Here is a 72,089-nt window from a genome sequence, read left to right as displayed (position 1 = left end):
TTAGCTTTCCATGTATAAATTCTGAGCCAATGCTTCCAGAGTCATAGAAACATACTGCAAATGTGTTTGCCTTGGATTACACAGGTGTCCAGGAAATCACAGTCTGCAGTTACAATATCAAAGACCTATCTATACCAGCTGTAAATGTTATCAATGATGAAACATCCACAACTTGCTGGGATAAAGAATTCCTTTGGGTTGTGATGATCGTGGTCCATACTGTCAAATTTATCTTACAGATAGGCTAGGGATCAATAAGTTTGATTTTTAAGTAGACAAAGGAGATTGCTAAGAGAATGAAGCTGCAAGTTTCCAAAGTTTTGCTTGAATAATAAACAAATGTTACAATACAATATTACAACAATAACACTATCTGAAATACATGTTCATCTTATCTCTAACATCAATTAATTAACATGATAAATATGGGTAATAGCCTGCAATCATAAACCCCATGCATGCATCTAAGATTAAATATGATAAAACTGATCTTACAGATTTCTCAGCAATTCATCCCAGATGTTAATCATATAGTGGGTCATTAAACCTAAATAAATTTTACAAGTGATTTTAATTCACTTCTGCTGATCTGGCCTTGAAACATCCTTTCACAAGCCCTCCATCATGAATTGTCTTAGTGACATTCTGGGCATAGAAACATAGAAACCTGGAGCTGCTACATCAATGACCTCCCGTTCATTATAAGGTCAGAAGTGGGGAGGTTCACAGATGATTGCACAATGTTCAGCACCATTTTAAACTAGTACTCAGATACTGAAGCAGTCCATGTTCAAATGCAACGAGATCTGTATAATATCCAGGCTTGGGCTGACAGTTAACAGCACATTAACAGCATAGAGGTGGAACAAGTGGAGAGGATCATCCAAGATTGGAGCTGGTTACAGAGAGTAGTGAACTCAGCCCGGACAATCACAAAGGTCAACCTCCCATCTATAGAATCCATCTACCAGGCCTGCTGTCAAGGAAAGGCTGCCAGCATTCACAAAATCCCATCCCACCCTGGCAATGTTTTTCTACATCCTCAGCATCGTGGCTCAGTGGTTAGCACTGCTGCCTCACAGCACCAGGGTCCCAGGTTAGATTCCAGCCTCGGGCGACTGTCTGTGTAGAGTTTGCACATTCTCCCCGTATCTGCGTGAGTTTCCTCCAGGTGCTCTGGTTTCCTCCCACAGTCCAAAGATGTGCAGGTCAGGTGAATTTGCCGTGCTAAATTACCCATAGTGTTAGGTACATTAGTCAGAGGGAAATGGGTCTGGGTGGGTTAGTCTTCGGAGGGTCCAAATGGACTTGTTGAGCCGAAGGGCCTGTTTCCACACTGTAGGGAATCTAATCTCTACCATCGGGGAAAAGGTACAGAAGCCTGAACACATGCTCCAACCGGTTTCGTAACAGTTTCTACCTGACTGTTGTTAGAATACTGAATGGACTCACAAAATCTTAACATTCACCTGTACCTGTGTTTTTGTTTTTGCCACTGTTTACCTGTTATTTATTTATCAATTCTGCTTAACTATGTGATCTGCCTGTATTGCTCACAAGACAAAGCTTTTCACTGTGCCTCGGTACATGTGACAATAAATAAATTCAATTCAATTCAGTTGGCAAGTAACAATCATGCCACACAAATGCTAGGCTATGACCATCACCAATAAGAGACAATCAAACAACCAACCCTTGACATTCAATGCTGTTACCATTATTGAATTCCCCCACTATCAACATCCTGGGGGTTAGACAATAGACAATAGATGCAGGAGCAGGCCATTCTGCCCTTAGAGCCAGCACCACCATTCATTATGATCATGGCTGATCATCCACAATCAGTATCCTGTTCCTGCCTTATCCCCATAAATCTTGATTCTTTAAGAGCTCTATCTATCTCTTTCTTGAAAGTATCCAGAGACTTGGCCTCCACTGCCTTCTGGGACAGAGCATTCCATACACACAGCACTCTCTGGATGAAGAAGTATCTCCTCAACTCTGTTCTAAATGGCCTACGCCTTATTTTTAAACGGTGTCCTCTGGTTCTGGACTCACCCATCAGTGGAAACATGCTTCCTGCCTCCAAAGTGTCCAATCCTTTAATAATTCTATACGTCTCAATCAGATCCCCTCATGTCCTTCTAAACTCAAGTGTATTCAAGCCCAGTCCCTCCAATCTTCCAACATATGATAGTCCTGTCATTTCAGGAATTGACCTCGTGAGCCTACGCAGCACTCCCTCAATAGCCCCTAGGCATCATGGTAGCCCACAAACCTACCGCCACATTGAAACAGCTTTGGATGAAATGTTTTGCAGCAGAGAGTGGCAGGAGCTGAGCGGAAGTGAGGTCGGAGCACAGAGGTTGTTGGGAAGGTTAGTGAGTGCTATTTAAGTAGGTGTGTTATAGGCGCCAAGTCCTACACAGGACCTATTTCCCTAGTTATGTGCCTTGCTACACACTAGGCCCAGCATAGTTCATTGTAGACTGTCCCAATTGTGCAAACCCCACTTTACACAATACTGGTGCTGGTGCCCTACAAACGAGAACCCAGGGAGAAGGTATTCTGGATGTGGTGTTGTGCAACGAATCGGATTTGTTCAGGGGCCTCGAAGTAAAGCAGCCATTAGGAGGTAGTGACCATAATAAGATAAGTTTTTATCTGCAATTTGAGAGGGAGAAGGGAGAATCGGAAGTGTCAGCATTGCAATTGAACAAAGGGAACTATGGAACTATGAGGAAGGAGCTGGCCAAAGTTCAATGGTTCAACACCCTAGCAGGGATGGGAGTGGAACAAAAATGGCAGGTATTTCTGGGTATAATGCAGAAAGTGCAGGATCAGTTCATTCCAAAGAGGAAGAAAGATCCTAAGGGGAGGCAGGGGCGGCTGTGGCTGACAAGGAAAGTTAAGGACTGTATAAAGATAAAAAAGAAGTATAACATAGCAAAGATGAGCGGGAAGCTGGAGGACTGGGAAATATTTAAAGAGCAGTAGAGGATAATCAAAAAGGCAATACATGGAGAAAAAATGAGGTCTGAAGGAAAACTGGCCAAAAATATAAAGGAGGATAGTAAAAGCTTTTATAGGTATGTGAAAAGAAAAAATGGCTAAGACTAAAATTGGACCCTTGAAGACAGAAATGGGTGAATTTATTATGGGGAACAAGGAAATGGCAGAAGAGTTGAATCGGTACTTTGGATTTGTCTTCACTGGGGAACACACAAGCCATCTACCAGATGTAATAGTGGTTGAAGGACCTAGGGTAATGGATGAACTGAAGGGAATTTATATTAGGCAGGAAATGGTGTTGGAGATACTGTTAGGTCTGAAGGCTGATCAGTCCCTGGGACCTGATGGTCTGCATCCCAGGGTACTGAAGGAGGTGGCTCTAGAAATTGTGGACACATTGGTGATCATTTTCCAATGTTCTATAGATTCAGGTTCAGTTCCTGTGGATTGGAGGGTGGCTAATGTTTCTCCCTTTAAAGAAAGGAGGGAGAGAGAAAACGGAATTATAGACCGGTTAGCTTGACGTCAGTGGTGGGAAAGATGCTGGAATCAATTATAAAAGATGAAATTACAAATCATTTGGATAGCAGTAACAGGATAGGTCAGAGTCAGCATGGAGTTATGAAGGGGAAATCATGCTTGACTAATCTGGAATTTTTTGATGATGTAACTCTGAAGATGGACAAGAGAGACCCAATGGATGCAGTGTACCTGGACTTTCAGAAAGACTTTGATAAAGTCCCACATAGGAGGTTAGTGAGCGAAATTAGGGAGCATGGTGCTGGGGACAAAATACTGACGGATTGAAAATTGGCCAGCTGACAGGAAGCAAAAGGTAGTGATAAACAGGTCCCTTTCGGAATGACAGGCGGTGACCAGTGGGGTACCACAAGGTTCGGTGCTGGGACTCCAGCTGTTTACAATATACATTAATGATATAGATGAAGGCATTAAAAATAATATTAGCAAATTTGCTGATGACACTAAACTGGGTGGCAGAGTGAAATGTGAGGAGGATGTTATGAGAATACAGGGTGACCTGGACAGGCTAGGTGAGTGGACGGATGCATAGCAGATACAATTTAATGTGGATAAATGTGTGGTGGCAAGAACAGGAAGGCAGATTACTACCTAAATGGAGTCAAGTTAGGTAAAGGGGAAGAACAACGAGATCTAGGTGTTCTTGTACATCAGTCAATGAAAGCAAGCATGCAGGTACAGTAGGCAGTGAAGAAAGCTAATGGCATGCTGGCCTTCATAACAAGAGGAATTGAGTATAGGAGCAAAGAGATCCTTCTGCAGCTGTACAAGGCCCTGCTGAGCTGGACCTGGAGTATTTTGTGCAGTTTTGGTCTCCAAATTTGAGGAAGGACATTCTGGCTATTGAGGGAGTGCAGCGTAGGTTCACGAGGTCAATTCCCGGAATGGCCGAACTATCATATGTTGAAAGGTTGGAGGGACTGGGTTTGTATACATTTGAGTTTAGAAGGAGGAGAGGGGATCTGATTGAGACGTATAAGATTATTAAAGGATTGGGCATTCTGGAGGCAGGAAGCATGTTTACACTGATGGGTGAGTCCAGAACCTGAGGACACAGTTTAAAAATGAGGGGTAGGCTATTTAGAACAGAGTTGAGGAGATACTTCTTCACCCAGAGAACATAGAACATAGAACATTACAGCGCAGTACAGGCCCTTCGGCCCTCGATGTTGCGCCGCCCTGTCATACTAGTCTGAAGCCCATCCCACCTACACTATTTCATGTATGTCCATATGCCTGTCCAATGATGACTTAAATGTACTTAAACTTGGCGAATCTACTACTGTTGCAGGCAAAATATTCCATACCCTTACTACTCTCTGAATAAAGAAACTACCTCTGACATCTATCTTATACCTACCTCCCCTCACTTTAAAGTTGTGTCCCCTCGTGTTTGCCGTCCCCATACTTGGATAAAGGCTCCCCCATCCACTCTATCTAACCCTCTGATTATCTTGTATGTCTCTATTACCCTCTGATTATCTTGTGTGTCTCTATTAAGTCACCTCTCAACCTTCTTCTCTCCAGAGTGGTGGATATATATAATGCTCTGCCCCAGAAGGTAGTGGAGGCCAAGTCTCCGGATACCTTCAAGAAAGAGATGGATAGAGCTCTTAAAGATAGTGGAATCAAGGTTTATGGGAATAAGGCAGGAACAGGATAGTGATTGTGGATGATCAGCCATGAATATAATGAATGGTGGTGCTGGCTCAAAGGGCCGAATGGCCTACTCCTGCACCTATTGTATATTTTCTATTGTCTATTTCTCCAATGTCAGTCTTTGAGCTGCATAATTATTTCTTTAATCATATAACCCTATATCTATTTACATGTATGTTAATTTGCACTTAGCTCCTCATACTAACTGTAGAATCTCTTCTCTAATCCTGCTTAGATCATTGGTCATACATGGGCCACAACAACCAAATTCTTCCCTCCCACTATAATTTCCTCACCAGCCCCAAGCAGCTGTCCTGAACTGTGGCACTGACAAGAAACATAGCCTTCTTGAATTTACTCTTTCATGCAAAGACCAGTGTCCATGTCCCTCACTATTCGGCCCCGACTACCACAACATTCCTTTTTGCTTCCAGTTTCTGAATCTTTTGAATGGCTTCCTGCAGCCCTCAATCTTATCCAAGCAACTGAAAGACCCTCAGTAGAAACAGGCCTGACCACTTTGTTCAAAGTCCTACTTGTTAACTGGATTCCATCAGAGGTGATAGTTGTCTGATACTGATCATCCTGACTAACTATGTCGGTTTAGGCTGTACACAAAGGTCGTCTGTCAAAGTGGTTGAAACTAATGATTAATATTCTCTTTGCTCAAAAGAACAAATGGCATCATTGTGACAACATCAAACAGTTATAATAAAATTGCTGTGACCCTGGAAGAATACAGAAGGGAAGAGAACCTTGATTGACAATTTCATCCTTCCATTGAAAGAAAATGTCCTGGGTTTGGCTTAAAACAGTTTTCTCCTATGGAAAAGAATGCAGTTCAGGTTCCAAACTAGAAATAAAGGTATCAAAGTGAAATTCACATTTGAATTTACAACAGGGAAAAGTCGATATACTTGGAATTACAATAGTTTATTAATCAACTTCTGTACGGTTTCGTAGAAAAATTAGCAACAAACCTGGTCTTGGTAAATTCTGTGGTGTGTTTTTTTTGTGATATGTCAGCTTTGTAATATACTGAGAAAATAGCTTATCGGACCTGCTCTTCAATGGGAAGCTCTCCAACCAGCATTCCTGAAAGTTCATGTCTCAGGTCTCCTGCCAGCTATGAGAATAGAAGAAAACTTCTTGACAGAATAGATATCAGATATCAAAGCCAGTAGCAGCAGAGACAGTGCTAGCTTTATGAAGAGAGGCATAGTTTTTAAACGAGGCTAAACTTGCATGTCACATTGTGAGATTACCATAAGTTCTGCTGACCTACAAAAGGCCTGACAAATGTTCACCGCCGCTCCCTCACCACCAGACGCCTGGAGGAAGAACGCCTCATCTTTTGCCTCGGAACACTTCAATCCCATGGTATTAATGTGGATTTCAACAGTTTCCTCATTTCCTCTTCCCCCACCTCACCCCAGCTCCAAACTTCCAGCTCAGCACTGTCCCCATGACTTGTCCTACCTGCATGCTGCCTGAACTGCTGTGCTCTTCCAGCACCACTAATCCAGAGAATAATTACCAAAGCAAAACGAAATGAGAAAAGACAACTTATATACATCACAGACCAAATGAAAGAAAGGAGGCATTGAAGACAGTTGCAATCTTGTTTGAAAAGAGAATTTGAAGTGCAGCATGTTCTTGACATGCAAATTTTATAACAGGTAGATTTAAAGACTTTTGTGGGCCATAATAAGGTCAGAAGGCAACTATAGGGAAACAAGAATATATATTTGCAGAAGCTGAATTAAAGCCTGAAGCTTAAATTTACTAATATGATTGTACTGGGACAAATTCATTGCAGCAGTATGTTTATACAAAATCAATCAGTTGAGTGACAAATGATTCACAAATCTGAAACAACCAGTGGAATTCTATTCATCAACAGAATAGTGAAAAGTCATCAGCAGAATATCCAAAAAATGTACTGCTTTGAATGGATCTATTGTTTAATTAATTGTGTAATTAAATAAAGTTCTCCCTTATTAATAAGGACAATCACATGTATTTCTTTACATGAGACAAAATGCTCAATATGGAGGACAATGTATTGCATCAACTATTTCTGTTACACACTGGCAGTAAGCTCACAAATTAAGATGCCGTGTATTTGAACGTACAGTTGCTAACTGGGCTGTAGCAAAGGCACTCACCAATATCTAACTGCCTGAAGTTCACGAATATAGAGTCATAGAGTCATAGAGAAATACAACATGGAAACAAACCCTTTGTTCCAACTCTTCCATGCCAACTGGATATCCTAAATAAACCTAGTCCCATTTGTCAGCATTTGGCCCACTTCCCTCAAAACCTTTCCTATTCATATAACCATTCAAATGTCGCAAGTATGCCAACCTCCACCACTTCCTCTGGCAGCTCTTTCCATACATGCATCACCCTTTGTGTGAAAAAGTTGCCCCTTTGGTCCTTTTTAAATCTTTCCCCTCTCACCTAAACCTATGCCCTCTCATTCTGGGTTCCCCCAACTCAGGGAAAACAATCATTTCAGTTGCAGGACATCTCTGCAGGAGTTCCTCAGGGTGATGTCCTAGTGAACCATCCACAACTGCTTCATCAATTACCTACTCTACACCATAATATTAAGAGTGGGGATGTTTGCCAGGAATATTTCAATAACTCCCCTCCTAACTCTCCAAACCTCTGTCCACTATCAGTAAGTAACAAGTCAGGAGTGTGATGGAATATCATTGCTTGGATGAGGGCAGGTCCAACATATCTCAAGAAGCTTGACACCATCTAAGACAAAACAATCCTTGATTGACCACCACATCCACAAATATTCATTCCATCTACCAGTCAAGCTTAGTAGCAGCAGTGTATTACCATCTCCAAGGTGCACTTCTTTCATATGTAAACTGTTAGAGTTAACCTGAGAATGTAACTTTTAGAAGAAGTTTTGTGATTTACATATGAAAGAAGTGAAACTAACATGGTCATTCTAACAGATGAGCGTCTTAACAAATAATCAAGGTATTTTTCAGTGTATAATTTCAGTTACATCACACTGTAAACTTTTGCAATAAATTCTGCGTCTTTCAATTGTGTACTCCACAACCACCCGATGAAGGAGCAGCGCTCCGAAAGCTAGTGCTTAAAATTAAACCTGTTGGACTATAACCTGGTGTTGTGTGATTTTTAACAAAGTTAACTGGCTTCTTCTTTAAATGGACAACACATCTAAAGAAGTGACAGGGTCCTGATGGCAATTGTAACTCCAGCCTGAGCAGAGAAATGACTGTGGGTTTCCCTGCAGGTGAAGGCCTGTCAAAACTGGATCGGACACAGAAGAAGCCATTCAGAGTAATTCTCTTTGTACTTATTGTCATGGTGCCGAAGGCAGCAGGAGTCCTGGAACCCCTGCCTCCACACCTGCCAGGGTGTTGGTGGGTGGTCAAAAGCCATGCAAACTCCTGCAGGCCAGCACATCAATTTTCATTCTGGCTGCCGGCTGGTTCCTGAGGTCTGCTGGTTAAAATTGGTGATTCTTTCTTCTATGACAGGAGGACAGGAAATGAATTAACTTCTGCACTTTACCAAGGGGAATCCACTAAGGTTAAAAATAAACAATCGGGTTTAGTATCTCAAGATTCCAGCTTTGCGATGCTTTCAGTTTTGTATTGGAGTGTTAGTTTAGATTATAAACTCAAATCCTGGAATGTGGCTCGAATCCAGATTTTCAGATTCAAAAATGTGAATGTTACCTTCATCATTGTCTTCTATAATTTCTTTGGTAAAGTTTTATGGACCAGACCAAGTCTTCTCAAAACATATCAAGAAGATAGCCTAAACTCGAACTGTTTCTTATTTTAAAGTCAAGTGTCAGTCATTGCATTCTGGATGCAATTTGATTGGTCAAACTACCAGTCTTGAAGTAAAACACACTTTATTCATATATTATAGTTAAAATGCAAACAAACAAAGAAGAATTGGAATAACTTAACTCTATTAGAAAACTTGACAGAATGATAGATGTTTTTGATGACTAAACTGCAACTATTGTAATATCGTTTAAATACACCATTGGCAAAAACAAATTTGATAAAATAGGCTGTCTCACATGGAATTCTCCAGTCCAGGAGAATATCAAGAGAAAACTCTGCAAGAGACAACGAACTTAAACATTTTGTTGCAATGCAGAGAGAGGTGTGAAGCAGCTTCCAAGCCCCAACAGCTGCTGAAAGTTAAACTAAAATCCTGGTTCTGTGGGTGCTTGACCCCACCCATTCAGGCTGCTTCTATTGTTCCAACTTTTAAAAAAAGCTAAGGCCTCATAAGCTGTTTACTTTATTGATTTGAAGCAACTTTGCACCTCTATCTCAATCTTGCTTCATAAAAATAAACAGGACCGAATATATCTCTTAAAACCATAACACCATATTGAGGAGACAATAGGACTTTTGCTTGACCAAAGTGATGTTTTAAAGTATGCCTTAAAAGAAGAGAGACAGTTAAAGAAGGGGATGGTGACATTTAGTGAAGGAATACCAAAGCTTTCAGTTTCAGCAGCTGTAAGCATGACCATCAAAATTGGACAAGTTAAATTGGGAATACCCATTCCATAGGTCTACACAGGACCTTGAGTTGATACAGCATGGTGCTGGAAAAGGCACAGCATGTCAGGCAACATCTGAGGAGCAAAGGAGTTGACATTTTCAACATAGTTGACTCTTTTGCTCCTCAGATGTTGCCTGACCTGCTATACCTTTTCAAGTGTGTTGCTGGAAAAGCGCAGCAGGTCAGGCAGCATCTAGGGAACAGGAGAATCGACGTTTCGGGCATTAGCCCTTCTTCAGGAATGAGGGAAGTTGGTCCAGCAGGCTAAGATAAAAGATAGGGAGGAGGGACTTGGGGGAGGGGCGTCGGAAATGTGATAGGTGGAAAGAGGTCAAGGTGAGGGTGATAGGTCAGACTGGGGTGGAGGCGGAGAGGTCGGGAAGAAGATTGCAGGTTAGGAAGGCGGTGCTGAATTTGATGGATTTGACTGAGACAGGCTGGGGGGAGGGGAAATGAGAAAACTGGTGAAATCCGAGTTCAATGAGAAAACTGGTGAAATCCGAGTTCAATGAGAAAACTGGTGAAATCCGAGTTCAATGAGAAAACTGGTGAAATCCGAGTTCAATGAGAAAACTGGTGAAATCCGAGTTCAATGAGAAAACTGGTGAAATCCGAGTTCAATGAGAAAACTGGTGAAATCCGAGTTCAATGAGAAAACTGGTGAAATCCGAGTTCAATGAGAAAACTGGTGAAATCCGAGTTCAATGAGAAAACTGGTGAAATCCGAGTTCAATGAGAAAACTGGTGAAATCCGAGTTCAATGAGAAAACTGGTGAAATCCGAGTTCAATGAGAAAACTGGTGAAATCCGAGTTCAATGAGAAAACTGGTGAAATCCGAGTTCAATGAGAAAACTGGTGAAATCCGAGTTCAATGAGAAAACTGGTGAAATCCGAGTTCAATGAGAAAACTGGTGAAATCCGAGTTCAATGAGAAAACTGGTGAAATCCGAGTTCAATGAGAAAACTGGTGAAATCCGAGTTCAATGAGAAAACTGGTGAAATCCGAGTTCAATGAGAAAACTGGTGAAATCCGAGTTCAATGAGAAAACTGGTGAAATCCGAGTTCAATGAGAAAACTGGTGAAATCCGAGTTCAATGAGAAAACTGGTGAAATCCGAGTTCAATGAGAAAACTGGTGAAATCCGAGTTCAATGAGAAAACTGGTGAAATCCGAGTTCAATGAGAAAACTGGTGAAATCCGAGTTCAATGAGAAAACTGGTGAAATCCGAGTTCAATGAGAAAACTGGTGAAATCCGAGTTCAATGAGAAAACTGGTGAAATCCGAGTTCAATGAGAAAACTGGTGAAATCCGAGTTCAATGAGAAAACTGGTGAAATCCGAGTTCAATGAGAAAACTGGTGAAATCCGAGTTCAATGAGAAAACTGGTGAAATCCGAGTTCAATGAGAAAACTGGTGAAATCCGAGTTCAATGAGAAAACTGGTGAAATCCGAGTTCAATGAGAAAACTGGTGAAATCCGAGTTCAATGAGAAAACTGGTGAAATCCGAGTTCAATGAGAAAACTGGTGAAATCCGAGTTCAATGAGAAAACTGGTGAAATCCGAGTTCAATGAGAAAACTGGTGAAATCCGAGTTCAATGAGAAAACTGGTGAAATCCGAGTTCAATGAGAAAACTGGTGAAATCCGAGTTCAATGAGAAAACTGGTGAAATCCGAGTTCAATGAGAAAACTGGTGAAATCCGAGTTCAATGAGAAAACTGGTGAAATCCGAGTTCAATGAGAAAACTGGTGAAATCCGAGTTCAATGAGAAAACTGGTGAAATCCGAGTTCAATGAGAAAACTGGTGAAATCCGAGTTCAATGAGAAAACTGGTGAAATCCGAGTTCAATGAGAAAACTGGTGAAATCCGAGTTCAATGAGAAAACTGGTGAAATCCGAGTTCAATGAGAAAACTGGTGAAATCCGAGTTCAATGAGAAAACTGGTGAAATCCGAGTTCAATGAGAAAACTGGTGAAATCCGAGTTCAATGAGAAAACTGGTGAAATCCGAGTTCAATGAGAAAACTGGTGAAATCCGAGTTCAATGAGAAAACTGGTGAAATCCGAGTTCAATGAGAAAACTGGTGAAATCCGAGTTCAATGAGAAAACTGGTGAAATCCGAGTTCAATGAGAAAACTGGTGAAATCCGAGTTCAATGAGAAAACTGGTGAAATCCGAGTTCAATGAGAAAACTGGTGAAATCCGAGTTCAATGAGAAAACTGGTGAAATCCGAGTTCAATGAGAAAACTGGTGAAATCCGAGTTCAATGAGAAAACTGGTGAAATCCGAGTTCAATGAGAAAACTGGTGAAATCCGAGTTCAATGAGAAAACTGGTGAAATCCGAGTTCAATGAGAAAACTGGTGAAATCCGAGTTCAATGAGAAAACTGGTGAAATCCGAGTTCAATGAGAAAACTGGTGAAATCCGAGTTCAATGAGAAAACTGGTGAAATCCGAGTTCAATGAGAAAACTGGTGAAATCCGAGTTCAATGAGAAAACTGGTGAAATCCGAGTTCAATGAGAAAACTGGTGAAATCCGAGTTCAATGAGAAAACTGGTGAAATCCGAGTTCAATGAGAAAACTGGTGAAATCCGCGACCTCTCCGCCCCCACCCCAGTCTGACCTATCACCCTCACCTTGACCTCTTTCCACCTATCACATTTCCGACGCCCCTCCCCCAAGTCCCTCCTCCCTATCTTTTATCTTAGCCTGCTGGACCAACTTCCCTCTTTCCTGAAGAAGGGCTAATGCCCGGAACGTCGATTCTCCTGTTCCCTAGATGCTGCCTGACCTGCTGCGCTTTTCCAGCAACACATTTCCATCTCTGATCTCCAGCATCTGCAGACCTCACTTTCTCCTCATACCTTTTCAAGTGTCATGCTATATCAACTCTGACTCTTTAGCATCTGCATTCCTCACTTTCTCCTACACAGGACCTTCTCAGACAGTCGCTGAATTTTCATTCACAGTCAGTCAGTGTTCTCCAAACTTCTATCAACGTTGCTTCTGTCAATGTACATTCTAACTACAGTCTTGAAAATGTGACTTTTATTGGTAACTCAAGCAAACAAACACTCACAAATGATCTCTTATCACAACATATGAAAACTATCTTCTAAACCTTATGTTCCTCATTCATAATGTGGCACATCTGTCCCACTTCACCCACCCCAATGTCTAACTCAAAATTTGTGAGATGATCATCAGCACTCTGCCAAACTGCAAGATCTGGATGATCTATTTTCCCAAAGAACTCTTTAGGTTTTCCTTCTGTTGTGGTCTATTTGATCCCTTTCTAGAAATAGCCATCTGATTTTGTGTTTTTTCTGCTTGTCCTTTCTTCTGCATCTTTTCTGAAAGCGGTCTATTATGTGACAGATAAAACATTGACTTTTAATAGCTGGGCATTGTCTGCGACTGTGAAGTGTTTTTGCACCATTGTGCTGACAAGGATTTTTAGTGTCTACTTAAACGTGTTACTTATAGTTTTATACCTTAAGTATTGAATGGGTTTTGCTAAACTCCTGTACCAAGCTTGATGCTCTTACCTTGGGATTGATCTATGTTTCTTCCGGACTTCCATTTCTCTCACCATCTGAATTGCTTTCTTGAGAGTCAGGTCTTCTTTGGACTGTAACAAATCTGACAAAATTCATCAGCAATTCCTGCAACAGTTCTACCTTTTACAAATTCTAACTTGAAATTGTCTTAGTCACATTTCACCACTAATTGGTGGAGACTATTAATGAAATCATCTATGGGTTCTCCTGATATTGAAGCATTGGATTAAATCTTGCTTTGTCAAGAATTTTATTAGATTTGAAGTACAAGTAATTGTAAAAGGTTTTCAATTATTCTTCAAAATTATTTATTGATTCTTTTACACCTTGCTGAGCTTTAACATCGTCAGTTACTGTACCAGTTGTATATGAAATTGCATTTCATTGTTCAGCTTCTCATATAATATATGTTGAGTACAATCTTATAGGAGTGTGAAAATATGGGCTATGACAAAATAAAAATAGGAAGTATGGAGAAACTCACTAGGCCTGGCAGCATCTGCAGAGAGCGAAACAGAGTGAACATTTTGAGTCCAGTATGACTCTTCTTCAGAATAGAAAAATAGAAAATAAGAGCTGGAATGGGTCATTCAGCCCTTTGATCCATTTGTGCCATTCTTTATGAGCAGGAGGAATCATTCCACTTAATATTCTGTTCCTGCTTTTCCTTACTATCCTTTAATCCCTTTAACCCCATGTGTTATATCCACCCCTTCTCGAATTCATACAATGTTTTGACCTTGACTGCTTTCTGTGATCATGAATTTCACAGGTTCAACACCCTCTGGGCAAAGCAATATTTCCTCATGTCAGTCCTAAATGGACTACTCCACATCCTTAGATTGTGCCCCCTGGATTCGGACTCCACAGTCATTGGGAACATCCTGCATCTGCTGTCTAATCCTGTTAGAATTTTATCGGTTTCTATCAGACCCCTCCCTCATTCTTCTGAACTCTGGCCAATTATACTAATTATACTCCTAACTGATTTGACTTCTTCTCATAAAGCCAGTCCTACCATCACAGGAACCAGTCTGGTAAACCTTTGCAGCGCTCCCTCTGTAGCAAGAACATCCTTCTTCAGATATGATTTGGAGATGCCGGTGTTGGACTGGGGTGTACAAAGTTAAAAATCAAACAACACCAGGTTATAGTCCAACAGGTTTAATTGGAAGCACACTAGCTTTCAGAGCGACGCTCCTTCAATCACCTGATGAAGGTGTGTCGCTCCGAAAGCTAGTGTGCTTCCAATTAAACCTGTTGGACTATAACCTGGTGTTGTGTGATTTTTAACCATCTTCAGATAAGAAGAGTAAAACTGGACATCATATTTCACACCTTAGTATTAACCCTTTCAGAAGCTTCTATTAGACGTTATGACGTCTTTGAAATGTCTGCATCAGGATATATGGTTTACTTGCCAACACCAATGTTATCTCTCTTTAAAGCCAGTAGTAACCTCACCATAGCTGCTTCCTGGCCAGATTTGAAGATCCCCATCCAGTCATGTTAGCTGTTTGATGTTTTCCACACGCATAGAGCCCTTTCAAATTAATGAATAGCGCTTGGCACTGAGGCTATGGGTTGCATGGTAATGACTGCCCTTTCCTTCTGAAGGAGAAGGAACATTCATGGAAGGGGTTTGCTTGGGAGAGAAATGAGAAATGTCTTTTAAATGTGGCATAATTGAATTGGTGACACAGCAAGGGAGAAATCTAGAGCAGAGAACATTTCACCTTGTCATTGATTTCTAGTGGGAAATTCTGTAAAGGCTTTAGCAAATCAATTCTAGTTGTGAGTGCTGTGTGCTTATGTCAGTTTGGATCAAATTGATTGACTGAAGTACAGCTGGCTCAGTGATCTGGAAATGCTGAGCTAGTAACTATTTAGTACTTATTACAAGACAAGGAAAAATAATGTCTACGAGCAATAACTATAAAACACAATTCTTTATTTCCTCTAGAATGGCTTTACTGGGACTTTTATTCTCATAGACAACCATTCCCAAAAAACTTCTATAGTAAGCTTTTGGAATCCAACTGCTCCCTGCTTTCTAAAGGGCAGGTGAAGGAATGGAGCACTATGAAAAAATACACCCTAGAGGCTCTGCTTGGAGGATACTACACTCTTATAGAATTTACTAGTTTGTAATCTCTTTTAACTCACTCTCAGAGTGGCATTAGTAATTATTTATGGTTATGAAATGCTTCGAGATAGCTTTGGCCACAAACCACAAGTATTACTAATAGCAACCAGGAGAGATGTCTTTCATAGATTTATTGTATTTGTGGCTGTCCATTTATACAATTTACCACAGCCAGACAGTGTACTGCACTCCACTACAAGCTGTTTTGAACAACATGCCAGAGGATGAATACTTAGATACACTAAAATAGATACAATGGAAATTTGTTCAATCAAGCTTAATGATTGAAGACATGTTAAATAGATAATGTATCAATTAATTTGTAGGGTAGGGTGCACTTTAATGAAGGCATCTATTAATTGCTTACCGTACAATAACGGAAATTTGCCAAAATATATAATTGGATTTCCTACGTGTTACTTCTGTGATGAAATATACTGTTTTGTCAGTTCTACAAGAACGGAAGTGGATCATTCTGAAAATGGACATGGATTGAGATGCGCAATTAACTGCTCGAGCACCGCCCCCACCCCCACCACACACACCTATTTATTCTGAAGCATGTAACACACAAATGTCACACTCCTGACTCTTCACCATGAATGTAGGGCAAAGCCAGCACAAAAATGATTGTCAATATGGGACTCAATTTCATCTGATTCTTAGAGCCATTAAAGTTGGCCTATTGCTTTACGTCAGCCTGTACCTTTCAAAGAGGAGGCTCATTCTGCCTGAAGCATGTGCATAGAATGGCAGAGTAGAAGGAAAGGTGCATAATGCTTAAAGACGAGAGAAATGGCCACAGTATTCTTAAAAAAGACAGGCACTGGCGACTTTAGCACAGGTTGGGTACAGGACCAGACTGATCTCCATTTATTGGGGCCCAAAGGATCTCCAGACAGATGTCACCAAGTCCATGGGAGTAGATAGCTGTTACGATCACTGCCAACAGACCCGGATAGAGTACCTCAAGAAATTCCATGACCACACAGGAATGGTCAAGTTCTTAACAAGGAGCAGGAATAGCTTTTTGAACCTGTTCCACTATTCTATATGATCATGGCTGATCATCCAACTCAGTACACTGTTCTAACTTTCTCCCCACACACTTTGATCCTTTTAGCCATAAGAACAAATAGTTTCAAATGCTGTATCCTTTCAAAGGTTCCACTTTGTGTGAAAGTGTGGTTCTTGTTATGTATATGTCTCTGTATAGATTGCACACTGGAATCAGAAGTTGAGTGGTCACAGGAAAATCTTTACAGACTCCTTATGATTTGATGCAGTGCTATTGTTAAAATGGGTCATCAAAGAAAGAATGAATTGTGACTAATGCCAGGATACCAGGCCTGTATGACATCCTGAGTAAGAACACAGATCATTTGGATATTGAGGGATTCCAGTTTCAATGCATCTTTGAATGTTTAGGCAGTGCCTACATAGTGAAGTGCGGTTTGCAAAGGGATCCCATCATTATGGAGAAGCTAGCTATGCTGACACAGCTCTTTACTTCTTCCACCTGGCAAGAGAGAATGAAATGTATTTCATCTCTCTTTACTTACGGAACCTCCGAGAATTTCCTTCTGCAACAGTGGATGGAGAGGGAAAAGATATTGCAAATCTCACCAGCTCCAGCCTAGAGAAAGCTTGTCGTTATCAAGTTGACTATCACAGCTTCTTGACAAGGCTCTGCCATTCCAGGTGGCTGATTTCAGTGAAGACCCCCTTGATAAGTTGGAAACATCTGCTACACTGTTCTTTACTCAAGAGGTGAAAGAATTTTTCCCCGAAGATGAGTGAAAAAGGCTGCCCACTGACAAGTTGTCGCCCTTTGTTCCTTCTCCTTGTAACTTGTCCTCCTCAACGTCATCTTTGCTCACCGTCTCTGTCACACTGCAGGTTGAGGGGTATAAAAATCTGCTGCAGCCCACAACTGGGAGCAAGGTGTCTAACAGGAATCCTGATAGCAGAACCACAAATAACAGAAGAACCAGGTACCCCAGCATCCCCTGTAGACTTCAGCAACATTAAATATTAGTACGAACAAGCAAACATTTCTGCCAACTTAATAGTAGCCAATAGGAATTAATCAGCAACTAACCAGATACCAGCTAATGATGCTCAATAATAGGAATGCAGATTCAGCTGTACAAGATTAAGAGACAATGTTAGTTAGAGGTTGTTGGAGTGTTCAGGTTGACAAGTGTTACACACTGACTAATTTTATGATCTGCTCGTGCTGCATAATTCTGGCCTTTGCTTCCAGCACTCAAAGGTGCCACTGATGGGAGCTGCATCACGAAGTGCAGGTGTCATTTGGCAACTTAAGCAGCACACATTGCATTGATAATCCAAATGCTACACAATCTAGCTTTGCAGTAAAATTATATGACAAATGTCAAATTATAAGATCTTGAACCTTAATTCTGAACATTCACAGACATTAGAACATAATGGAAGTGCAGATATTTAGGGATTGATTATAATAGTGACAGTACCACACCTTATCTGCAGAACAGTATAAAGTGCATTGCCAGGTATTATATTCCAGTCAATATACCTGTTTTGGTGATTTATACAATAACATAGTGTATTACATGACCCATCATGTACCAGCCAAATTTACATCTTAAAAAAAGTATTTTCTTTATGAGAAGTGTGTCATTTGAAGTCTCATAAAACATTTGGTGATGAGTGTTGGAGGAATCCAACCTGGAAATGTTAGTGTTTATTTTTCAGCTGTTACATTGCTGCTCATTCATAGTGTTCATTATGGGTAACATTGTGTTAATAGGGCCAGGTTGTGTTCTATAGATGTAGTTATATAATTAGGCAAATTTTCCACAGAACTCTGGCCTTGGAATAGAGCCTTTCTATTCTTACATGTGAGCCAAAGTTCTTTCGGAAAATCTTACAGCATGACTACTAAGCACAAGCTGGCTGCAATGATGTCAGGCTTCCAGAATGCAGTAAATGAAGTAGCACCAGTGACAAAAATCAATGATACAGGATAAATGTGCTGGACTCTTTATATAATCTTGTTCAAGAGCAAACAACATTTTAAATACAAAGAATGCACTAACGCACTTTTAAATCTATTTATTTGATTTGCATGTTAATAGCTTCCAGATGTTTTCTGCCCATGAAGAGAAAGAGGAGAAATAGGTAAATAAAGAAAAACAAAACTTAAAAAAGTTAAAATTGTAGGAAAACAAAAGGGATAAAAAAATGTATACAAAACCTCTACAGTTCTGATCTATGATAGGCAATTATCAATGGGCCTTGTTTAATGTTAATACATATCCTTAATATTCGTAGTTTTCAGTAAATTGGTTCATATTTAATTCATATAGAATCATGCAGTACAAAGGAGACTCTTCAGTCCATCGAGTCTGTCCCAAGAATGTACTGTAACGCACACTAGTCCCACTTTCCTGCACTAGGTCCATAGCCGTGAAGCAACAAGTGTTGCAGAAAGATTGTTAGAATTATGCATTTAACTCCTTGCACCTATTGTCATGGAGTTTATGCAACTCTGTTACTCTTTTGATGAGTAACTCTGGTGAAAGACGATCCCTAATTTTCTGCAGTAATCAAGCAAAGTAGAATTTCAATTAAAAACTGCCACACTCCAACAAAAACAGTTCATAATGCATTACATGGAATAATAATAATTCCACCTTATAAAATAGCTTGTTGTCCAATGATCAATATTATGAAAGATTTGTTATTGTCTTTATTTTAGATGAATTCTTACTGACAAACTTTGCTGAAGAATATTTTCAAACTCCGGTAACAATTGTGTAGAAAGCAGTCAAACTTTTAACTTGAAACAATAAGTTGACATGAAAGCATATGGATAATAAACAAATGTCAATTTCATTTGAACAACATTGATTTGAAATGTACTTGTTTGTTGATTCTATTATTGGTTATTGTGGTTGAGCTGCAGTGATCATTAATATTTTAATCATTCAAATTGCTGTGTTTATGTGATATTATTCACCTTGTGCCTACCAGCATGCCCACACTGTGCATGCCTTACCCTGCGCTGACTGTACTGTATTGGCAGGCTGTGCCAGTCCTCAGTCATTTGTCTCCAGAGAGGCAGGTCCAGGGGCAAGGACTGCGATGGAAGGAACAAGTGTGCCCAGCAGCCAGGAATCTGGGCAAGTGAGGACCAGTGTTGGCAGGTCAGGTCACTGGAGGTGAAGGATAGGTCACCTCCACAATCTCCTTAGTGAAGATTGTTAGGAACCTGTGTGTGACTTCTCCTCTGGCTGAGTGTCTTGTGATGCCAGTCTGTGTCTTTGTAAGGAGGGGCACCTGAGCTACACTCAGAACTCACCTTCTGACTCTCGCCTGGCTTTGGGCCTGAGGACAAAATGTTGGTGTGGTGGCGTGCAGGTTTTGTTGACTCTCCAGCTGCCCTGGAGAGTGCTGAGTCTTAGCGAGATTTGAGAAGATTTATAGCTCAGGTTGAGGTTCTGGATGTAGGTATGCTCGCTGAGCTGGAAGGTTCATTTCCAGATGTTTCATCACCCTACTGGGTAACATCTTCTGTGGGTCTTCGGGCGAAGCACTGCTGTTGATTTCTGCTTTCTATTCATGTGTTTGGGTTTCTTTGGATTGGTGATGTCATTTCAGGACATTACATCACCACTGGAAATGGCATCACCAACCCAAAGAAACCCAAACATATAAATAGAAAGCAGAAATCATCAGCAATGCTTTGCCCAGAGGCCCACTGAAGCTGTTATCTAGTAGGGTGATGAAACATCTGGAAATGAACCTTCCAGCTCAGTGAGCAAACCTACATCCAGTGCTGAGGCTGTCCCTTCATGGCAATTGCCAACCTGTCCATGGAGGCAGACGCCAGACAGACATGAGACTGGCTACACTGCTGTAGAGTCTGAGCAAAGATAGGCAGTGAATCGATGAATTGGCACAATCACGCTAGATTCTCAGCAATGAGGGCTAGTAAGTCCTGAGTGCCTGCCTGCCTACCACTGCTGCTCCTCCCCATGTATCTGCATGATTTTCCTCATTGCCAGGATCACAGGCTTATCTCCTGGCAGAAGCTCAGCAAGTGCCTGATCCTTCTCCTGCTAGTGGTCTGGGGAGTTTCTCCTTCACCTAAGTGTGGAACTGAAGGTGTGTGAACCTCAGGGAGCCCAGTGATATGTCATTGTCCATGCTGCGATGCAAATGATTGTCCCTCCAATGTTTCCCCTTAACGATGCATGGAGGTTGAGGAACATGCCTGAGGGAGATGGGTTTTTCCTTCAAAAGAAGGGTTTACCTGTAGGAGGTGGTGCAGCCACTGGTTAGTTTTGGTAAATGTGACCACTGTTGGAATGATCAATGTTCCTTACTCAGCTCTATGAATGCACCAGGCCTATTGGAGCATCAGTTACAATGTCTGGAACTCTGCTCACTAATCTTTGCTCAGGTATTGGATTAGATATCACTGCACAAAGGCTTCACAAACACTACATCTACACCATGTTATATTCTTTTTTTATATACATTATTTGGACATTTTTGATGCCTGAAACAATAGCCTATTCTAAATGTGCTAAAAAGTGATGATTGATTCTTTCTCTACAAGTGCTGCAGTTCTCACGATAATATTTTTACAATGATGTTAAGCAGTGAGTTAGAATCCTCTAATGACAATGGACCAATAGTGATACATTCCCAAGTTAGGATGATGTGTATCTTGGCGAAGCAGTTGGAAACTGCTTATACCATACACAGACATGCCTCTTGGAGATAGCATTTCTAACAAGGAAGATACTTTAACAGCAATTTTGTTGGGTTGTAAAACTGATTCAGGGCACAGTTATACAGGAGATGGTCATTGAATCCGGTGGAGGGTTTCTCTTTGACCACCATTATCTTCAACACCTGGAAACTTAATGCCAGAGTCGAATGGTGTTTTGATGTTAATCTCACTACTTGTTTGTATTTGACATCTTAGATTAAGTTCTGCTTCAAAACTGTGATGAGAGCTAGAGCCAAGTGGTTCTGACAAAGCCTGAACCATCTTCATAGTGAAGTTATTGGTGAGTAACTGTCATTTGGTAACACTCTTTCATGATGCCTTGTTTTACCGATGACTGAAAAAAGGTTGCGGTATTTAGTCAAAATGGACTTCTTCTTGCAGGATGGAACAGGTTCAAGGGGATGAATGGCCTACTCTAGCTTCCAATTCATATGTTCATTTGGTAGTTTGATGTGAGTATTGTAGCTGCAATAGTCTTGCCAGAGAAGTGGCTAGCTTTGAAGGGCATTTCTTCACTACTCTCAGGGTCATTTCTGTGTCCTAAGAACGCATCCACTTCAGGCAGTGAACCAAATCTGCTGGATGGAAATTTCAGAAGAGGTTAAATAGAGAAATCCAGGCAACCTTTTTTTTGCTCAAGATGCTTGCAAAAGTAGAAGTATGATTTATATAGCACAATTTCAGGCAGCAGTATAACTGCTGATTCGATTCAGTCCACATGATATCCAGAAACTGTTGGACGCAATGAATACTGCAAAGGCTGTGGGCCCTGACAACATTCTGACAATACTGCTAAAGACTTGTGCTTCTGAACTTCCGTCTCTCCTAGCCAAGCTGTTCCAGTCCGGTTACAACACTGACACCTGACAATGTGGAAAATTAGAGCTGAAAATGTGTTGCTGGAAAAGCACAGCAGGTCAGGCAGCATCCAAGGAACANNNTGGATGCTGCCTGACCTGCTGCGCTTTTCCAGCAACACATTTTCAGCTCTGATCTCCAGCATCTGCAGCCCTCACTTTCTCTCTATGTGGAAAATTACCCAGATATATCTAATATCTAAAAAAATCAGGCAGTCATCAGTCTATTCTCAATCATCAGTGAAGTGATGGATGGTGTTATCAACAGTGCTACCAAGCAGCACCTACTCAACAATAACCTGCTCAGTGACACCCAGTTTGGGTTCCACCAGAGTCACTCAGTTCCTGACCTCACTACAGCCTTGGTTCATTCATGGACAAAAGAGTTGAATTCTGGAGATGAGATGAGAGTGACAGTCCTTGACTTCAAGGCTGCATTTGACTAAGTGTGGCATCAAGGAGCCCTGGCAAAACTGGAATCAATGGGAATTGGGGGCGAACTCTCTGCTGGTTGGAGTCATGCTGGCATAGAGGAAATGACCATGGCTGCTGGAGTCATCTGTGCAAGAGTTCCTAAGGGTAATGTCCTCGGCCCAACCATCTTCAGCTGCTTCAACAATGATCTTCTCTCCATTATAAGGTCGGAAGTGGGGATGTTTGCCAATGATTGCACCATTCGTGATTCCTCAGATAATGAAACTATTTAATGTTCAAATGTGGCAAAATCTGGATAATATCCAGGCTTGGGCTGAAAAGTGGCTAGCAATATTCATGCCACACAAATAAGTTCAATAAGCATCACCAATAAAGGACAATCTAACCAGTGCCCTTAGCATTCAATGGTGTTACCATCGCTGAATCCTCCACTATCAGTATCCTGGAGGTGACCATTGAACCTCAACTGGACTTGCCACATAAACACAGTGACTAAGAGAGCAGGTTAGAGGCTAGGAATACTGTGGCAAGTAACTCACCTCCTAAATCCCCAAAGGCTGTCCACCATCTACAAGGCACAAGTCAGGAGTAAGATGGAATAATCTCCACTTGCCTGGATGAGTGTAGCTCCAACAACTTTCAAGAAGCTTGACAACATCCAGGACAAAGTTGCTTGATTGGCATTATATCCACAAGCATCCCTGCACCACTGATGCTCAGGAGGAATAGTGTGTTCAATCTACAAGATAAACGGCAGAAATTCAGTCAGCACCTTCCTAACCCACAACCACTTCCATCTGGAAGGACAAAGGCTGTAGATACATAGGAACACCACCACCTGAAAATTCCCCTCCAAGCCACTCGCCATCCTGACTTTGAGATATATTGCCATTCCTTCACTGTGGCTTGATCAAAATCCTGGAATTCCACCCCTAATGACATTGTGGGTCAACCCACAGCAGGTGGACTGCAGCAGTTCAAGAAGGCTGCTCACCACCACCTTCTCAAGGGCAACTCGGGACAGACAATAAATGCTAGCCAGCCAGCAATGTTCACATCCCCCAGATAGAATAAAAAATGACTGAATTGTTAACTACATTGAGAAGAAGGCTTTCCATTTTTTCTGTGATTGAAATTTCAATTTTACATTTGTTGTGCATTGGCTTTCAAATACTAATGCTATAACTTTGTGAAATCCAGAGTAGATGTGAAATATTATTCATATTAACTGAAGTTCAACTGATTATGCATTAAAATTCTTAATTAAACATCAATTGCTCCCTTTCAATGTTATATATACTCTAGCCATACTAACAGGAATATAGCTAATCATGCATTCAAATTATAATTAAACCATGATTGCTCTCTTCTTTTATATGCTGTCACATTTTTACTGCTTTTATCTGCTATATGTTGACATAAATGAAAAAATACTTTAGAGAAAATGAATTAATTAAATGAAAAATAAGAGTATAAACATCATTGAGCTACTCCTTCGCTGTTATGTTAATCCCCAAAACCATTCTTTCCTTAATACAAAGAAGGGATATTGAATAACCAGATAAAAAAGAACTGGCAGGAATTCATGGAACATTTCCATTCTGCAGGTACTGTACAGTGACATGGAACAGTAATTTAAGTAACAGGCATTAGCCTAATACAACCCTTCCAAGAAAAATGGAAAAATACATGATTTTCTTTCTTAAAGACATGCTCCATAAATGAGATACTTTGTGAGAAGAGTTATTCATTAAGTGTTGATGGTAGATCACTTACATTTGAATTTTATGGCTTAATAAAAGAAGCTTTTGCAATGACATGTTAAAGAAGATAATCATGATGTCAATGCCTGGTAGACTGTTTTTCAACCCCAGGGCAAGACACCACACTGGGTTAGCACAAGGAAAATTTTCTGCATTGTCTTACAATGATAAATCTCTCCTAATTAATTCCAGTTCTGCTGCACCATGCTGGTCAGATCTTAATATATTAGTAATGTTATCCAAGGACATCACAGTTAACCATTACACCCTTCTTCCTTGTTGGTTTGTTAAGTGAAAGCTATTTATTTATACAAAATAAAAACAAGGTCATTCTCTATTTGGACACTGTGCTTAGAGGCAAATTGACAAGATGAGAAATAAGAAACCTTGACAAATGCAACAAAGTAACATATAGTATTAATCAAGAGTGCAATATATATTCATGAAAAAATCTAATATAGAAAGTCAATTGCTAAATAAGTGTTGGCAACATTTGGTATGAATTTATTGAATGTACTGAGGGCCTGATATCAAGGAAGTAATAAAATACGACCACTGCTGTATTGGATTGTAGTTGGAGGGCACATTGGAACTGGTATTTTTCTTTTTAACTCTATGTTAAAAACAGAAGTAGCAAAATTCTTAAAGATGGTCATTTAATAACTCACAATTAATAACATACACTGGACTTCCTCCAAAAGGCCCCAGCATCATAGATGCCAGTCTTCAGCCAATTCAGTTCACACCCATGTGATATCAGGAGATGGCTGAAGGCACCAGATATTAAAAAGGCAATGGGCCCTGACAATATTTCACCAATGGTACAGAAAATATGTGCTGCAGAACTTGGCACACCCCAAGCCAAGCTGCTCCAATATAGCAACAACCTTTGCATCAATGTGGAGAATTGACCAAGTATGTCCTGTACACAAAAAGCAAGACAAATCCAACTCAACTAATTATCATTAGTTTACTCTCGATCATCAATAAGCTGGTAGAAGGTATCATCAACTGTACTATCAAATAGCATTTGTTTAACCATAATCTGCTCACTGACGCTCAGTTTAGGTTCCATCAGGGTCACTCAGCTACTGACATCATTATAGTCTTGGTTCAAACATGGACAGAATAACTTAACCTGAGAGGTGAGGTGAAAGTGACTACCCTTGATATTAATGCAACATCAATGCCACTAATAGGGCATCAAACATCCCTCGCAAAAGTGGAATCAATGTGAATTAAAGGGAAAACTTTCTATTATTTGAAGTCAAACTAAACACAGAAGAAGCTGGTTGTAGTTGTTGAAAGTCAGCTCCATGACATCACTGCCAGGGTTATTTTGAAATTTGAAGATGTTTGATTGCAGTCTTCTTTTGAATATTAAAAACATCTTTGAAAAGCATGCATTGTTCTAAACAGCTCATGTGACTGTTAGTGAAAAATGATATATTTTGTTCAGCTTTTAATCTTGCGCTCATTTGGACATTTCGCAAAAAATCAAAAATAAAAAGGAAAATAATATTTATACTGTATAAAAATTGAGTACTGATTGTTTGGCAAGTAGAAGCTGATTTCAAGAGGCATTGCCAAGGAAAATGCACCAGTTAATAATGACTGGTAGATAACTGCCATTTTGGCACCTTAAGAATTATCAACATTTGGAGGAAATGATGGCAAAGAAATCATATTAAAAAACAATGGAGTATTTTGATGATAGATTTTCACTTTTTGAATCCTCAGCGCAACATCATGCATCAGTAGATTGCAGAGAAGTATAATTTTTTTTAGATTAGATTCCCTACAGTGTGGAAACAGGCCCTTTAGCCCAACAAGTCCACACCGACTCTCTGAAGAGTAACCCACCCCGACTAATGCACCTAGCAGCTATGGACAATTTTGCACGGCCAATTCACTTTACCTGCACATCTTTGGAATGTGGGAGGAAACCGGAGCACCCGGAGGAAACCCACGCAGACACGGGGAGAATGTGGAAACTCCACACAGTCACCCAAGGCTGGAATTGAACCAGGGACCCTGGTGCTGTGAGGCAGCAGTACTAACCACTGAGCCACTGTGTCACAAAGAAGCATAAAAGGAAGGTTACTTTTAATTGAGAGCACACAAGCTAAATTAAGTTGAAAGAAACACATTGGGAAAAAACAGATTTAAAATCCAACTGAAGAAGTAAGTCAAAAATGTGGTATTATTCTTGATGCAAACACACACTATGAATGAAAATTAAAAGAAAGCACATAAACATTTACAACTAAGATGAAAGAATTATAAACAAATATCTTTGTTATTGAATATGGACTAGTCCACCGACTCTAAGCAGTCCAGTCAAAGCCCTTCAGTTTCTTCAGAACAACACTGCATGACTTTCTGTCTTGGGTCCTTCTCCTTCAATTTCTGCTGTAAGCTGGGGAGAGGAGCACAGCATTGTGACCTCACTTCCCAAAATGTGGACAGGGAAATGGAGCAGTAGGCACCTTTGATGGTTGTATAGCAATGGTCAAAGGTGCTTGGACCTTTGATGGGACAGGAGGTGTGTTAATCATATTTTGGCAATACATTCTTGAGGTTGGCCTGATCAAAGTCACCGGCTGTGATGAACAAAGCCTTGGGGTATTCCGTCTCATCAAGTGCACTCTTCACTGCTGCATGGGTTGGGATGTAGACCACGGGAGATGAGCGCGTGTCTGATGAAGGCATGACTGGTGAATTCATGCCCTTCCTGAAGAAGGGTTAATGCCTGAAACATCGATTCTCCTGCTCTTCAGATGCTGCCGGACTTGCTGTGCTTGTCCAGCACCACACTCTCGACTCTGAACTCCAGCATCTGCAGCCCTCACTTTCTCCTAGGTGAACTCATGCAGCAGATAGTAGGGACTGCATTTCATTGTTAAACATTTTAGGTTCAGGTAGCGGTAACTCATCAGGGTCAGCACGGCTGAGCACTGGGAGATGTTGACTAGGAGATAGACTCCACAGTCCCTTGTCTTGCCTGAGGATGCCAAGCAGTCCATTCAGTGAACTGAGAAGCCCTCAGGTTGTAAGGCAAGGTCAGGTGTAGCAGGAGGTAGCCATTTCTCTGTAAAACAGCACACAGCGGTCCCTCAACTCTCTTTGGAAGGTGAGTCTAACTTTAAGGTCATCCATTTTGTCCTCAATGGCTTGGACATTTGCCAGGAATGTGCTGGGCGTGGTCAGGGGTCAAAACCCCAAAGTTTTAGTTTTACCCAAAGTCCAGTGCATCTCCCGTGTTCCCTGGGCTGCTCCTAGTCAATCCCAGGCATTGGTGAGGGAAGTCTGCTGCTCCAAGAGGCAAGAATGTGTTCTCAGTGGGGTCCGGGGCACCAGTCACAGCCTTCAGTGATTCACGGTGTCTTGCAAGTGGTCTGGTCAGGTCACTGCAGGGTCAGGTCACGTTCCTACGATAGTTGGCCCTTGAGTCCAAGATTCCACGGGGAGGTGGGGCTTGCAGCTCCAGCATTGGTAATCGGGCCTTGCCTATCGGACCTTCCTCAGACCTGCAAGTAGATTTAATAGAACAAGGTTCGTAATTTTGACAGACTTAGAATTGAGTCTTAAACAGCACGTGATTATAAGCTATGTTAGAATAAGATCTGCTGCAGACAGCTCAGATGGAATTGTCATGGTCTGGCGTCATTTTGGGTCATCCACCATGTTTGCTATGGCAAACGTCTTTACTTTACTAAATGTTGATGAGAAATATCAGCAGAAAGGCTTTGGTATTAAAGACAAAAGGGGCAGGAACCTAGGTATATGACAAAAACAAAAGGAGACCCAATAAGTGATCCAAAAATAACCATGCACGTTCTTACAGTGCTAATCAAACCTTCAAAGGTGCTTTGGAGAAACTTTATCAGCCATGAGCCGGCACAGAGCCAAAGGAGACATTAGCTAAAGTTCAATTGGACATAGGATTTAAGAAACCTCTGAAAAGAGGAGTGAGAGGTGGAGAGGATCATCACATCGATCTGCCAATGAACATTAAGCTTCACCTAAGGGTTTGGAGCTGGAGGTGAACATAACCAGATGAAATGAGGCAGGTCAGGAAAGGTAGTGGTATTGTGGCTTGTCAGTGAAGTATTATTCCAGATTGCCAGGTCAATGTTCTGAGAACATGGGTTCAAATCCCATCATTGCAGATGGTGGAATTTTAAATTAATAAAAATCTGCAATAAAAGAAGCTGACCAAATAGCAACCACTGTGCATTGCTGTAGAAACTCATCCAGCTTTTTTACTAATGCCCTTTAGGTAAGGAAATCTGCTCTCCTTCCCTGGTCTGGCCTACATGTGACTCCAGACCCATAGTAATATGATTGCTTCTTAACTGCCCTCCAGGTAATTAGGGGTGGACAATAAATGCTGCCCTTGTTGGGAATATCTACAATCCATGAATGAATATTAAAAGGTAATCAATAAATCAATAGAAATTGGAATAATTTAAGATTGGAAAAATAGGAAGAAAGATTATAGAACTATTAAGGGAAATACAAAGTGGGAGTGAGGATCTCAAGTGAGGACATCAAGTGAGGACATGAGCTAAAGCTTTGGGGTAGTGAGCACTGAGGCAACAATGGACATTGTGGAGATTGGACCAACTTGTAACAGTTGGACAGCTGAGCACTCACTGTCCCTGTTCTCACTGAGGATTCCTGACAATTTTCAAATGTTAAAATGGGGTCACAGAAGGAAAATGTTTGGGAAGGACGAACTTAAGAGGTACACAATGCTTTCAAATAATTCCTAGAAACCAGATCCATAGAAGATGAAGCATTTGTAAAACTCACTGAACATATCAGGGACAAAGCACAAAATGAGCATTGTTATGAGGAACGCTCAGTGCTGAAAGATTGTTAATCAAATGTATTGCAGAAAAATATCGACTCTTTATGATGGTGATAAACTTTCCATCTCTCAGCACAATGATCTGCACTGTGGTGGTCAGCTCTATGTTAAACATCACTGTCATGGCTCAGGAGGCATTCTCTGTCTTAGTCTCTGAAAGGTTTGCTCTAGGTGAGGGCAACGGACTGAGGAGATGCGTGGTTTGCTTTATTTTCCCTGGCTCACTCTTTGGCTAACAAAATTTCTCATTTCTTCCAGTGACCTTCCAAATTGTTGGCCTCCAGAGGTCACAGCTATCAGCAACTGTCCCCCAGTTGTCAGCATCAGTGCCAGCCAGATTCATATCTGAGAGATGCCCTTTAATGGAGGTATGGAAATGCAGGAGGTTGTAACTCGCTCAGAGAACGTGAGGACTGTAGATGCTGGAGATTAGAGTCGAGAGTGTGGCGCTGGGAAGGCACAGCAGGTCAGGCAGCATCCGAGGAGCAGGAGAATTGACGGTTCAGGCAAAAGCCCTTCATCAGGAAGGTAACTCGCTGGCTAATTCACCATACAGCTATATGGCTGTTATCTTTCTGATGAATGTGGTTGAGCCAGTGCAGACATCGCTGGATTAATAATGGTGATGGAATTAGCTAATTTAACTGGAGGTCAGCTAAATAAGGAAATGGTTACACTGTCAGATTATACAGAATTCTGATGAGAAATGTTTGGAATCATAAAATGCATGGGATATGCTATTTAAGTAGCTGGAATGACAGCAGATATTTAAGACAACAAATATAAACTCCAGCACACAGAGGGAATTAAAAATTGATCGACACAAGGATTCAATGAATGATGCTAAAATTACTAAGGATGAGATTGCTAAGCAATCTCAGAGTCATGATAAACTTATCATTCAGCTGGTTCAGTTACCATAACAAATAGGAAAACTGAGTAATTTAAGCAAAATCACTCTTTTTCAATAGTCTCTTTGGGAATTCAGAACAGTAGGAATGGATGTTAGGGCAGTTGAATGCTCTTCCTGTAGAATGTGGGAGGTAAAGGTCACCACTTGTGTCCCCATTGCCTTCATCTTGGGAAGTGCACACAACTCCACCTCCTCAGAAACCGCTTTATGGAACTGGAGCTGGAGCTGGACGAACTTTGGATCATTCAGTAAGCGGAGGGGGGTAATTGAGGGGAGTTACAGGGAAGCAGTCACACCTCCGGTACACGAAAAAGATAGATAGGTTACAGTCCGGGAATGGAAAGGGAACAGGCAGACATTGCAGGGATCCCCTGTATACCGTTTGGATACTGTTGTGGGTGTGGGTGGGGTGGGATGGATTTACCTAGGGCAAGCCATGTGGTACAGGTCTCCAACACAGAGTCTGTCCCTGTTGCTCAGAAGGGAGGGGTGGAGAGGAGTAGAACATTAGTCATCGGGGACTCCATAGTTAGGCAGAATATAGGAGGTTCTGTGGGAACGAGAGTGACTCACAGTTGGTGTATTGCCTCCCAGGTGCCAGGGTCTGTGACATCTCGGATCGTGTTTGCGGGATCCTTAAGGGGAAGGGCGAGCAGCCCCAAGTCGCGGTCCACATAGGCATCAATGATATAGGTAGGAAAAGGGATGGGGATGTAAGACAGGAATTCTGGGAGCTAGGACGGATGCTTGGAGTTAGAATAGAGTTGTTACCTTTGGTTTGTTACCCATGTCACATGCTAGCGAAGCAAGAAGTAAGGAGAGCGCGGAGCTGAGCACGTGGCTCCGTAATGGTGCAGGAGGGAGGGTTTCGGATACCTGGATAATTGAGGCTCATTCTGGGATAGGTGGGGCCTCTACAAACAGGATGGTCTCCACCTGAACCAGAGGGTACCAATACCCGGCAGGGTGGGGTAGATTTGCGAATGCTTTTTGGGAGGGTTTAAATTAATTCAGCAGGGGGATGGGAACCTAAATTTTAACTGCAGTGTACAGGAGGTTGAGAGTAGTGAGGTCAGAAATAAGGTTTCAAGATCATAAGAGTTTATCGGCAGGCAGGAAGTTGGTTTGAAATGTGTCTACTTCAAAGCCAGGAGCATCCAGAATATGGTGGGTGAACTTGCAGCATGGGTTGGTACCTAGAACTTTGATGTTGTGGCCACTTCGGAGACATGGATAGAGCAGTGACAGGAATGTTTGTTGCAGGTTCTGGGATTTAGATGTTTCAGTAAGAACAGGGAAGGTAGCAAAAGAGGGGGAGGTGTGGGATTGTTAGTCAAGGACTGTATACAGTGGCAGAAAAGACATTTGAGGACTCGTCAACTGAGGAATTATGGGCTGAGGTTAGAAACAAGAAAGGAGAGGTCACCCTGTTGGGAGTTCTCTATAGTCCTCCAAAAAGTTCCAGAGATGTAGAGGAAAGAATTGCAAAGATGATTCTGGATAGGAGCAAAAGTAACAGGGTAGTTGTTATGGGAGACTTTAGCTTTCCAAATATTGACTGGAAATACTATTGTTTGAGTAATTTAGATGGGTCAGTTTTTGTTCAATGTGAGCAGAAGGGTTTCCTAACACAGTATGTAGACAGGCCAACAAAGGATGAGGCCACATTGGATTTGGTACTGGGTAATGAACCAGGACAGGTTTTAGATTAGGTGGTACTTTGGTGATCATGACCACAATTTGGTTACGTTAACTTTAGCGATGGAAAGGGATAGATATATACTGCAGGACAAGAGTTATAGCTGGGGGAAAGGCAATTATGATGTGATTAGGCAAGATTTACAATGCATAGGATGGGGAAAGAAACTGCAGGGGATGGACACAATTGAAATGTGGAGCTTGTTCAAGAAACAGCTACTGTGTTCTTGATAAATACATACCTGTCAGGCAGGGAGGAAGTAGTCGATTGAGGGAGCTGTGGTTTAATAAAGAAATTGAATCTCTTGTCAAGAGGAAGAAGGAGCCTTATGTGAAGATGAGACGTGAAGGCTCAGTTCAGGTGCTTGAGAGTTACAAGTTAGCCAGGAAGCATCTAAAGAGAGAGTGAAGAAGAGCCAGGAGGGGACATGAGAAGGCATTGGTGGATAGGACGCTCTCGGGTTTTCCTTGATCCTATCTGCCAATACCTTCTCATGTCCCCTCCTGGCTCTTCTTCACTCTCTCTTTAGATGCTTCCTGGCTAACTTGTAACTCTCAAGTACCCGAACTGAGCCTTCACGTCTCATCTTCACATAAGGTTCCTTCTTCCTCTTGACAAGCGATTCAATTTCTTTAGTAAACCACAGCTCCCTCGCTCGACTACTTCCTCCCTGTCTGACAGGTTTATCAGGAATAAAAGAATGACTAGAGTAAGATTAGAGCAATCAAGGACAGTAGTAGGAAGTTGTGCATGGAGTCTGAGGAGATAGGAGAGGCACTAAATGAATATTTTTCATCAGTATTCACACAAGAAAAAGACAATATTGTCAAGGAGAGTACTGAGATACAGGCTATTAGTCTAGAGGGGATTAAAGTTCATAAGGAGGAGGTGTTAGCAATTCTAGAAAGTGTGAAAACAGATAAGTACCGTGGGCCAGATGGGATTTATCATAGGATTCTCTGTAAAGCTAGGGGGGAGATTACAGTGTCTTTGGCTTTGATCTTTATGTTGCATTGTCTACAGGAATAATGCCAGAAGACTGGAGGATAGCAAATGTCCCCTTGTTCAAGAAAGGGAGTAGAGACAACTCTCCTAATTATAGACAAGTGAGCCTTACTTTGATTGTGGGTGAAGTATTGGAAACCATTATAAGAGATAGGATTTACAATCATCTAGAAAGGAATAATTTAATTAGGGATAGTCAACACAGCTTTGTGAAGGGTAGGCCGTGCCTCATTAACCTTATTGAGTTCTTTCAGAAGGTTACCAAACAGTTGGATGAAGGTAAAGTCGTTGATGTGGTGTGTATGGATTTCAGTAAGGTGTTTGATAAAGTTCCCCATGGTAGGCTATTGCACAAAATATGGAGGCACGGGATTGAAGGTGACTTTGTGATTTGGATCGGAAATTGGCTCATTATAAGAAGACAGAGGGTAGTGGTTGATGAAGAATGTTCATCCTGGAGTTCAGTTACTAGTGGTATATCCCAAGGAGCTGCTTTGGGCCCATTGCTATTTGTCATTTTTATAAATGGCCTGGATGAGGGTGTTGAAAATGTGTTGCTGGAAAAGCGCAGCAGGTCAGGCAGCATCCAGGGAACAGGAAAATCGACGTTTCGGGCATAAGCCCTTCTTCGGTTTCCTGAAGAAGGGCTTATGCCCGAAACGTAGATTCTCCTGTTCCCTGGATGCTGCCTGACCTGCTGCGCTTTTCCAGCAACACATTTTCAGCTCTGATCTCCAGCATCTGCAGACCTCACTTTCTCCTCCTGGATGAGGGTGTAGAAGGATGGGTTAGTAAATTTGTGGATGACAGTAAGGTCGCTGGAGTTGTGAATACTACCGAAGGATATTGCAGGTTATAAGCTGCAGAGCTGGGCTGAGAGGTGGCAAATGGAGTTTAATGAGGAAAAGTATGAGGTGATTCACTTTGGAAAGAGTAACAGGAATACAGCATACTGCGCTAATGGCAAGATTCTTGGTAGTGTGGATGAACAGAGAGATCGCGGTGTCCATGTGCATAGATCCTTGAAAGTTGCCAGCCAGGTTGATAGGGTTGTTAAGAAGGCATACGGTGTGTTAGCTTTTATTGGTAGAGGGATTGAGTTTTGGAGCCATGAGGTCATGTTGCAGCTGTACAAAACTCTGGGACAGTAGCACTTGGAGTATTGTGTACAGTTCTAGTTGCCGCATTATAGGAAGGGCGTGGAATCACTGGAAAGGGTGCAGAGGAGATTTACCAGGATGTTGCCTGGTATGGAGGGAAGGTCTTACGAGGAGAGGCTGAGGGACATGAGGCTGTTTTCATTAAAGAGAAGAAAGTTGAGAGGTGACCTAATGGAGACATGCAGGATGATCAGAGGATTCGATAGGGTGGGCAGTGAGAGCCTTTTTCCTTGGATGTTCATGGCTGGCACAAGGGGACATAGCCTTAAATTGAGGGGTGAAAGATTTAGGCCATATGTCAGAGGTAGGTTCTTTACTCAGAGAGTAGTAGGCCGTGGAGCACCCTGCCTGTAATAATAGTAGGCTCACCAACCTTAAGAGCATTTAAATGGTCATTGTATAAACATATGCATAACCATGGAATAGTGTTGGTTCGATGGGCTTCAGATTGGTTTCACACTGTAATGTTTTGTGTTCTATGTTCTTTGAATGCATGCCTGAGAAGGCCATGTTCAAATTATATTGTGCTCTGGTCAAGTGAACGCACACATTGAGATAATCATGTGTTGGAAACTGTTCAAAATGACAAAAGGTTGACTCTTAGGCCTTAATGTCAAACCATTCATGAGCTGGAGAGTTTTAAAAATTTAACCAAATAATGAGTTCCTAATATGTGTTTATGAATGTCATTTCCATATGGAGTTCATGCTGTGTATTTGTTCCATGGTGGAGAGGCCCCAGGCTATGAACAGAATTAAATCAGGATCTCAGAATGCAATTGGGATATACAAGCACTGATGTCCATTCCATGTTGCAAACATGGATGACTTTCCTCCCCCTCAAATACTCGAGCTGATCCAAAATGAGCATGGGGTGCTCTGCTCAGCGGGGGCACAGCAGCATGATTGGCTGGCACAATTTATGGTTAACTAGACCTTTCAAAGGCAATGCTTCTCTTAAAAAGAGAGCTGTACTCATCTGACAAGAGCTGCAGCAGACTGTCTATGAAATGTTTGGTTAGAAAGAACCACACATCAATGGAAAAAAGAGGGACCCACCCCCCACCAAGCTTTTCTGATGCAGAACTGAGTATTGTGGGTGGGGGGGGGGGGGGGGGAAGTATGTGGGATGGGTGAAGTACATGAGTAGGAACTGGGAGCAGGAGGGTCAGTCCCCAAGTCTGGCCCTGAGAACACAGTTAGATAAAGTTGAATGAGGTTACCTCATACCTTCACTAGATTGTCCTTATCCACTAACTCACGTATACATTTCTTGTACTGCCCAATATACCATCACTTATTCATCAGCAATCAGGGCTCCTGGTACTTCAAATCACCCAGCTGGTACTACCAGTTTCACATCTACCACCAACCACATACTTCCAGGTACTCAGCTATAGCTGGCAAATAACCCAAACACACTTTCTGACAGTCATTCTTGCTCTCATCTATTAACCCCAGGAATGCAGCAGAATATATGGGGTATCGGAATGCCCGCATTGACTCAGAAAATTTCTGAAGGAGAGCATTAATCGCCATTTGGACTGGCAAGGTTTGTTCAGAAATAGTTGGTCTGGCTTTGTCAGATGGACATCCTGCCTAACAAATTAGATAGAGTTTTTCAAGGAGATGACCTGGTTTGTAGATGAGGGTGATAGTGTTACGTAGTATACATAGATTTATGCAAAGCCTTTGACAAATTTTCACACAGAGGACTGATAAAGAAGATAAAGCACAAGGGAACCAGAGTAACTTGGCAAGATGGATCTGAACTTGACTTAGTGGTAGGAATCAGAATTTTGGTAGAGGCTGCCTGTGTGACTAGAGGCCGGTGTCCAGTGGTATATCACAGGGATCAGTGTTGGGTCACTTATTGTTCAGGATATATTGACATTATGTAGATAAGAATGTGGGGTCTGATAAGTAAGTCTGTGGGTTACACGAGAATTGGGTAGACAGTGAGATAAAGGTCTTAACTTACAGGATGATATGGACAAATGGGCCAGAAGGCCAGGTGAGAATTCAAGACAATGGAATACTCAATGAATGGTAGGACATTAGGAAAGTCAGATGAATAGATGGATTTTGGGTTTCTTGTCCACAGATCCCTTAGTGTGACTGGACATGTGAATAGGGTAGTTTAAAAGGTATACAGGTTAAATCAGATATGATAGCAATGGAAGGATGGGTGAAGAGTTGCTGCTGCAGTATGTGGAAGCTGCTGAACACCATTATGTTCCTGAGCAAACACATCTGGAGTAAATGTTTACAGCTCTAGGAACTTCGAAACGGGATTGAGAAGCTGGCATCTAAACTACGGATAATGTCTCACATCAGGGAAGGGGAAAGTTAACTGGACATTCCAGAGGGCAGTTACACCTTTCAGATAAAACAATTAAAACTTGGTCTGTGATCAGACACAGGACAACATGACTGCAAGTGCAGTAGGCATGAAGATCTTGGAGGTTACAATTGAATAGCCTTACTCCCTGCAATTGTCCATATTTGTGAGGATAACAATATCCAGAGTGCGACAGGAAGGAATAGAGTATGTCAACACAGAACAACAGGAGTAAATAAATAAAAGGGGAAAAAATGGTAAAAAGGCAAATTAACAGCTCTTTAGTTGAATGCAGGTAGCATTTGGAACAAAATGGTTGAATTAACACCACACAAACAGCTTAATGGATGTGATCTGATGGCCATTATGGAAACATGGTTACAAGGTGATCAAAGCTGGGAACTAAATATTCAGTGGTAGGAGTCATTTTGAAAAGGGAGGAAGGAAGGAAAAGATATTGGATAGCATTGTTGGTACAGATGGATTAGGCAAGAAAGCTTACTGTTCAATTCTGGAAAAAAGGTAAGTTTTATAAAGACTGTAATACCTGAACATTTAGAGATACATAATATGATCAAGCAGAGTCAGCATTGCTTCATGAAGATAAAATCATGCGAGACAAATTTAGTAGAATTATTTGAGGATGTAATGAGCAGGATAGATTAAGGGGAAGAAGTGGATATAACGTGGTTGAATTTTCAGAGGCATTTGGTAAGGTAGCAGACATTCAGAATACTTAAGATACAATCCCATGATGTTACAGGTTGAATATTAGCATGTATGGAGATTGACTAACTAATACAAGTTGGAGAGTTTGGATAAAATGGGCAATTTCAGGATGGCAACATGTAACTAATGGTGTGCCACAGGGATCAAAGCTAAAATCTCAATAATTCAAAATATATATTAATGACTTGGGTAAGGGAAATGAATGTACTGTAGCCAAGTTTGCAGATTACATTAAATAAGCGTGAAGGTAAGTGGTAGGAGTTTGCAGGGAAATTTAGATAGGTTAGGTGAGTTGACAAAAACCTGGCAGATAGAATATAATGTGTAGAAATTTGAGTAACGCACTTTGACAGGAAGAATAGAGGAGTTGAATATTATTTAAATGAAGAAAGACTTCAGAAAGCTATGGAACTGATGACGTTGAGAGTTCTTGTCCATGCATCACAAAAAGCTGGTATCTAAGGTCAGCAGATAATAGGGAAGGTAAATCAATGTTGACCTTCATTTCAAAGGGAATGGAAGATAAAAAATAGAGAGGCTTTACTAAACATTACTTAAGGCACTGGGTAGACCACAGCCAGGAGAGTGTGAACAGTTTTGGGCCCTTTGTCTAAGGAAACATATACTGACATTTGAAGTAACCCAGAGAAATTCATTAGATTTTTAAGTTATAGGATGCATCCTATCAGGTCCAGAGGACCTTTTGGTTTACAGCCCCATTATTTTCCCTAGCACTTTATCTCCAATAATAGGCGTGGTATTTATCCCCACTCCTCATCTTTCCCCTTGAATATTTAATTATTCTGGGATGCTATTACTATTTGCTATGGTGAAGTCTGATAAGCATTTATTCAACTCTTCTGCCATTTAGTCATTCCCCATTATTATTACCGCTAAGGGGTTTTTTGTTCATGTTGGCTTCTTGATGAATTAGACTGATTTTTTAATTATTTCCCTGACTCCCTTCGATTTCTATTCAGAAATAACTCCAAGTCACCACAGCATAGCCACAGTGAAGACTGTTGTTGATCATTTAAATCCTGCACATCCAATTGCAATCTCAAATTATTATCTTATACACCATTTCCTCATTTTACACCTTTTTGAAAGTTCAACTGGAAGACTCATGACATGCATGTCGGGTATCTCAATCCACAAATTACCTCTCAATTTGTACAAAAACTAAGTTAAAAATATCTATCTAGCTCTTCCACTAAATTTTCAGCAACAAAGAGAAAGTCTCAAACACTTCAGCTGGAAGGAGGAAGGTTGCCCATGAAACTATCAATCACTGGTGGTTATTCTTGCAGCTGAATGCTGGTTGGCATTGTGAGAGTGTGCTGACTGGCTCAGTGTGGACTAATATGGCAAAGAAACATTAAAATCGGTTGGACAATATAGCTTACTCTCACTGCATATTTTCAGTTCTCTCACGGTGTACATTTGCCTGTCAGGGCCATGCTAATACTGGCTGGAAGCTTTCCAACCACCAATTTTTAATTTTTTTGTCTTCTGTAATGGGGTATTGTGCCTAAGTGTGCAGCCATGGACCCCAAAATATTAATGTGCCTGATGAAAGATTAAGAGTGAATGTTCTACCTTCCAATACTGATGAGATTACCAATCTAATGCATTAGTTGTGCTTTTGGACAGCCTGAGGCCACAAGAATTGCTATATAAATGCAAATTCTTATTTTTTTGAATCCAAACTTTTCTTTTTTCTTATCATATTCTAAAAGGCCTGTGTATTTCTGGAATTACCTGTCGCTTTAAATATTCACAACAAACAAAGGCTTGTATCAGAGTAATGCATCCATCTCAAAACATGGCTTATAAATTCATTGAGGCATTGAGTATAGCAATTGGAACATAATGTTACAGTTATACAAGTCATTGGTGAGGCCGCACGTATTGCCTATAGTTTGGGTCACTCTGTTATTGGAAAGACATAGTTAAACTGAAATGAGTGCAAAGAAGATTTACAAGAATGGTGCCAAGACAAGTCGGCCTGAGTTATAGGGAGATATTGGCCAGGATAGAACTTTATTCCTTGGAACGTAGGAGAATGAGGGGTGACCTTATTGAGGTGCATAAAATCATGAGGGGCATAGATAGGATGATTGCAGAGTCTTTTTTTTTCAGGGATGGGGAATTGAAAACTAAAAGCAATTCCAAGGTTTAAGGTGAGAGGGGAAAGATTTAAGAAGGACCTGAGGGGCAACTTCTTCATGCAGTGAGTGCTTAGATGGAATCGGTTGCCAGAGAAAGTGGTCGAGACAGGTACAAAGTAACATCTAAAAAAAGCATGTAGATAGGTACATGGATGGGAAGGGTTTAAAGGGATATGGACCAAATGTTGGCAACTGGGACTGGCTGAGTAGGCACCATGGTTAACATGGACCAATTTTGTGCAATGGGCCTGATTCCATGCTGTGATACTCTGTGACTCTATGACTCTAAATCTGGTGAGCTGACAAAACTGAATTTGACCTTTATTCAAATGCATGACTGCATTGTGAGTATTAAGAATGTAGTGGAGTGTGGAGTTAGATCCTCTCAAAATCTGTGTACAGTTTTGATTGCCCTGCTCGAAGAAGGATATTATTAAATTGGAGAAGAGATTTACAAGGATGTTACTGGAACTGGAAACTTTGCATTATAAGGAGATGCTGGATAGACAGAGATGTTTTTTCACTGGAGCATTGGAGGCTGAAGGGTGACCGAGCACAGGTTTATAAAATCATTAAGGGAATAGATAAGGTGAATAGCCAAGGTATTTTCTCTAGGATATAGCAGTTCAAAACTAGGCCACATAGGTTTAAAATGAGAGATGAAAGCTTTTAAATTTCCAGAAAGTGTTCAACAAGGTGCTGTACAAAAGGCTGATGCATAGCATTACGAGTAATGTATTAGCATGGATACAGAACTAGTTACCTAACAGAAAGCAAAGAGTGGGGATAAATGGGTATTTTTCTGGTTGGAGATCAATAGCTAGTTGTGTGCCTCAGGGATCAGCATTGGGATCACAACTGCTCATACCTGACACAGAGGATTTGGGTTTGGGGACCAAATGTAGTGTGTCAAAGTTCACAGATAACACTAAGGTGAGTGCTGGAACAAAGTGTGTAGAGGGCACTGAAAGTCCACAGAGGGATACAGGTAGGTTAAATTAGTGGGCAAGGGTCTGGCAGATGGAGATAAAAAAGCTGAGTTCTTCCATTTTGGGAGGAATAACAAGAAAATGGGCTACTATTTAAATGGTGAAAAATTGCAACATGCTGCTGTGTAGAGGAACCTGGGTGTCCTTGTGAATGAATCACAAAAGATTGCTTTGCAGGTGCAACAGGTAATTAAGGCGGCAAATGGAATATTGCCCTTAATTGCTAGAGGGGTGGAGTTTAAAAACAAGGAGGTTATGTTGCAGCTGGTGAGGCCACACCTGGAGTACTGTGCACAGTTTTGGTCTCCTTATTTGAGAAATGGTGTACTGGCACTGAGGAACTTCATTAGGTTTATTCTGGAGTTGAGTAGGTTGGGTCATGATGAGAGATTGAGTAGAATGGTATTATACTCATCTGAATTTAGAAGAATGAGGGAGGATCTTACAGAAACATGTATGATGGGAATTGATAAGATAGAGGATGAGTCCATGATCTTATTGAATGGTAGGGCAGGTTTGAGAGGTCAGATAGTCTATCCTGGCTCCTATTTCTTATGTTCTTGTGTTCTTAAAAGGAAACTGAGGGGCAACTTTTTCACACAGAGGGTACTTCATATGTGAATTGACCTGTCACAGGAAGTGGTAGATGCAGTACAGTTACAACATTTAAAAGACATTTGGATAGTACATGAATAGGAAAGGTTTAGAGGGATATGAGCTAAACAGAGGCAAATGGAATTAGTTTATTTTGGGAACTTGGTCAGCATGGACCTATGTTTCTATATGATTTTATGACTCTATGTGAACAGTATTTCTAGGCTGTGGTTTCACAGGCTTTAACAGCCTTTTTATAGATGTCAGATAATGAAGGTCTCTCAGCAGGCTGTTTGGTGGTGGAGGCGATAGCAGAATATCTTGTTCCTAAACACACTGAAAATGTACATCCAAGTACTTTCCAGCAAGCATGCTCAGTACAAATCATGTGTATAGGTCCAAACTAATTGCTTTCCCTCCCTGGCCCAAAGGTTATTGTGGGCACTTGTTCTGCCCTGAGGTGAACTGACTCCGGTCATCCATGTGACACTTGGTTTACAATCCAAATAAAGTTGGGGATGCTTGTGGTAAGTGAGAGTATCCCTACCTCTGAGCCATTTTCAAGCCTCATTCTATTCTGGAGGTGTGGAAAAACACTTCTGGATGGGTTGATTTGGAAAATATCTATAATCTAGATGAGTATGGCCTTGATTTATCTGTTGTAATCAACCCTATCCAGGAATAGAAAGACTACTTAATTTCAAAATGCTAATGTATTTGACAATGCCCTGTACTTGCAGAAATGTTAAAGACATAAAACGTTTGCATTAGATGCTCTTAATTAACTTTCACCTCTATATTAGAATAAATTACTGCTGAAGTGTTTCTTCTTTAATGCCACCAATTAAATTACTCTATTGTTTGACCTGCCTGTGGTTACTTCTTAATTGAGTTGGGTTTACTAATTGATTCAAAGTGCCTTAAAGGGAACCTTTCCAGAAACCGGTTATAGGTTCTCCTGAGATGGTAAATATTGCTTCTTCATACAATTTCTAAATTGTAACATGGTTGTGAATGTTTAAAATAGACATAATTAGCACCAGTCAAATTCAACAATTTTACATTATGATCATTGATTCTTGTAGCATCGCCGTTCCCAGGAGTCAAGGACCACGTGTGGTGCATGCAGAATTGTTTAGTTTTCACTTTTGTGCTATTTAGATCAACCAAGATAATTAGTGCTAAGTAGGCATCCCATAATTCATTTTTCCATGTTTCAGTACTTCAACAGTCTCAAAATCCTTCTCACCATTGGCATTCTGATTCCCACTATCTATCTTTCAGCAGTTCTGCATAATGGGCCCTGCCTTCACTTTACCACAAATATGAACGTTAACATGCAATTTCCAAATAAAAGCCTATCCAACTATTCCGTCTGTTAGTAGGAATACTTAAGAGTTACGCTTGTGCAACACTGTCTTATGTTCTGATTCACCTTTCCTGTTGTTCTTCACCAGTGTTTCCCCATTGGTTCTAGCTTGAGATGTGGAAGGTTATTGAGTTTGAACTAAGAACACTTCAGATGAGCGTGGTGGGAAATCTCCATCAACTCTAGGATTTTGAGGGTCCAGTGTCCTCTGAAGGAGGAGCCAATGGAGTCTGGCCCAGCTGCCTCTGAAGCAATAACATGGGCACTATTGTAGTCGGTCACAAGGTTACAAGCATGTAACAATCCTGTGAGACGACAACAGTTACACTGTGGGAGTTTTGAAAGGGTTAACATTGGAGACTTCATCCAATTCCATTTAATTTAAATATAACATGGAGGTGCCAGTGCTGTATGGGGGTGAACAAAGTCAGAAGTCATACAATGCCAGGTGAGAATCCAATAGATTTATTGAAATGGCGAGCTGTCGGACTGCTGCTCCTTCATCAGGTGATGTGGAGGGAAGTGTACAGGCACAGAATATATAGATTAGATTCACGACAGTGTGGAAACAGGCCCTTTGGCCCAACCAGTCCACAGCAATCCTCCAAAGGGTGACCCTCCCAGACGCATTTCCCTCTGACTAATGTACCTAACACTATGGGCAATTTAGCATAGCCAATTCACCTGACCTACACATCCTTGGATTGTGGGAGGAAGCCCATACAGACATAGGGAGAATGTGCAAACTCCACACAGACAGTCCCCTGAGGCTGGAATCAAACCTGGACCTTAGTGCTATGAGGCAGCAGTGCGAACCTCTGCGCCACCGTGCGGAGAGATGAAGAAATTAAGGTGTCAATAGATAAGTACTAATAGGATGAGTGGAGTGTCAACAGGCTGAATAACAAGACTTTGCAGGTGATCAAAAGTGTCAAATGGTGCGAACAAACAGCTGAATAACCAGTGAGGGGATGACCTATAAACCGATTAATTAAGGCAGAGGTAATTACAAAAAAAAACAGAAACCATCTTATTTTGGAGTATAATCTGGTGTCGTGTGACTTCTGACAATCTTATGACATCATAAGGAAAGTCAGAATATCTTAGGATCTCAAAGAGGACAGATGTGCTACCCTATGGCTTTAAATTGCCTTAACAGTGATGTCTAAGTTACTAATCTGACTTGTACTTGCTGTCATGCAATAAACTGCATCTTGTTTAAGACCAGAGCCTCTTCTCATTAAGGCTCACTAGCAGCATTCCTCTGCGTCTGTAAACCAAGTAGACACTTGGATCCAGTCAAGGAAAAGTGATGATGGGATACGTACAATAGCATCTTCAATGGAGCCCAGGCTACTTTTTTGTGGTTATCAATTATTGTTTCTGTAGTGCAGGAGTGTTGTGACATTTTGGATGCCCTTGTAGCTCTGGCACCCAGAGCCAATAGGGCAGCTGCCTGAATTTTCATGGCATCAGTGCGAGTAGAAATATATCTCCTGGTGGATACCACTGTCATGTTTGTTCATCTGACATTGGATACATGATCAAACCGCACTTTGAATTGTGTTTCCTTTGCTCGGAGTCATTGACACAACTTGCTTGCAGGTGATACTTCCTTATCAACCTTCTTCAGTAGCCTGGGCAAGAAAAGTCAACATCTGAAACCTTTCCAAAAAACAAATATGGCACTGGTGAGTTGCCAACTCAGGAGGAATATTCCCCCACCTCAGTTCCAGAACTAGTGTGCCTATTGATTCACTGCAAGAAAACTCCTTATCTACACAAACTACAATGTACCTGTGGTGCTAGGCTTTAAGTTGATGGTTGCTAGGGTCGGATTGAGTGACATTGCATCTTCAGAATCCTAGCCTAAATTTTGGGTAGTGTCACAGAGCAGCTAAAAAAAAAGAGAGCAACAGGCATTACCTCCCAGTGTAAAGAGGAAGTACTTACTGCAGGCAGCTGCAGCTTGTCATACAGAAAATGTACAATGTGAAGTGGAAGTAAGAAGACCTAACAAGAGAATAAAGTATTCCTGTACCATAATGTTCCCTCAGTATTACCCTGAAGTCAGTTTTATTTGCATTCTCCACTGGTCATGGTCTTCTACTACAAGTTGCCCACAACCTTCGGGAGAGAACCCAGAATTTTGAGTAGTGAGGTGGTATTTGTGGTGGTAGAGACTTGAATAGAGACTGAGACCTGTTCTCACCTTGGTAACTTGACTTTATCAATGAACTTTCTTTAACTTTGTAGCTATATCCTGGGGGCTAAACCCCTGGTATTCATCCATGTGCTACTTAGTATCCCCCAACTCACCCAGATGAGCATGCATCCAATGTAAAGCATGTGTAGATCCACGTCAAAGTGATGACTATAAGCTGTCAGCACCAATTTTCTGAGTTTCTGGGACCATATGAATAGACCTGTGCAGCATACTTTTCAGGCTTACCTTCAGGCATTATCAAATTTCCAAAACATCTTATTGGTGCATATGTAAAAGGTGCATGTAGTTTTCTTTTGTGCCACTCATTGATTATGATCTTATTTTTAGTACTTGTGATGTATGTTCTCTGTTGTTTGAGAGCATTGTTTCCAGAATCCCTCTCTCACTCCTGTTCTGTGTGATGTTAGCAAATCATGTTTCAAACATGAAGAGGCTGAGAGATTAAAATGTCAAACTGCAGAGTACAGGCTCCATTAAGGTTGTAGCATTTTACTAATTGATTAATATCAAAAGTAAGGATAGTTTCTGCCCTGGCCAATTTCATGTATATAAAAAAAAAGGTGCAAAGAAAATAAATAAAAACAATGAACCCGCAGCCACTGAGACATTTTCTGAGAGTTGCTAAGCAACAGAATATAGAACCAATGTTGTTAAGGTAGCAGGTTGCTTTTGCTGAGGATGTTGCATTGAAGTATGCCTCAACGATTTGAAACCTGAATCTGGGATCATGATGCCCTGCAGATCAGTGACAACTTATAACATTGTGTATATTGTGCAGTATCTATAATTCTTTGGAGTCTGAGATTATGTGATTTGGGTTTACTTTTGATCAAGTTGTCCATGTAAAGTGCAAAATTATTTTGTAAATGATAAAACATTAAGACGTCAAAATCATGATATTCACTAGAAAGGTACATGCTCTCCAAATTAATGCAAAACTTTTCTTCTGACTGACTTAATATTTAATCAAATACAGAGAGAATGCTAACCTTGTGGTTTACCCACTGCTCTTCCTCAAAGTGAGTCATAAAATCTTGTGCTCTGAAAATTAAATTTATATGTAATTAATACTAAACTTCTAACACCCAGTAAAATAAAATCTGCATTTGGAAAGAATGCAGAGTCTGTGTCTAATATGGATGACAGGAATACTTCCTTAAATTCAGATAACCTTTAGTAAATGTTAATATATTCAGGTGTTGGGACATGTGGCAGCGAGCCTTTTGTACAGCCATTTTTGTAAATTATACAATGCCTAGCAGTGCAGAACATCTTTCAGTGTCAAATTCTAACACCCATATATTCCATCGATTGTCATCCTGTATGCAGTTTCTATACTCAAATGTCATGCACAATCTAAACCAACAGTCAAACCTCTGATTGAATAATCATTTCTGATATCAAATTCACAGCAGAAATTATGAATTCAGGTTTTTTTTCCTGTTTTATTTCTGTCTATAGCATTTCAATATATGCTTACTCAGTACATTACCATTCAAGTGTTTGAGGGTAAATGGCACATCTTGTCTGTAATCTGTTTGTTTATAAATAGAAAATTTATACTAACATTTGGCTTTGTTGTAACCTGGGGTTAGATGTTTCTGATGTGAGAATAATTTTGGCAAGCTGTATGCCTCTGTTATTATTAGTATTAGGTATTGTGTTCTTTCAAATAAGAAATGGTTTGATGAAATCATATTTCTATTAATTGTTCTGCAGAATATGGAGCACAACGAGTTTGGGGATTTCTGACAATTGTCACAGAAAGTTGTCATGACATTCTACTCAGACTTGACTTTGGTTTTAGGGATTGTTCATAGAAATGACAGCTTTTTATTTACTGTCTTTATGTAAAAATATCAAAGGCATTTAAATTTAACTAGCTTCTGAAAGACGACTCAAAGAATAAAAGATTAGGACACATGACCATAAGCTTTGTCAAAAAAGTAGAATTTAAGGAAAGTGTTCCATGAGGACATAAAGGTGGACAGGTAAGGGAATTGAGGAAGGAATTCCAGAGGTGGCTGAAGGCACACAGACAAATAGGTGAAAGGAGGATGAACAAGGGGAGGGAGAGGTACAAAGAATTTATGATAGGGATCATATACAAGTGCAGAAGTCATGTAGGGATTTTACATTGTGAAAAAAAGACTTCAGTCATATTCAGCCTATCCAAAAAGAGACAGTGCACAACTAGATCTAGTAATTGATAATGAACTAGTCCAGGTAAGAGAAGGGAAGAGAGAGGAAAAGGAGAGAGGCTTTCTGCATGGAGCCAGAGGAAGGGGGTGAGGTCCTTAATGAGTACTTCTCATCAGTATTCACGAAGTAGAAGGACATGGATGGTGGTGAGACTTAAGAATGGGTACATTGATATTCTTGGACATGTCAATACTAAAAGTGAGGTGTTGGGTGTCTTGAAAATATTAAGGTAGATAAGTCCGCAGGACTGATAGGGTCTCTACCAGAATACTGAAGGAGGCAAGGGAGGAAATTGTTCGAGTCTTAAACAGTGATCTTCGTATCCTCTTCAGCCACAGGTGAGGTCCCAGAAGACTGGAGAATAGCTAATATTGCACCTTTGATTAAGAAGGGCAACAGGGATAATCCACAAAATTATATGCTGGTGTGCCTCACATCAATCATAAGGAAATTATTAGAGAAGTTTCTTAGACACAGAATTTACTCGCAGTTGGAGAAGAATGGCCTTATCAGGGATAATCAATGTGGCTTAATGCTGGGGAGATCTTGCCTCGCAAGCTTGATTGAATTTTTTGTGTTGGATACAAATTTGGCTTGGTCATAGGAGACAGAGGGAAATATAGAGGGGTGTTTTTCTGACTGGAGGTTTGTGACAAGTGGTGTTCCACAGGATCAGTACTTGGAACATATGTACATATACATATACATATACATATACATATATTTTGATTTGGATGAAAATGTAGATCATCCGATTAATAAGTTTGAGGATGACACAAAAATTGGTGCAGTTATAGTTAGTGAGGAAGGTTATCAAAAGGTACAGCAGAATGTAGAAAAGTTGGAAAATTGGACAGGGAAACAGCAGATGGAGATTAATCCGGACAAATGTGAGGTGTTGCACTTTGGGAGGTTAAATTTAACAGGAAAGTGTACAATAAATAGCATCCTTTGGAGTAGTGAAATATACAGGGATCTTGAGCTGCATGTCCATAGCTCCCTGAAGATGGCAATGCAAGTAGATAAGGTGGTAAAGAAGATGGGCAGCAGGCCTCACTTCATCAGCTGGTGAATTGAGTATAAAAGTTGGCAAGTCATGTTGCAGCTGTATAAGACTCTAGTTAGGATATATTTAGAGTATGTGTGCATTTCTTTTTATGACACTATATGAAGGATGTGGAGGCTTTCAAGAGAGGGCAGAAGAGCTTCACCAGGATGCTTCCAGGATTGGGCTGTATTAGCTATGTGGAGAGGTTGGACAAACTTGGATTATTTTCACCAGAATGTCAGAGGCTGAGGGCCAACTTAATAGAAGTATATAAGATGACGAAGGGCATGGATACGGTGGATAGTCAGAGTCTTTTTTCCCCCCAAGGTGGAGATGTCAAATATTAGGGGGCATAGGTTTAAGGTGAGAGGGGAGAAAAGTTTAAAGGAAATGGAGGATTGTTTTTGCACAGTGGGTGGTATTTTATCTGGAATATGCCGAGTGGAGGAGGTAGAGTAGATATGTTCGCAATATTTAAGAGGCAGGGAATAGAGGGATACAGACTGTATGCAGACTGATGTGATTAGCTCAGAAAACCATCATGGTGGCACAGACATGATGGGCCGAAGGACCTATTCCTATATTGTGCTGTTCTATGTTCTATGCATCTGTGGGAATCTATGGGAGTAGCAAGATAATAGTGATCAAAACATATTAGCATTCTAAGTATAACCTAAGGAGGAATTAAGTAAGATGAAGTAATGAATTGGAAAAACAGTTAATTTTAAGAAAATAAGAATAGAACTAAAAAAACAACTGATGAGATAGCTGCCTGCTATGTAGGACTCTATGATGTAAGGAAAATAAATGTAAGGAGTAGTTTCATCATATTTACAAAGACAGCAAATTAATCAATGGACACTTCAAATTTTATTTAATCATAGAATGGACCTTGAGGTTTGCCCAAAATGGATATTGGATAAATTGCCTTGGGAAGTGTAAGGGTATATGGAATCGGTTTGATGGTGCATGGATTGGCATTATCACATATTAGGGGTTATAAGACATGAGGTGGCATGAGGCAGCATGGGCTGGTATGAATAGGACATTGGGAGTGAGTCAGTGGATCTGGGGGTGAAAAGGGTAAAAGCTGCAAGGGCTTTTCCTCATAGATGCAACAATGCATGGAGCAATGAGTTTGGCCTTTTGTCCAATCGCTTCCACACCTAACAGTCCCTAAAGTGTTTCTAATGGTGGTGGCCATGATGTTGATTAAACACAAACACACAGGAATGGAAATTCCAGTGTAATTTCTCATAGGTGGAGATGTAGGGCCTGAAATGGTTCCAATGGACTAAGAACTCAGATCATATACTCAGACCAGTATCTTGACAATAAGGGAGAAGCTGATAAAAAGAAATCCAATAAAAAAATAGTTAAGACATGAGTGAAAACAACACTGTTGGGTTTCCAAAGGAAAACTTCAAAACTAAATTAACATGGAACGTTTAAGAAATGATTCCAGAGATACAAAGCTAACAAATAAAAACCTGTGTCTGTATAGAGCCACTAAAGAATAAATATAATAAGACTGCAGAGACTAAACATGAGATGACAACTATAATAATTGTAAACAAGGCCAGCCTCATAGAATGAGTTTCTGATTGAACCAGATTAACAGCCCCAATCAGGGAGCCCTGGCTGACAGATATAAACAGAAGTGTCAGACATTCTGTTCACTCTGCGAGCTAGCTCTGAGGAAGCTAGACGAGTATCAAGCACTGTGCATGTGTAAATAAATGATGATTTGGTGATGGAATACTGGCCTCTGTGGAGTTATTTTTAAAAAAAATTAAACACTTAATTCGTTTGATTATTTATCAGAAAATTTAATATGGTGAACAGGAGACATCAAAATAATATAAATGCAGTTAAGTTAAACACAGGGACTAAGTGATAAATTGCCCATACCTGGATGTCACATTAAAAAGGTAAGGGAAAATATAACAGACATTTTGATTTGTGGAAGTTCTTTCATTGGCAAGGATTGTGTTTACTGCTTATCTATACTGACCTTGAGAAAGTGGAGATCGACCATCATCTTGAAGTGTTATTGTCTATCTGGTGCAGGTACACTCTCAGTGCTGTTAGGAAGGGAGGTCCCGGATGTCGGCCTCGAAGCACCAAAATAGCCCAAGTCAGCATATTGTGTGATTTGGAGGGTAAACTTGAAGGCAATGATTTCCCAATATATCTGTTGGCCTTTACTTTCTATGTGGTAGCTGTTAAAAGTCAGAGAAGTGTTATTAAAGGAACCTTAGTGAGTTGCTGCGGCACATCTTGTATGTGATAGGCACTGCTGCCACCATGAATGGGTGATGGACAGAGTGACTAAAGTGGTTGATGGGATGCCAATCAAGCACACTTCTTTATCCTGAAGTGTTGTTGGAGCTGCCCTAATTCAAGCAAATGGGCAATATTCCATTACACTTCTGAATTGTGCCTTGTAGATGGTGGACTCAAAACGGGCAGCTAGGAGGTGAGTTACTTGCCATAGAATTTATAGGCTCAGTGGATTCACAAATGAGGCTGAACATTATTCTGTCATCAGTGAATATGCCCAGTTCTGACCTTATCATGGAAGGAAGGTGATTGATGAAGCAATTAGACCCAGGACATCACCCTGAACAACTCCTGCAATGATGTTCCAGGGGTGAGGTGATCAGCCTCCAAAAACCACAACCATCTTGCTTGTCTATGTATCAAAATATATTTGTAAAGGGATTACTGATAGAGGACCGATAGATAGCTACTGTGATTACAATTTGAAAAAGGGACAAAATTAAGTTCAGGGATCTATAAAATAAGTATATTAAAAAGGCAAACTCATTGTCATATAGAAGTAGGCATTAGAGAGAAATGGCTGGTGGTGGTTTGACCTGTGGGTCACCGTGACGCAGGTAAAGGGACAGATGGGGACTCCTGCATGGCAAGCTCAGTGGGTACAGGAATTAAACCTTTCACAGTAACACAACATTACACTGCAAACCAGCCATCCAACCAAGTGAGCTAACAACCTGACCACCTGTAGGTAGCATAATCAAAATAATGCATTATCAAAGATGTAATATAAAAAAATGTCCAGATTCTGGAATTATCATGAAGAATAGTCAGTAAGGATTCAAACAGGAAAAGTCATACTTTCCCAATCTTTTTGAGTTCATTCAAATAAAGGAAATTGGAGGTAAGGGTAAAACACTAGACAGTATGGGCCAATCCTTCCAGTTTGTAAATAATTGGAGAAGAGATGTTTGCCCCAAGTTATACATTGGTATCTTCAGAAGTTCTTATGCCAATAATTGGATGGGAATTGTTTAACTCCACACCCCCTCCCCCAGTCCTTGGGAACATGCCTGGGCAGGATTCACTCTCACGCTGAGCCAAGGCAACACCATGAGCCGCTGAGAGACCAGGCTGGAACCTACCGTGACAGAGGTGAGCACCAAGAGGGGGAAAAGAGGGAACATAGAGATAAAAGTAGTAACAAAGAGAAGGAAATGGGAAATAAACAGTACGGAGTGGAGGTCTTCCTGATAGGTAGTTATCAGATTGACAAACAGTGGGAAGTGATGTTCTGTAAAGTTTGGTATTAAGCCACTTTTCACTATTTCTACCAATAATTTGGAAGCTGAAATCAGAAATAGAATTTCAACACTTATTGATGGCACAAAATTAAGGAATACAGTGAATACAAAAATGAATTGTAGTAAAATTAAGTCATTAATACATTTGTGAAATGACTATCCAATTTACAAATTAACATCCATTTAAATATGAGGTCATAGAACATAGAACAGTACAACACAGTACAAGTCCTTCGGTCCACGATGTTGTGCCAAGCATTGATCTTAATCGAAGATCAATCTAACCTACACACTCCCTCGTCAGGTGCACACCCCCCACCAACCTAACCTCCACTCCCAGCACCTTCCCCTGCAACCGCAAGAAATGCAAAACTGCTCCCACACCTCCCTCCTCACTTCCCTCCAAGGCCCCAAGGGATCCTTCCATATCCATCACAAATTCACCTGCACCTCCACACACATTATTTACTGCATCCGCTGCACCCGATGTGGCCTCCTCTACATTGGGGAGACAGGCTGCCTACTTGCGGAACATTTCAGAGAACACTTCTGGGACACCCCCACCAACCAACCCAACCACCCTGTGGCTGAACACTAACTCCCCCTCCAACTCCGCCAAGGACATGCAGGTCTTTGGCCTCCTCCATTGCCAGACCATGGCAACACGATGCCTGGAGGAAGACCGCCTCATCTTCCGCCTAGGAACCCTCCAACCACAAGGAATGAATGCAGATTACTCCAACTTCCTCATTTCCCCTCCCCTCACCTTATCTCAATCCCAACCTTCGGACTCAGCACCGCCTTCTTGACCTGCAATCTTCTTCCCGACCTCTCCGTCCCCACCCCCTCTCTGGTCTATCACCCTCACCTTAACTTCCTTCCACCTATCGTATTCCCAACACCCCTCCCCCAAGTCCCTCCTCCCTACCTTTTATCTTAGCCTGCTTGACACACCGTCCTCATTCTTGAAGGGCTTATGCCCGAAATGTCGATTCTCCTGCTCCTTGGATGCTGCCTGACCTGCTGCACTTTTCCAGCAACACATTTTTCCAGCTCTAACCTACACACCCCTCAATTTACTGCCGGGGTATTAATGTGCTTGTCCAGCAGTCGCTTAAATGTCCTTAATGTCTCAGACTCTACTGCCACCGCTAGCAGTGCATTCCACACATCCGCCACTCTCTGCGTAAAGAATCTACCTTTGACATTTCCCTTATTCCTTCCTCCTATCACCTTAAAATTATGACCCCTCATGACAGCCATTTCTGCCATGGGGAAAAGACTGTGGCTCTCTACTCTATCTATGCTTCTCATTACTTTGTACACGTCTATCAAGTCACCTCTCTTCCTTCTTCTCTCCAGTGTGAAAAGCCTGAGCTCATTCAACCTCTCTTCTTAAGACAAGCCCTCCGATCCAGGCAGCATCCTGGTAAATCTCCTCTGCACCCTCTCTAAAGCATCAACATTATAGCAACAATGAGGCAACCAGAACTAGACGCAATATTCCAATAAACCCTGGTCTAACCAGGGTTTTATAGAGCTGCAGCAAAACCTTGTGGCTCTTCAACTCGATCCCTCTGTTAATGAAAGTCAAAACACCATACGCCTTCTTAACAACCTTATCAACTTGGAGGGCAATTTTGAAGGATCTATGTACATGGACCCCAAGATCCCGCTATTCCTCTACACTGCCAAGAATCCTTTCTTTAAGCCTGTATTCAGCATTCAAATTCAACCTTCCAAAATGAATCGCTTCACTTTTTCCAGATTGAACTCTATCTGCCACTTCTCAGCCCAACACTGCATCCTGTTAATGTCTTGTTGTATCCTGCTACAACCCTTGACACTGTCCACACATCACCGACCTTTGTGTTCTTGGCAAACGTACTAACCCATCCTTCCACTTCTTCATCCAATTTATTTATAAAAACTACAAAGAGCAGAGGTCCAAGAACAGGTAATGTATTTTGGTAAGGGGTCCACCTTGAAAAATAATGTCTAAATGGGATTGAAAAACAGAGTGATCAGGAGTTCAGATACTCAGATTATGAACAGTAGGGATATGATTTAATAGAGTTGAAAGAAAAGCAAACAACATTATGTATTGGTATTCATTTCTCAAGAGATAAAATTACAAAAGCAATCAAATTATGATTAACTTGAAGGATCTTAGCAGGCCATATTTGGAGCAATTCAAACAGTTCTAATTTCCATTATGCAAAATGAAAACAGAGACATGAGGACACATTGATGAGAGTCAATGATGTTGGGTGTGAGGAGTTGTCATGATAATGGGTAAGAATCCTGAAGTACTGTGGACATCCTTAATTAGAATTCTAATCTTTTTTGGCTGGTGTAGCCAGAAACAATAGTGATGTAAATGACTGAAAGGAGAGAGAAGAAGAAAAAAAGGGAGGGGGGGTGGAGAGAAAGCAGTAGACATTTCACACCTGCAGATGCAAAAGGAATTTCAAATGAAAGCCCTTCAAAGAAGATAAAAGGCAAGTCAAAACAGACTCCGATACCTGTGCACGGTCAGACTGAGTGATGTCTCTGAGGGTGAGGCAACACAGAGAAGATAGTGCTATCTGCTTTGACTTTTTTTTCCCCCTGCCTGGTTTTCAGTCAAATGGCATTGATATGCACTATGATCTCTGCCCAGGCTGTACAAGTCTGATGAGAAGGTAACTTGGTGTGGTAACCCAGGCAGAAGGTGTCCTTTCCATCGCTGAGCCCATCCAGCAACTGTAAGGCAGCATTGATGAACCTAGGAGACAGACTGGACTTTTTAGGAGACGTCTCCAGAGTTCTCGGCTGAGGGGAAGTCCCTGGCTTACCTGCTGGCCTTTAAATGTTGCAGCAGACCTTTGACTACAGAGGTCCTGGCAATGGTGGTGGACAATGACATCCCCAAAACAGACATTTTATATCCTTGTTACCCTCAGTGTTTTTTTAGGATAACAGGTAGCAGATTTAAAACAGAGATGAGAAATCACTGCTCTCAAAAGGGGTTGTGAGCCTGCAAAATTCACCTCTCCGGAGTACAGTGGACACTGGGACATTGAGTAAATTTAAGGAGGAGATAGATGGATTTCTAATTAGTAACAGTTATGGAGAGTGGGCAGGAAAGTGGAGTTGAGGCTGAGATGAAATCAGCCATGTTCATATTAAATGGCAAAGCAGGCTCCAGGCACTGAAATACCTACTTCAGCTCCTAGTTTTTATTTTCTTACATTTTTATATTCCTGATGACAAGTGTGTGATCATGTGAGATAACTCACCTCAGGCCAGAGCACATCTGAAGCATGGATTCCATACTTCCACTTGAAAGTAGAAAGTCTCAGCTTACTTCTTTACCTGCATGTGTTGTGCTGTCATTTAAATTAGAAAGCAGCCATTTTACACAGGACAAATAGCATTATACGTTTTGAATCAAAACTCTGCAGATTTATTATGTCGCAGTCCACTTAATTAGTAATTTTTGGTTCTACAGTCAATTAATGGGAGACAAAAACAGGAATTGCTGGAAATGCTCAGCAAGTCTGGCAGCATTTGTGGAGAGAAATCAGACCTAACATTTCACATCGAGTGACCCTTCCTGGTCTTTGATTTCCAGCACTCAAAGTTCTTTCGGTTTTTATGTAGATTATTAGGAAATTCATTAGCTTTTATACATTGACAGTGATGTGGTGTGATGGAATAATTTTTTTGAAAATAGCTTATTTTTGTTATCATCTATCTCTAAATGATTTATTCTACAAATGGTCTGGTTCTGAACTGGAACTGCCAGACTTGATTTCTGGTCTTGAACGGCTAGCTGTGCAGAGAAGTGAGCAGCAACTAGTCCCTTGACTTAAGGTGAAAGCTTTTTTTTGCCTCTAATCAATCAATCAATCTGCCTAAGGGTGTTATGATGTACGTCCACTTGAACCTGGGCCTTCCTAGCTCAGGTATAGGGCCATTACCACTGTACCACAAGAAAATTAGGCAGAGATGTTATTGAGCAGTATGCTCACCATGAACAAAAAGCCTGAAATATTCCTGCTTTGTCTCAGAGGAAGAATTGCTACATGAGAGAGATATCAGAATGTTGATGACACCAATTCAACCGCATCAGCAACTTTAGAAGCAGATACTAAAAACCTCTAACAGAATCCCTAAAGTGTGGAAGCAGGCCACTTTGCTGATCAAACCCACACCACCCCTCTGAAAAGTATTCCACCCAGACCCAGACCCAGACCCAGACCCACACCCCCTACCCTATCCCTTCATTTCCTACAGCTAGTCCACCTAGCCTGCACAGTATGGCAACTTAGCATGGTCAATCCACCTAACTTGCAGATCTTTGGACTATTGGAGGAAACAGGAGTACCTGGAGGAAACCCTCAGACAGGGGAGAACGTGCAAACGCCACACAACAGCCACCCGAGGATGGAATCGAAGCTGGGTCCCTGGTGTTGAGAGACAACAGGGTTAACCAATCCTGGTTTCATGCCTTAGCCTTCTTTCATACTAAGACTTGATGTGCATTATTAGTGAATATTATATTTTTTCCACGCAAATTCTATTCTAACCCAATCTGCAACATATAAAAGGACATTCAGAAATTCCAATTCTTAAAGCTGCTTCTCTGTAGGTCTAATATGTTAAATAGCAGTGTACATCATGTTGTCATAGAAACATCATGATTCATGCCGAACGTTTCTGCACATGCTGGGAATAGTAGAATTATGGTTCTTAACTGTATTATTAGGTAACATTTGTACTGGGTTCCTGAAGCTTTTTATGAATAGAATCGAAATTTAGAATTAGACATGTCATCTTTAAAAAAAAAACTTGTTTACTGAATTTTAAGGAAGTAGGAGATTTCTATATGTTTGGTGTCAAGTAGATTACTACTTTTTAACCTCCGGGACCTGGGTTTGAACCCAGCTCAAACAAATTGAATAAAACAATCTTTCATTTCTGTGAGCTGTCAGGACTCTGAGCCTTCACATCTGCACTTGGTTTCTACTGGTATGACTCTAACAGATTTTCTCATTATTCAGAAATAATTGTCTCTAAATTGGCAAAACTCACACAGTAAACCTGTATCTGGGTACTGGCTTGATAAATTGAGCTGCTTTTATATTTATTTGGTCTGTCCCAGCATTTGTGCCAGTAGAAATAGGCCTGTGCTTGCCAACATTTTTAGTTTATAGTCTTTACAAGGAGAGAAAGTTCACTTGTCTGGTGTGCTGAATAAGGCACTTTCATAACTTTCTTTTTGTAATCACTTTACCAGACCTCATTCTCCGAACTAATCACTTTCTAGTTTGACTCCATCCTTGCTTCACATCGGAATAGGTTTTAAATATTGCTGATCAACCAAAGGGCCAAGGCCAAAAGCCATTAATTTATAGAATCCCTACAGTGTGGAAACAGGCCCTTCGGCCCAACATGTCCACACCGACCCTCTGAAGAGTATCCCACTCAAACCCATTTCCCTAACCTACCTTATTACTCTACATTTACCCTTGACTAATGCACCTAACCTACACATCCCTGAATACTATGGGCAATATAGTATGGCCAATTCACCTAACCTGCACATCTTTGGATTGTGGGTAGAAACCAGAGCACTTGGAGGAAACCCACGCAGACATGGCGAGAACATGCAAACTCCACACGAAGAGTTGGCCGAGGCTGGAATCAAACCCAGGTCCATAGCACTGAGAGGCAGCATTGCTAACCACTCAGCCAACATGTCACCCCCACGATATGAGTCAGGAAAACTTTAAGAATGATAAATGAGATTCAGCTCGTGCACTTATTCCTATTTCTGGCTCAATGCTTTCAAACACAGTCGATCCTGCAACAGTAGTTACATAGGAATTCATGGGGGCATGAAAAAATGAGACTGTGTAGCGGACAGGACGGTATAGAGAAATATAGGAAATATAGAGGGATGCTGGATGCATAGGAGAGGAATGGGGGGGCATGATAGATATGAGGAGGAATAAATTAGAAATTGGAGATGGGAGGGAGTAAGCAGGGTGCATGGGAGATGCGATGGGGCACGAAGGGAATGAGAGGTGGGGCATGAGGGAATATGAGAGACATTTTTACAACTGGGCTGAATAAATGGACTTGAACCTTCTTACCTACTAGCCTTACTATCAACCCATATATGTGTCAGAGCTATAAATCTGTTGGATAACTTGACCAGTTCCAAAGTCTATACCTACCTTTTCATGAAGGAGACAGCAGAAATTGGGAAAGTTTTCAACATTGTAACCTCTTCCAATAAGAAATCTATAATTGTTTTTCAAAGACGGATCCGAGGCACTGGGTTGTTAGCAAGGCTAGTTTAAACCCTTCACCTGCACACTATCCCACAGCTTTCCTCCTTACCTCTCTTCCAAGCAACAATCTAACTGATTTTTTAAATAAATTCTTATTGATATTCTACTTTAATTTTTTTTGATAGAACTTTCTATATCTCAATCACACTGCATGCTATTTTCCAACTGTGAATTGAATTCTTTTTCAGTTATCTTAACTTTGTGCCCTCTAAGTTTAAAAAAAGCGATCAAAATAACATATTATTATTTACCCTAACAGAAAACTCAATCTTTAGGTTCTCTTCAATTGTCTCCTAACCTTCCCAAAATCAGTGAAAAAAATATCTAGTTCAGGAAGCTCCAGGGCCTGTTTGATCTAACGTGGTCGAGGAAACCCACTCCTTCACCTGACCAGAAAGGACTTTGGTGGTGAATGTGAAACATTTCATTATAGGTTGGCAACTTGTTGCAAGTTCTATTAATATGATGGATATAAGGAGAAGCTGAAGTTAGAAGTCACTCTTTCAACATCCTAAGCTGTTTTGCGCCCATATTCAAAGTGGGTGGTTCATCTCAGTATTAACATTTAAAGACTTATAAAACCTCTCCCCTTGTGATTAATTTTATTCATCCATGTAAATAATTACATTAACCATTATCCCATCTCCTCCGCAAGTTTCTGACATTATAAATTTGGTTTATCAAGGGGTTTCATTATCCTTATAATACATTTTCTCTTGGGACTTGGGAGGTTAGTGACTTGCTGTGTGGATGATCATTGGCAATGAGGGCCTTCCTGACAGTCCGAATGCTGCAGGTCCCTTTAAATTGGAGGGCTTTTAATCTGCTGGATTCCCTTTAGGACATCATCTTTTCTGCTTTAACAATTACTTCCTGTGGTAAGTGGAATGATTTGACATTGGTGGCCACTCCTCAGTGGGTATGATAGACCTACATATGCCATACCTTTGATCTGTCACAAATCACCATATTTTCCAACTTAGTGTCAAGAGTTTATGTGTAAAGTAAAACAAACATTTTTCCAACCCAAACCCTTGTGAAGCAATCTCTTACCACATCCTTCTGATGTAAGAAGAATCTTTTAACCATTATCTGGTTACCTGGACAGGAACCATTTTTCCTGTCCGGGAGAAGCAGGAGTCAGAGCAGCTGTGATGTTGGGAATAGGAGGTTGCTGGGAAAGTAGGGACTTGGTATATATTTGGGCAGCTGCTATTCAAAAAAGGGCGAGAAAGTGACTCGTAGGACAATAGCGAATGCTATTGTAAGGGTAGGAGATAGGAGGTTCGGAGGTCGAAAACAAGACTCCCAGATGGTATGTTGCCTTCCAGGTGCTTGGGCCAGGGATATCACCGATCGGCTGCAGAGCATTCTGAAAGGGGAGGATGAACAGCCAGTTGCCGTGGTGCATATAGGCACCAATGATATAAATAAAAAAACGAGATGAGGTCCTGAAGCACAATTCAGGGAGCTAGGAGAAAAGTTAAAGAGGAGAACCTCAAAAGGTAATGATCACAGGATTGCTACCAGTGCCATGTGCTAGCCAGGGTAGAATTGAAAGAATAGGAAGGATGAACACCGTGGCTTGTGGGATGGTGTAGGAGGGAGTGGTTCAGATTTGTGGGACATTGGGACTGGTTCTGGGAAGGTGGGATTATTCCAAATTGGATGGTCTACACCTGAACCAAACTGGAACTAATGTCCTTGAGGGAGTTTTTGCGGCTGCTGGGGGGAGGGTTTAAACTAATGTGGCAGGGAGCTGGGAAGAGAAGACTAGTAGACAGTGAGGTGGAAACTAGAGATTGTAAGGAACAGGAACATGAAGTTAGCATTACCAAGAGGAAGAGCAGGCAGAGAGCAGATGAATGCAAAGGAACTGGTGGTCTGAAGTGCATATGTTTTAATGCAATGAGTATAGTGGGTAAGGCAGACGAATGTAGGGCTTGGGTTGGTGCCTGGGAGCATGATGATATTGCAATCACAGAGACTTAGTTGAAGGAAGGGCATGATTGGCAACTAAATGTTCCAGGATATCAATGCTTCAGACAAGGCAGGGAAGGAAATAAATGAGGGGGAGGGGTTGCATTGCTGATCACGGATGTGCTAAAGGAGGACACTATGGAGGGCTTGAGCAGTGAGGCATTATGGGTAGATCTGAGATATAAGAAGGGTGCAGTTACATTGTTGGGGCTGTACTGCAGGCCTTCCAGTGAGTGTGAGGTAGAAGAACAAAAGGTAAACAGATTATGGAAAGATGTAGAGGCAACAGGGTTGTGGTGATGGGAGATTTAATTTTCCCAACATTGACTGGGATACACTTAGTGTCAGAGGTCTGGATGGGGCAGAATTTGTAAGGAGCATCCAGGAAAGATTTTAGAGCAGTATGTCAATAGTCCAACTAGGGAAGGGGCCATATTGGACCTGGTGTTAAGGAATGAACCAGGCCAAGTGGTAGAAGTTGCATTGAGGGAATAGTGACCACAATTCTGTAAATTTTAGCGTACTCATAGTCAAAGATGAGAGTGGTCCTAAGGGAAGAGTACTAAACTGACCAAGGCCAATTACATCAAAATTTGGCAGGAGCTCGGAAATGTGGATTGGGAGCAGCTATTTGAAGGGAAGTCCACATTTGATATGTGGGAGGCTTTCAAAGATAGGTTGAAGAAAGTGCAGGAGATGGGCATGTCCCTTTGAAAACAAGGGATAAGAAAGGCAAGATTCATGAACCGTGGGTGACAGGAGAAATTGTGTGACTAGCCTAGAGGAAAAAGGGAAGCGTAAGCAAGGTTCAGGCAGCTAAGAACAGAACGGGCCTTGGAGCAAAATCGGGAGAGTAGGACCAGTCTTAAATGAGGAACCAAGTGAGCTAAAAGGGGTCATCAAATAACTTTAGCGAGCAGACTTAAGGAGAATCCCAACGCTTTTTATTCATATATAAGAAGCAAGAGGGTAACTAGAGAAAGGGTTGGTCCACTGAAGGATAAGGAAGGAAGGTTATGTGTCAAACCTGAGAAAATTCTCAATGATTAATTTGCATCAGTGTTCACTGAGGAGAGGGAAATGATCAATGTCGAGATTAGAGATAGACATTTGTTTACTCTGGATCACATTGACATAAGGAGGGAGGATGTGTTGGATAGGCTAAAGGATATTAAGGACAAATCCCCAGGTCCGGATGGGGTCTATCCCAGGTTGTTGAGGGAGGCGAGAGGGGAACTAGCTGGGGCCCTGACAGATATCTTTGTGGCATCTTTAAACACAGGTAAAGTGCCGGAGGACTGGGGTGTTGCTAATGTAGTCCCCCGTTCAAGAAGAGTAGTAGGGATATTCCAGGTAACTACAGACCAGTGAGCCTGAAGTAGCTGGTGGGAAAGTTGCTGGAGAAGGTACTGAGGGATAGGATCTATTTATATTTGGAAGAGAAGGGGCTTATCAGTGATAGGCAACATAGTTTTGTGCAGGGGAGATCATGCCTTACCAAGTTAATAGAGTTCTTTAAGGAAGTGACCAAGTTGACAGATGAAGGAAGGGCTGTAGATGTCTTATAAATGGACTTTAGTAAGGCATTTGATAAAGGTTCCCCATAGTAAACTAATGGAGAAAGTGAAGTCATATGGTGTGCAAGATGTTTTGGCTAAGTTGATAAAGAACTGGTTGAGCAACAGGAGACAGAGTAGTAGTTGAAGGGAGTTTCTTGAAATGGAGAAAGGTGACCAGTGGTGTTCCCCAGGGATCAGTGTTGGGGCCGTTGTTGTTTGTGATATACATAAATGATCTGGAAGAGGGCATTGGTGGTCTGATCAGTAAGTTTGCAGATGACACAAAGATTGGTGGAGGAGCAGAAAGCATAGGGGACTGTCAAAAAAATACAGGAGAATATAGATAGACTGGAGAGTTGGGCGGAGAAGTGGCAGATGGATTTCAATCCAGGCAAATGTGAGATGACGCATTTTGGAAGGTCTAATTCTAAGGCGAACTATACTGTAGACGGAAGAGCTTTGGGAAAAGTTGATGAGCAGAGAGCTCTGGGAGTTCAGGTCCATTGTACCCTGAAGGTGGCTGTACAGGTGGATAGAGTGGTCAAGGCGGCATATGGTATGCTTGCCTTCATTGGGCAGGGTATTGAGTAGAAGAGCTGGCAGGTCATGTTAACATTGTACAAGACTTTGGTTCAGCCGCATTTAGGATACTGTGTACAGTTCTGGTCGCCACATTAGCAATAGGATGTGGATGTATTGGAGAGGGTGCAGATATGGAAGATGCTAGCTATGAAGAGAGGTTGAGTAGGTTAGGATTGTTTTCATTAGAAAAAAGGAGATTGAGAGGGGAATCCTGATTAAGGTCCATAAAATCATGAAGGGCATAGACGGGGTGGATAGAGATAAGTTTTTTCCCCAGGATGAGGGATTCAATAACTGAGGTCACGCATTCAAGGTAAGATGAGAAACATTTAAGGGGGATACACATGGAAAGTACTTTACACAGAGGGTGGTAGGTGTCTGGATCGTGTTGCTAACAGAGGCAGTAGTGGCAGGCACAGTAGATTAATTTAAGGTGCATCTGGACAGATGCATGAGTAGGTGTGGAGTAGAGGGATACAGATGTTTAGGAATTGGGCAATAGGTTTAGAAAGTGGATTTGGATTGGCTCGGGCTTGGAGGGCTGAAGGGCCTGTTCTTGGGCTGTAAATTTTCTTCGTTCTTTCTCTATTTTTTCTGTGCCATCAACTATTTGTCTAACACTGCCACTAACGTTTCAATCAATTCCATGTGCTTTTAATCTTTGTCATATCTCTTTTCTGTGTTCTCAATTGCTTTCTGAAATTTAATTTTACAAGTCCATTTCCTTTTCTTTATTTCCTTATTTCAATAAATTGTATAAGCTTAGTTAGGACCAGCTACGACAATAGAAATGGTTCTTTCCACCCTGATAATCTCCTGTTTCTCTAATTGTTTAATAGTATCATCACAAAAGGCTAATTTTCTTAGGATTTACTTGGACAGTGTAACCTGTGGAGATTTATAATGAGTTTTCAAGTGATGTCAAGAATAAATATGCTGCGCCAATGGTGGCTCTGATTTACCACAGTCATAAAGGAATAGAAGATATGGAAGGGACTGGTACGTCTTGGGTGTTTTAGAAGTGTTGCAAAGCAAATTCTGGATATTGAGGAAGCAGTTGTCTACCAGAAGCATGGGATTTACTGTTACATGTACTTGGAGTGCTTTTGCCCAATTATTTGCTAACAGTCCATATTTTTCTCCAATTCAGTATAGCGGAGGAAGAATTCTGCATTTAGCCAACTATAAGCCCAACATTCTCACATCAGGCAAGAGAGCCTGTGCAACATTGACATTACAATGTCAGAATAGAAGAAGAGCTGCAGAAAGTGCGATGAGAGAGAAAAGCCTTCTTTCTCTGCCATATTTAGAAGATATGGAAGGCACAGGGCATGGCAAGTGGTGGCAGAAACTATAAATATCAACAGAGTTGTTCACGAGAAGTGGATCCAGTGTAGGAAAAGAATACTGAACAATCTCAGCAGGATTGGAATAATAAGCGTCTCTTATTACAGCAGTTGTACTTTTGGGAGTCAGTGACTGCTGGATTCAGCTTTCATTCAATTGTGAACAACACTGGAGCACTTCAGTAATTCTTCCAATAATCCAGACAAGTAATGACAGGAAGACATTTAGGAAGTAACATTATTTGACATCACAGGATAAATTCTCCATTAACCCATGCAGCCATGATAACCTCCTCTACGTTCTAACATATCTGAGATCCTGTAGCTTTCATCTGCATAGACAGAGGGGGCTTGAGAAATACAAGTGCAACTTGAGCCCAAAACTGGTTTGAGCATTGTCACTGGCTCAATAGGTTCTCCAGTTCTGATGAACAATCATGAAACTGAAACGTTGGGCTGAATTTTACAAGAAGCTGCAGTCTCCACGATCCACCTCCTCCCATTCCCACTTCCCCACTCACCTGATGTCCACCCCACAGCAACTTAACTCTGGGAAGCTGTGATCATTGCTTTAATGTGGACCTTTGCCCCTTTCTTGGGGAGAATTCTGCTTTAGACAGCTGTCAATCAATCAACATCCCAACAGCTCTGATGTCCTGGCAGCACAGCACCACTGGAGGAGAGTGCTAGGATTAAAAGCAGCTCCCATTGCTAAGGAATCCAGACCAACAGGTAAGTCACAGGGAGAGGGAGAAGAGGTTAACTGAAACTTGGCAATCTGTGTTCAAAAGGCCGGACAGGACGGTTAAGAGCATAAAGAAATGATCTTGGATTTGAGGTACCTCCAAGAAGTCTGGGGTGGGGAGGGACAAATGAGCTGTCCCTCCTCACCCAGCAAGCATTCCTCCTTGCTTGACACTAGACCACTCTAATACAGCTGGGCTTCATACCTGACACGGGCATCCTCCTGCTCAGGTTAAATATCAGCAACTGTTGGTTGAAATGCTTCAGTAGTCATTATTTGAAATGGAATGGATATGAAAAAAGGCAGCTGACAACAGTCTATGTTTTGTATCAATGAAAAATATTTCTGCCACAATTCACACATTTTGGATCATGCCATTCACTAAGCTTCATCCTTTCATTTTATGTACAGTATAGTATTTCAATGCACATGCAGAAGAGACGTATCCTGGTGACTTGTCAAAAAACCAAAATGACAAGCAAAACATATGCTAATGTAGAAAGGGTACCTTTTTCACGCAGAGAATGGTGAGTGTATGGAATGAGCTGGCAGAGGAAGTGGTGAAGGATGGCACAATTACAACATTTAAAGGGCATCTGGATGAGTACATGAACAGGAAGTGTTTAGAGGGATGTGGGCCAAATAGAATCATAGAGTCATAGAGATGTACAGCATGGAAACAGACCCTTCGGTCCAACCTCCATGCCGACCAGATATCCCAACCCAATCTAGTCCCACCTGCCAGCTCCCGGACCATATCCCTCCAAACCCTTCCTATTGTCAATCTATCCTATCCATCCCCCTCATGATTTTATAAACCTCTATAAGGTCACCCCTCAGCCTCCTCCAGGGAAATCAGCCCCAGCCTATTTAACCTCTCCCTATAACTCAAATCTTCCAACCCTGGCAACATCCTTGTAAGTCTGTTCTGAACCCTTTCAGGTTTCACAACATATTTTTGATAGGAAGGAGACTAGAATTGCATGCAATACTCCAACAGTGGCCTAACCAATGTCCTGTATAGCCGCAACATGACCTCCCAACTGCTGCATTCTTAAATTATAATGCTAATTGCATTTTAAGTGTTAAGTGAGTACCAGGAAGTGGTAGTGACATTAATTTATTGAATAATTGATTATTAACTTTAATTACCTCATTAAGCTATAATAAAGATGGCAGTTAAGATGACGTGTTGCGATAGAAGAACACGGAGTTTGATGCCAGTGTGATCCACAGTAAATACGTGGCCTGTAAGTGTTTGCAGTTTGAGCAGCTATGGCTGAGAATTTATGAGCCAAACCACAGACACTGTGATACAGCAGGAAGGGGAAGCTTAGCTGGACACTTCAGTCACAACTCTTCAAATAAAGTCTTCTGATTTAGTCACTGGTCAGAGAAAGTATGACTGAGGTGAGGCAGGTCAATAGATCCACAAGAAAGCAATGCTCAAGCCTTAGCTTTTTCAGTTTGCATGCAGAGACTTGTAGGATGGACAACAACTCTCACAGTTACCTCCTCACACTCTGCTTTCAACAAAGACTCAATTTCATTTTCCCAGTTTCACCATCTCTGTTGCATCTGTTCTGAAGATACTGACTTCCATCACGGTGTCACTGACACAACCTCTTCTTTCCTCAACTCAGGATGCCATCCCAACTGTGGTTGATAAGGTACTCAACTATCCTAACCCATTTCCTACATGTCTGCCCTCACTTATCCCCTCCCCTTCCAGAATAGCAATAGGGATCCCCTTGTCCTTAATTTCCACCACACCCATGTCTGCATTCAAACCATCATCTATCTATCTTTTCGGTCACTTCCAGAGGGATACCATCACCAAATATCTTCCCTTCACTCTCAGCATTCTGCAGGGACCATTCTCTTCATGACAATCTGGTTCACTTTTAATACTTCCTCACCACCTCTCCCCCCCCTCCCCTTCTTCCCCCCCACCATTGTCCCATGCAACTGTTCCTCCTCACCATCCACATCTTCCAGGAGAAGTAATATTTCAGTAGTACATCTTTCAATGTAGACCACTGGATTTGCTCCTCACAATACAGTATTCTTCACATTGGTGAGACCAAAGTGAGACTGGGTGACTGCTTTACGAAACACCTCCATTCTCATGGTAGGAGTGATCCTGACTTTCCAATTGCTTATCATTTCAAAACATCACTGTACAACATGCTAACATTTCCATCCTGGTCCTTTTACAATGTTCCTTAGGCCTATACTTAGATTTCCAAAAGGCATTTCATTAGGAACTACGTAGATGATGATGGTGGACAATAGAAGCTCATGGTCTAGGTGGTTACATATTGGAATGGATGGAGGATTGGTTGGCTAACTGGAAATGGAGAGCAGGCACGTGTGGGTCATTTTCTGGCTGGCAAGATGTCACAAGGACACAAGATGTCACAAGACTGGAGGCCTAAACCTTTTATAAGTTATAGAAATGCATTGGATGAAGGGACCTTTGTTAAAACTTGATGATGACAGGAAGGTAGGAAGGAAGGTAAATTTTGAAGAGGGCATAATGAGGCTACAAAGGGATATGGATAATTTATTTGCAATGAGCAAAGATCTGGTCAATGGAGTGGAACTATAATGTTTATTTTGAGGAAAGTTGAGCACAAATGTAGGGACGCTATGGTTCAGTTACACAGGGCATTAGTGTTGGTCTTCTTATTTCAGGAACAATATAAATGCTTTGGAAGCCAATCAGAGAAGGTTCACTGAACTCTGGAATGGTGTGTTGCAATATGAAGAAAAATTGGACAACCTAGGCTTGTATCAGCTAGAGTTTAGAGACTAAGAGGTGATTTGATTGAAGTGTATATGATGTTGATCTGTCTAGACAGCATGGAGGTGAAGATAATGTTTCCTCTTGTTGGAGAAATAAAGGGTTACTTATTAAATATAAGGAGCTGCCCACTTAAGACAAAGGATTTTGGAACTCTTTTCCACAAAAGATGATGGAAGCAGAGACTGAACATTTTAAACAATGAAGTTGATAGATTATTGATAAACAATTGGCTGAAAGGTTACTACAGTAGGCAGAGTCAAAAAATCACATGACACCAAGGCACATAAATCTGTGGGATGAATTTGCATTTGCAGATTTGAATTTGTAGATACATTCTATTTTGTTCCAAAAAGTACACAGTCTGAAGACAGTCAGTCAATACGATATTTTATAAATGCCTACTTTGGAAATAAAACCAGTCTGGCTCCAGAATGAGATACAAACATGTTTGAAACATGACTTCATACCTAAAATGCATTGTCTGAGCTAGTTAAAAATCACAACACCAGGTTATAGTCTAACAGGTTTATTTGGAAGTACAAGCTTTTGGAGCACTGCTCCTTTATCAGGTAACTAGTGGAGTAGGATAATACGACTCAGAATTTATAGCAAAAGTTGATAGTGTCACACACTGATGCAATATATTGAACAAGCCTAAACTGCTGTTAAGTCCTTCATCTTTTAGATTGAGCTGCAGGATTCGATTGATTAATATGTAAATTCCAGAACTTCTTTCAAGCTCCATTCCCATGATACCCTAAGGTTTTATAAAAAAAATGACATCACAGCACTGACAATGCATTAAAGGTGTGAGGTTAGAGTCTATATGTATTCCAATCTTGAGTCAGATTGGTTCTATTTTCAAAGTAGGAATGTATAAAATGTCATATGGATTCTAAAAAAAAAATTGACTGCCTACAGATTGTGTGCTTTTTGAACAAAATAGAATATATCTGCAAATGCAAATTCACCCCGTAGACTTATATATGTGTGTGCATGCATTTGAGAGAGTGAGAGAGTGAGAGACTGTGATGAAGTATATGTCAGTGAGGGTGTGCACATGGGTCTGAGTGTTGGGGAATGTGGTGTGCCTGAGAGAGAGCATGTGTATAAGAGAAGGTTAGCATGAGCGAGAGAGTTTGGGGTATGTGTGAGTGAGTGAGTGAGTACAGTGTAGTGGGGTCACCTGTAGGGTGTCATGAACCCAAAATCTCAGTTGAGGCCATCCTCATGGATACCAGAGTTAGCTATCAACCTCTGTTCAGCCACTCTGTGTTGTCACATATCCCGAAGTTCACCTTGGTTGACGGTCACCTGAAGATCTGATGGTCAGGGCCATTCAGCCTCAGATCCTCGGGTGATCGACCTCCAAGGTGGACTTCGGGATATACAACAATGTAGAGTGGCCAAGCAGAGGCTGATAGCCAACTTCAGTATCCACAAGGATGGAGTCAACTGTGACCTTGGGTTCATGTTACACAACTCTCCCTCAACTCCCACATCTGAGAAGACGAGCATATCACTCTACTAAGGGCCATTTTTTCTTCTTTCACTCTACAGATCCAGAAAATAAGACTGTCTTATTCCTCTACAAAACACTGCTCCAGGTTAAATTAATACTTACAGCATTAATGGACTATTGCAGACTTAGTGTAAGACCACGCTTAAAATATTTACTTATCTGTTTCTGTGGTGTGACCTCCCCCAAACAGGTGCGTTCAAGGTCTGTTGTAAATTTCACTGCGTTTTAATTTTGCCAGACACACTCCGATCCCGATCTCGATCTCTCCACTCCAACGTTCCACAACACTACAACACCATATATAACACTAATCGCTACACCTCGAAAAAAGGAGTGGCTGTTGCAGCCAGAAATGTTGTCCTATCCTCCATCTTGGATTACCCAGAATCCTTCCATTATCTTGGGTCAGGGATTTGCATATTAATCAATTGAAACCTGCACCTCCATTCTAATTGATTAAAGACTTAATAGCCACCTAGGTTTTTTCAACATATTTGCATAAATTGCATGACCCTTTGATCTTTTACTATAAAGTCTGTATTCGATGTATTCTCTCTCACTCGCTGCCTGAGGAAGGAACAGGACCTCTGAAAGCTTGACATTTCAAGTAAACCGGTTAGACTATAAACCCAGTGCCATGTGATTTTTGTCCACCCCAGTCCAACACTGGCATCACCACATCATTACAGTTAGCAGGTGTTTGGCCTAAATCACATTGACCATTATCTTACTGAGCGATGGAACACCTAGAGGTACTAAGTGCACTGTTTCTAGTTTGTAAGTTTACACAGCACTCAAGTTGTGAATAGACTGTCTTAATCTCAGAACGCTGTTACTTAAAATTGGTAGCTGAGAATGGAATTTGGAGTGGGAACCAAAAGCAATGACTTCCATCATTCCAAAATTTAATTGGAATAAACTTATACTCATCGAGGACTGCATGGTCTGAGAAGCAGTCCAATAACTTCACAATACTGTAGGTGTTGAGAGAATTTGGTGCTTGTATAGAATTGGGTGTGGGAAGCATATATGTGACAAACAATACTGTGCTTTCAGGTGATGTCTCTCAGGGGTAGCATGAGATAAAGGAGGAGATCAATGAATGATCACAGAGAGAACCCAGAGATATTGGTGTGGGAACAGATAAAGAAGCAAATGATACTTCAGCTATGATTAGGTGGTTAAGAATGGACAATGAGAGCAGTCAACTAGCTGGATGACAGTGGAGAGACATTGGAGGAGGATGATGTAATCAATCATATATTTTTTTTTCTTTTTTTTTGTAGTGCTTATTTTATCCCCAGCACCCATGGTGTGTGTGTGCAGGTGTGAGACACAGTGAAAGACACAAAGTGCACAAATCTTTATTCAATTTCCACCACCAGGAAGATAGGAAAACACCCGGGTGGCCAGTGACAAACACTGCCCTTCACATCAAAGGACAGTGCTGTGTGATCAAAACAGTGAAGGGGAGGGTAGGGACTAAATCAAAATAGAATTGGAGGGAGAAATGATGCACTCCACTCCCTGCGGCACCCACCTCTCCCTGAACAACTCCAGGGTGTTGGTCGACACCGCGTGCTCCTTCTCCAAGGACACCCGGGCTCTAACGTAACCGCGGAAGAGTGGCAGGCAGTAATCAATCATATTAAAGGCTGGAAACAGATTGAGAAAGATGACAAAAAAATGGTCTAGCACATTTGCAATCACTTAAGGTGCCAATTGAGATTTCAATAACAACCATCTCAATACTGCAGTGGAACCACAGGAGGCATTCAAACATAGAATTCCAGGAAGAGGGAAATGGATTTGGGAGGCAACATTCCATTTGATAACTTAGGGCAAGGTTGGAAATGGGATGGTTGCTTGAAAGGATGGTGAGGTTAAGGATTTTTTTTTCCCTCAGGAGAACATTGATGATGACAGATTTAAAGTAGAGAGGGACATCACCTGAAAGAGCAAACCATTTACTATCTCAGCTAACATGTAGGGGGGAGCTTTGATCAGCAAAACAAGGAGAATATGACTGAAGGTGCAGGCAGTGGTTCTCATGGACAAAAAATATCTCAGAGAGGATATCAGTAGAGACAGAAAAAAACCAAGACAAAGGTGTGAGTTCAAAACAAGTGGATTACGGGAGGTTTGCTTGGTTGTAATTTGCAGAAATTACAAATATAGCGGATGCAGCTGATCAGATAGACTCCATCTTAGTTACAATGAAGTTCATGAGTTCCTAGCATTTATTGTTGGAGGTTAGGATGGAGAGCATAGACGAGAGTGACTCAGGGAAACAGCAGAGAAAATAAACTTGAGGTTTGCCTTTGCTTGTGAATTTTCATAGATGCTTCAACAGGCTGCACTTTAAGTTAGCTGTTTCAATAGTGAAAACATTTAGCATTTTTGTTGATATGGATTGACTGGCTATTCCTTGCTAAAACAAAATACGATAACCATTTGACAAAATCTGAAGAATTGACTTGGTGAAAGGGAAGAAAAGATTAAGTTCCTGTCAGGAATCATAGCAATTATAACAAGTACACTTTAGTTAAGAGGACAGAATGAAGAAGTTGGACCAATTCTCTTTGGAGAGAAGATAGCTGCCAGGAGATTTGATTGAGGTTTTCAACATCATGAACAGGCTGGACAGAGTGATAGGGAAGGGCTGCTTCTACTTTTTCAAAAAAAAAGAAGAGGACATGGATTTAAAGTAATGCACAAACAAAGTAAGGGTGATGTGAAAAAAAAATGTTTTCACACAGCGAATACAGTATGGAATAGTTCACCTGAAAATATGGTGGAGGCAGATTGAATTGAGGCATTCATGAGGGAATCGAATAATTACTTGGCTAGAAATGATGTGCAGGGATAAAGTGAAGAGGTAGGAGATTGACAGTAGGTAATAGAACCAGAGCAAGCATGAAAGGCTGAATGGTCTCTTCTTACACTGTAACAATTTTGCGATTTCTGTGAGATATTTATTACACATATTGACAAGCAAACAGATACATGAATAATATGCTGTTGGTAAATGTGGGAAGCTCTGTAAGCACAATTTTATTCACTTGTTAATTTAGATAACGTGGAAATAAACCTAAAATACTCAATTCCTGTCAGGGATTACTGGAAATTATTTTTGGGACACTGCCTGGAAAATGAATATAAAATCTTGTCAGTAATTGCAACATAATTTAGAAATATTCTGCAATTCTGGTAAGTTAATTAAAGGCAATGAGTGTTTTTTAAAAAAAATTATGTCTATTGCATTGCTCACTGTCATTTTCTTACCACTATTATTTCCTGGTGCTGTTGATAAAGACTATTGTTGTAAAACTGTCTGCTTTTGGCATGGACAATCAATGTATCCATCTTGCAGTCACAGGGGGGCAGGAAAGTCCAACATTTTTAAGTCATTAAACTTTCCAAACAAAGCGTCGCCTTTCATCACTTTACAGTTCTGATTGATAAATATACTGTCGCGGAGATTTAAAGGGCTGCAACAGTAACTTTAAAGGGGAAGCATCATTTTGGTCGGTTCAATTAACTACAATCAATGATAGGCAGAAATACAGCAGCACTCTGTACCCCAACATTCAGTGCTGTTCTGACTGACATTGTTGGAGCAAGTATGGAAGAACAGGATGATAGTGCAGTGAAATACAAAGATTGTCTAGTCGACAAGCAGTGTGGAGCTTAGAAAGAAGTGGGCAAATATCTTCAATTTGGCTAATAGTCAATTGACAGAATTTATTTGAAGGGGATGGTGAAGAGGTTGCAGACTTCCAAACTTTAAGAAATAATATTTGCTTTTGCCCTCTTAAAAATGGCTAAATCCATCAAAGAAGTATTTTTCTATAGTATAACCATGGAGCAGGGGCGAAGGGCGTGCAGTTGTCATTTGATATAACACATCACACAAGTGCCAGGCAGTGACCATCTCT

The 72,089-nt window shown here is 41.1% G+C and overlaps 1 long non-coding RNA gene across 1 annotated transcript; it reads right to left on the bottom strand.

Annotated features, from left to right (window-relative positions):
- Window positions 1–27,215: 27,215 nt before the first annotated feature.
- LOC122555386 lies at window positions 27,216–54,633 on the bottom strand. The gene is made up of 3 exons (XR_006313257.1): window positions 54,546–54,633; window positions 49,695–49,902; window positions 27,216–27,888 (listed from the first exon to the last, which is right to left on the bottom strand). It is a non-coding gene; the product is annotated as an uncharacterized LOC122555386 (long non-coding RNA).
- Window positions 54,634–72,089: the final 17,456 nt, after the last annotated feature.

This window comes from Chiloscyllium plagiosum, chromosome 1 (assembly GCF_004010195.1).
Source record: "Chiloscyllium plagiosum isolate BGI_BamShark_2017 chromosome 1, ASM401019v2, whole genome shotgun sequence".
Classification (NCBI taxonomy): domain Eukaryota; kingdom Metazoa; phylum Chordata; class Chondrichthyes; order Orectolobiformes; family Hemiscylliidae; genus Chiloscyllium; species Chiloscyllium plagiosum.
The sequence above is the reverse complement of the archived record's forward strand: the minus strand, read 5'-3'. Positions and strand labels throughout refer to the sequence as shown.